The following is a 70160-nucleotide window of genomic DNA, read 5'->3' as shown; positions in this document are numbered from 1 at the left end:
TAGTGGACTAGCTTTATGTGGGGATAAGTCAAGTAGTTGTTTTTATTTGGTCAGATTATTATTACTAGTAGAGAGAGCCAGTTTTAGTATTAACCCACGTTGTTAACCCAAACGTACCCTTTCCAAATGGAAAAAATACAACTTACCATTACCATAGTCAATGCCAAAACCATCATTCTCATTGCCACCTGTAATCCGAACATCTCTGATCAAGTGTCACTAATCAATGGAGCTCCCTTGGCCGCTCATAACCGCGAGCACGACTGATATATCAGTTTTCAAACACTCTGCAGAGGTTGCGCACTTTACCCACAAGCCATGATTCCCTTTCTGCCCGGAGATCATGACTCTCCATTGATCACTACCAAGGTGACCCAGCAGGGTATCACTACGTAGCCTTTACAAAGATTCTCCGAGGTTGTAGCCGCCCGTTAGGTTTCCTAAATGCACCACACTCCTCCCCAAGGGGCGAACCAACCTTAGCAGAGCGAGTTGCATACACTGAGCCCCATTAACGGCACGACGGCTAAGCAAACTACACCACGGTTCCTCTAATTATTCAGCTAAGGGCGTCCCATTCCACCCTCATGGTTGCACTGTTTTCCCGGGTGGTCATCCAACGAACAGGTCCTTACGGAGAGGCACTCGAGAAACCGCTCGAGTCCCCTTAATTGCCACAAGTATATCATCATAATAAAGAGGGGAAAACATCATATCATAGATAAATCTCATCATGTTCATTGATTAATGTGAAGCACTAGCATGAAGCTAAACCAGAATAATCCAAACCAAATAGGTAAGCAAGGACATGGATAACAAAAGCTAGTCAATCCTTAAGTCTAAACTGTGTAAATGCGGAAAGTGAATTATAGAATTGTATAGGACATAGATGGGTCGAGGGACACTTGCCTCCACCAACCAGATGCTGCTCAGGATCTCCTCCTGCGAGTTCTTCGGATTCCTCAATCAGACCGTTATCTATGCGAGCGCAAACATACATCCATCTATCCATTTGAATTAGGAAATAAACAGTACACCATACAAGAAAGCAGATAAACTGAATATGCATAAGATATGACATACGATTTGCATTCGCAATTGCTAAAAAGAGAAAAAAAGGTCTCGCAGTGGTTAAAGCTATAATCGAAGCGTATTACGGGTAGATGTATAATTAACCATTACTTCATCTATTTCCACTTAGTTACACTAACAAGTATTAACCACATGCACTAATAGAGTTATAACTATTTCCAAATGGTCGACATTAAATAAGTTGATGATTAACTACGTGAGATAATTAACGTAATCAATTTCCGAGTTGAGTTTCCATTTCATTAATACAAATAACGTGATCAACGCGCATAAAATACTCGGGGGGGGGGGTAGACGGGCACGTCTAGGGGTAGATGAGCACGTCACCCGCGACAGGACGCTACGTGTCGCGTCGAGGGCACGGCGAGCCGCGCCAAAGCATTGCGCGCACCACACGAGCATGCGAGCGCGCAAGGCTGCGCTAACGCACCGCGAACGAGCCACGCATGCGCCGCGCTACGTAGGGGCACCGCGGCCGCGCGAGCCGAAGCCACGCCGGGCCGGGGCCACGCTGCGTAGGGGTGCCATGCCGCGCCGGGACAGGGGTAGGGGGTCGCGCGCCAGGCCGCGAGCCACGACGCGCCGTGCCACCACGCCATGGTCGCGGGCGCGCCACACCGCGAGGTGGGCTCGGGGTGGGGGAAGGACGCAAGGGGGGCGAGGCCGCACCGAGCGGGGGTCGTGCCACGGCCGCGCGCCGAGGCCGCACCGAGGAGGTGGGAGCGCGCGCCAGGGCAGGTCGCCGGGGCCGCGCGAGCGCGAGGGAGAGGGAGGGAGGCCGCGCCGGGCTAAGGAAGGAGAAGGGGGAGGCGGGGAGAGGGGAAAGAGAGCTCACCGCGCAGGGAGGGGGCGAGGGCGGCAACGGGATGGGGGCCGAGCGCGGGCGGACGGAGGAGGAAGATGAGCTGCACAAGGGAGAGGGAGATCGTGCGCGGGGAGAGAGATAGAGGGGTTTGGGGGGAGGGGCGGCTGACGGGCGGGGCCCACAGGGAGAAAGGCGGTTGTGTCTTACATGTTTATATTTCATGTACATAGGAAGAGGAGGACGAGGAGGAGGACGTGCAACACCATGTGGAGGAGGAGGTGCAGGCCCATGAGGAGGAGGAGGAGGTCACGGGCATAGATGCTGAGGCGGATGACGATACCATCGAGGCTCCTGCCGTTCGACGAAGGGGCACTCGGAAGGGTCACTTCGTCCTACCTCCGTCAGCGCCTGCACAATATGAAGCTCGGGTACTGATCATCCCGGTTGGTGATAGGTACTCACGTTTGGCCACTTTGTTCTTACTTATTTGTTTATTGTACACTATATATATGACATGACTTCCTTGTTTTTTGTCATGCAGCCAATGGCACACGTCTTTCGATGGCCGAGGTCACCATAGACAGGTTAATCAAGTCTTAGGTAACCTCTGTCATCTACATAATCCAGGAATTGTCACCGACTCGAAAGGTGTGGTGGTTCCTTGCACCAGCTGGTCGCACTTCGCACTAGCTCCACATGCTACATATGGAACAGCTCAAGGCGATCAAGAATGACTTTTGGGTAAGAGTAATGTTTTAAACTAACATTTTATGATTTGTTTTAAACGAAATTTATTTTCAATGTTGGACAGAGACACTATCGTATGGAACCTGAGGCTCAAGAGCATGCAGGCCGAGTATTAAAGAAAAATGTGAAGAAGGTGTGCAGGGATGCATTTTCCAATGCTCGTCTACAGGTTGTGAACACATACATGAAGCGACGAGGGCATTCTATCAACAACTTTCAACAATATTCGGATGTCTACTTGACTGTAGACCAGTACATGGAGGTAAAAATCTAATTTAGCAGCTCATTCAGATGTGAATGTAATTTTGAGCTAACGCTTAGATACAGGTAACTCTTCCATGGATGGAACACCGGCCGCAGGCTTACTAGGCTTTGTGTGAGATATGGGCTTCGCCAGAGTGGGTTGAGAAGTCAAACAGGAATCGACATAGGCAGCGCCATCAGCAGGACGAGGACGATGATGAGGTCGTAGTCAACCATACATATGGGGCTAATGGACACATTCGGTTGGCGAAGCGATAGGTGAGTATGTAGTATTCTGTTTTACTCAAAACTGAAACCGGTTTAAACTCATATTTTTGCAGGATGCTCAAACTGGAGTTGTCCCGAGCCCAATCGATGTTTATAGGAGAAGGCATAGAGCGAAAAACAATGAAATCTCCGATGAGCTATGTAGTCAAGCGGTCGTTGAGCGTATGGTTAGTTGTTGTTAGGATTATTGTTTTCTTGCCATATAGCTATAAATAACATGTGTGTTGAACCTTCATATTGTATTGCAGGAGACATACGGGCAGGAGATGGTTAGAAAGTATGGAGAAGACTACGATTGGCGAGGAGCGCCTACCATCGACACTGAAGTTGTGCATTCTATTGAAGGAAAGGCGCATGGACGGTATTAACTTGTGAATTGTTTCAATAATATTGGAACTATGACCGAATAGCTAATTTTCTTGTTTTTCAACATATTCTATGTTTACCGGTGTCATCGATTCGACGGAGTTGCGTTCTCGTGGCGGCTCTTCGTCATAGGCTGGTTGTGGTAGCAGTCGTAGTCGGCGCTCTGTAGCTAGCATGGAGGATTGAGAGCACCTAGAGGGGGGTGAATAGGTGATCCTGTAGAACTTAAAAACTTAAGCCACAAAACTTTGATTAAGCGTTAGCACAGTTAATGCCAAGTGACTAGAGAGAAGATCTTGCACAATACGATAACCACAAGGAATTCAACACAGAGAAGACACAGTGGTTTATCCCATGGTTCGGCCAAGTACAAAACTTGCCTACTCCACGTTGTGGCGTCCTGACGGACGAGAGTTGCACTCAACTCCTCTCAAGCGATCCAATGATCAACTTGAATACCACAGTGTTATGCTTTTCTTTTCTTATCGCGTTCGCGAGGAATCTCCACAACTTGGAGTCTCTCGCCCTTACACTTGAAGTTCACAAAGAAGCACGGAGTAAGGGAGGGAAGCAACACACACAAATCCACAGCAAAATGCGCACACACACGGCCAAGAATCGAGCTCAAAAGACTATCTCAAAGTTCTCACTAGAACGGAGCTCGAATCACTGAGAATGACAAACGAATGCGCAAAGACTGAGTGTGGATGATCAAGAATGCTCTAAGGTTGCTTGGGATTTCCCTCCATGCGCCTAGGGGTCCCTTTTATAGCCCCAAGGCAGCTAGGAGCCGTTGAGAACAAATCTGGAAGGCCATCCTTGCCTTCTGTCGTCGGGCGCACCGGACAGTCCGGTGCACACCGGACAGTGTCCGGTGCCCGATTTCCTTCCTTAAATGGCGAAACCCACCGTTGGTAGACTTGGAGTCGTTGGCGCACCGGACATGTCCGGTGCACACCGGACAGTCCGGTGCCCCCTTCTAGCCATTGGCCCGGCCACGTGTCCCGCGCAGATCGCGCGACCGACCGTTGGCCCGGCCGACCGTTGGCTCACCGGACAGTCCGGTGCACACCGGACAGTCCGGTGAATTTTAGCCGTACGCTGTCGGCGAATTCCCGAGAGCGGCCACTTCGCGTCGTGTCAGCCTGGCGCACCGGACACTGTCCGGTGCACCACCGGACAGTCCGGTGTGCCAGACTGAGCTGAGTCTTGGCTGTACACAGCCAAGCCTTTTTCACCTCTTTTCTTTTCTTCTTCTTTCTGTTTCTAACACTTAGACAAGTATATTAGTACACAAAACCAATGTACTAAGGCTTAGAAACATACCTTTACTCTTGATTTGTACTTTGTCCATCCATGAGCATAAATTCACATTTAAGCACTTGTGTTGGCACTCAATCACCAAAATACTTAGAAATGGCCCAAGGGCACATTTCCCTTTCAATCTCCCCCTTTTTGGTGATTTATGCCAACACAACATAAAGCAACTAGAACAAGTGCAAAATCACTTCAAATAAAACTCAAATTTATTTTGATTCAATTTTGGCATATATGGATCATCCTTTGCCACCATTTGGTTTGTTTTTGCAAATCAAACTCAAATCTCTATCTCTAAGTCAAACACACATGTTGAAGCATAAAGAGAGTCATTCCAAAAGAGATTGATCAAAGATTTCAAAAACCCCCCCTATTTCCCATAATCAACACTTCTCCCCACAAGAGGCCAACTTTTGACAAAAGAGACAATGCAAGAGTTTTGACAAACCAAAAGCTCTATTCTACTATTTTCAAAGTTTCTCAAGTGGTAGCTGATCCATCTATTGCTTTGGCCTTTATTTTCTCCCCCTTTGGCATCAAGCACCAAAACGGGATCAATCTTGGCCCTTTAACCCCATTGCCTCACCAAATTCTTCAATTAAGAGCAAATAGGCAATAAGAGTTTAAAGATGAACTTGGAATAGTTACTCTTTTCATCGGAGTGCAGTGGAAGTCTTGTATGGTCCAAGTCCACCTTTTCCTTTCAATCCTCCTTTGAGGCTAAAACAACCAAACTCAAGCATATGGTTAGTCTCAAAGGGTCAAGTTGTAGCAGGACTCCCCCTAAATATGTGCATCACTTACACAAGGACTTGTGAGGTCCGGGGAATGTTTGTACAACTTGAGCACCACAATAAGCAACAAAATGCAGAATGAACATGATCAAAGGCATAAACACATGTATGCTACAATTCAATCCAAGTTCCGCGAATCTAAGACATTTAGCTCACTACGCAACCTGCAAAAGGTCTTCTCATCTAGAGGCTTGGTAAAGATATCGGCTAGCTAGTTCTCGGTGCTAACATGAAACACTTCGATATCTCCCTTTTGCTGGTGGTCTCTCAAAAAGTGATGCCGGATGTCAATGTGCTTTGTGCGGCTGTGTTCAACAGGATTTTCCGCCATGCGGATAGCACTCTCATTATCACATAGGAGTGGGACTTTGCTCAGATTGTAGCCAAAGTCCCGGAGGGTTTGCCTCATCCAAAGTAGTTGCGCGCAACACTGTCCTGCGGCAACATACTCGGCCTCAGCGGTGGATAGGGCAACGGAAGTTTGTTTCTTAGAGTTCCACGACACCAGGGACCTTCCTAAGAATTGGCACGTCCCCGATGTACTCTTCCTATCGACCTTACATCCAGCATAGTCGGAATCTGAGTATCCAACCAAGTCAAAGGTAGACCCCTTTGGATACCAGAGCCCGAAGCAAGGCGTAGCAACCAAATATCTAAGAATTCGCTTCACCGCCACTAAGTGACACTCCTTAGGATCGGATTGAAATCTAGCACACATGCATACGCTAAGCATAATATCCGGTCTACTAGCACATAAATAAAGTAAAGACCCTATCATTGACCGGTATGCTTTTTGATCAACGGACTTACCTCCTTTGTTGAGGTCGGTGTGTCCGTCGGTCCCCATCGGAGTCTTTGCGGGCTTGGCTTCCTTCATCCCAAACCGCTTCAGCAAGTCTTGCGTGTACTTCGTTTGGGAGATGAAGGTGCCGTCCTTGAGTTGCTTCACTTGGAACCCAAGGAAGTAGTTCAACTCGCCCATCATCGACATCTCGAATTTCTGCGTCATCACCCTGCTAAACTCTTCACAAGACTTTTGGTTAGTAGAACCAAATATTATGTCATCGACATAAATTTGGCACACAAACAAATCACCATCACATGTCTTTGTAAAAAGAGTTGGATCAGCTTTCCCAACCTTGAAAGCATTAGCAATTAAAAAGTCTCTAAGGCATTCATACCATGCTCTTGGGGCTTGCTTAAGTCCATAGAGCGCCTTAGAGAGCTTACACACGTGGTCGGGATACCGTTCATTCTCGAAGCCAGGGGGTTGCTCCACGTACACCTCCTCCTTGATCGGCCCATTGAGGAAAGCGCTCTTCACATCCATTTGGTACAACCTGAAAGAATGATGAGCGGCATATGCTAGCAAGATACGAATGGACTCTAGCCTAGCCACAGGAGCAAAAGTCTCCTCAAAGTCCAAACCTGCGACTTGGGCATAACCTTTTGCCACAAGTCGAGCCTTGTTCCTCGTCACCACTTCGTGCTCGTCTTGTTTGTTGCGAAACACCCACTTGGTTCCCACAACATTTTGCTTAGGACGAGGCACCAGTGTCCAAACTTCATTGCGCTTGAAGTTGTTGAGTTCCTCTTGCATGGCCAACACCCAGTCCGGATCTAGCAAGGCCTCTTCTACCCTGAAGGGCTCAATAGAAGAGACAAAGGAGTAATGCTCACAAAAATTAACTAATCGAGATCGAGTAGTTACTCCCTTGCTGATATCACCCAGAATTTGGTCGACGGGATGATCCCTTTGAATCGTTGCTCGAACTTGGGTTGGAGGTGCCGGTTGCGCTTCTTCCTCCATCACGTGATCATCTTATGCTCCCCCTTGATCACACGCCTCCTTTTGATGAATCTGTTCATCGTCTTGAGTTGGGGGATGCACCGTTGTTGAGGAAGACGGTTGATCATGCTCCAAATGTTCTTGAGGCCGTACATCTCCAATCGCCATGGTGCGTATCGCGGCCGTTGGAACGTCTTCTTCATCTACATCATCAAGATCAACAACTTGCTCTCTTGGAGAGCCATTAGTCTCATCAAATACAACGTCGCTAGAGACTTCAACCAAACCCGATGATTTGTTGAAGACCCTATACGCCTTTGTATTTGAATCATAACCTAATAAAAACCCTTCTACGGCTTTGGGAGTAAATTTGGAATTCCTACCCTTCTTCACTAGAATGTAGCATTTACTCCCAAAAACACGAAAATACGAACCATACCGGTTAGCAGCTCATACGACGTCTTCTTGAGGAGGCGGTGAAGGTAGACCCTGTTGATGGCGTGGCAAGCCGTGTTCACGGCTTGCGACCAAAAGCACTCGGGGGTCTTGAATTCTCCAAGCATAGTCCTCGCCATATCTATGAGCGTCCTGTTCTTCCTCTCTACCACACCATTTTGCTGAGGTGTGTAGGGAGCGGAGAACTCGTGCTTGATCCCCTCCTCCTCAAGGAACTCTTCCACTTGAAGGTTCTTGAATTCGGATCCGTTGTCGCTCCTTATCTTCTTCACCTTGAGCTCAAACTCATTTTGAGCTCTCCTTAGGAAGCGCTTGAGGATCCCTTGGGTTTCAGACTTATCCTGCAAAAAGAACACCCAAGTGAAGCGGGAAAAGTCATCAACAATAACTAAACCATACTTACTTCCTCCTATGCTTAGATAGGCGACGGGTCCGAAGAGGTCCATATGTAGCAGCTCGAGGGGTCTTGATGTGGTCATCACATTCTTGCTGTGATGCGCTCCTCCCACCTGTTTACCTGTCTGACAAGCTGCACAAGGTCTATCTTTTTCGAATTGTACGTTAGTCAAACCTATCACGTGTTCTCCCTTTAGAAGCTTGTGAAGGTTCTTCATCCCCACATGTGCTAAGCGGCGATGCCACAACCAGCCCATGCTAGTCTTAGCAATTAAGCATGCATCTAGACCGGCCTCTTCTTTTGCAAAATCAACTAAGTAAAGCTTGCCGTCTAATACGCCCTTAAAGGCTAGTGAACCATCACTTCTTCTAAAGACAGACACATCTACATTTGTAAAAAGACAATTATATCCCATATTGCATAGTTGACTAACAGATAGCAAATTGTAACCAAGAGACTCAACTAAAAACACATTTGAGATAGAGTGCTTATTAGAAATTGCAATTTTACCTAACCCTTTTACCTTGCCTTGATTCCCATAACCGAATATAATTGAATCTTGGGAATCCTTATTCTTGACGTAGGAGGTGAACATCTTCTTCTCCCCCGTCATATGGTTTGTGCATCCGCTGTCGATAATCCAGCTTGAACCCCCGGATGCATAAACCTGCAAGGCAAATTTAGGCTTGGGTCTTAGGTACCCAACTCATGTTGGGTCCTGCAAGGTTAGCACAAATATCCTTAGGGACCCAAATGCAAGTTTTGTCTCCCTTGCATCTTGCCCCTAATTTTTTAGCAACTATCTTCCTATCCTTTCTACAAATAGCAAAAGAAGCATTTAAAGCATGATATATTGTAGAAGGTTCATTTACTTTCCTAGGAACATTAACAACATTTCTCCTAGACAAATTATGAACAACATTTCTCCTACCAACATTTCTATCATGCACATAAGAAGAACTAGAAGCAAACATGGCATGAGAATCAAGGGCATTATATGCATTACAACTCCTATAAGCGTTTCTAGATTGTCTCCTATCATGGTACATAAAAGCATGGTTCTTTTGCACACTACTAGCCATAGGGGCTTTTCCTTTCTCCTTGGCGGAGATGGGAGCCTTATGGCTTGTCAAGTTCTTGGCTTCCCTCTTGTAGCCAAGTCCATCCTTAATTGAGGGGTGTCTACCAATCGTGTAGGCATCCCTTGCAAATTTTAGCTTGTCAAATTCATTCTTGCTAGTCTTAAGTTGGGCATTAAGACTAGCTATTTCCTCATTTAATTTAGAAATTGAAACTAAATGATCACTACAAGCATCAATGTCAAAATCTTTACACCTATTACAAGTTTCAACAATTTCTACACAAGAGTTAGATTTACTAGCTACTTCTAGTTTAGCATTTAAATCATTATTAAAACTTTTTAACTTAGCAATAGTTTCATGACAAGAAGATAATTCACTAGAGAGCATTTCATTCCTCTTAATTTCTAGAGCAAGAGATTTCTGAGCTTCTACAAATTTATCATGTTCTTCATACAACAGATCCTCTTGCTTTTCTAACAGTATATTCCTATCATTCAAGGCATCAATCAATTCATTAATTTTGTCTACCTTAGTTCTATCTAATCCCTTGAATAAGCATGAGTAATCTATCTCATCATCACCACTAGACTCATCCTCACTTGAAGAAGCATAAGTACTAGTATTAGGAGTGCTTACTTTCTTCTCCCTTGCCATGAGGCAAGTGTGACGCTCGTTGGGGAAGAGGGATGACTTGTTGAAGGCAGTGGCGGCGAGTCCCTCATTGTCGGAGTCGGACGAGGAGCAGTCCGAATCCCACTCCTTGCCAAGATGAGCCTCGCCCTTTGCCTTCTTATAGTTCTTCTTTTTCTCCCTCTTATTCCCTTGATCCTGGTCACTATCATTGTCGGGACAGTTAGCAATAAAATGACCAAGCTTACCGCATTTGAAGCATGAGTGCTTCCCCTTGGCTTTGGTCTTGCTTGGCTGTCCCTTGCGATCTTTAAGCACCGTCTTGAATCTTTTGATGATGAGAGCCATCTCTTCATCATTAAGTCCGGCCGCCTCAACCTGTGCCACCTTGCTAGGTAGCGCCTCCTTGCTTCGTGTTGCCTTGAGAGCAAGGGGTTGCGGCTCGTTGATCGGACCATTCAAGGCGTCGTCCACGTACCTCGCCTCCTTGATCATCATTCGCCCGCTAACGAATTTCCCAAGAACTTCTTCGGGCGACATCTTGGTGTACCTAGGATTTTCAGGAATATTGTTCACCAAATGAGGATCAAGAATGGTAAATGACCTTAGCATTAGGCGGACGACGTCGTGGTCCGTCCATCGCGTGCTCTCGTAGCTCCTTATTTTGTTGATAAGGGTCTTGAGCCGGTTGTATGTTTGTGTCGGCTCCTCGCCCCTTATCATCGCGAACCGTCCAAGCTCGCCTTCCACCAACTCCATTTTGGTGAGTAAGGTGACGTCGTTTCCCTCATGAGAGATCTTGAGGGTGTCCCAGATCTGCTTGGCATTGTCCAAGCCGCTCACCTTGTGATACTCGTCCCTGCACAAAGAGGCTAGCAACACAGTAGTAGCTTGTGCATTTTTATGAATCTGTTCATTAATAAACACAGGGCTATCCGAGCTATCAAATTTCATTCCACTTTCCACAATCTCCCAAATGCTTGGATGGAGAGAAAACAGGTGAGTACGCATTTTGTGGCTCCAAAATCTGTAGTCCTCTCCATCAAAGTGAGGGGGCTTGCCAAGTGGAATGGGGAGCAATTGAGCATTTGAACTATGCGGGATGCGCGAATAATCGAAAGAAAAGTTTGAGTTAACCGTCTTTCGTCTATCGTGGTCGTCGTCTTCCTTTTGGGAGGAGGAAGATTCGTCGCTGTCGTAGTAGACAATTTCCTTGATGCGCCTTGTCTTCTTCTTCCTCCCGTCTTTTCTTTTGTGGCCCGAGCCTGAGTCGGTGGGCTTGTCATCATTGGGCTCGTTTACGAAGGTCTCCTTCTCCTTGTCATTGATCACCATCCCCTTGCCCTTAGGATCCATCTCTTCGGGCGGTTAGTCCCTTTCTTGAAGAGAACGGCTCTGATACCAATTGAGAGCACCTAGAGGGGGGGTGAATAGGTGATCCTGTAGAACTTAAAAACTTAAGCCACAAAACTTTGATTAAGCGTTAGCACAGTTAATGCCAAGTGACTAGAGAGAAGATCTTGCATAATACGATAACCACAAGGAATTCAACACAGAGAAGACACAGTGGTTTATCCCGTGGTTCGGCCAAGTACAAAACTTGCCTACTCCACGTTGTGGCGTCCCGACGGATGAGAGTTGCACTCAACTCCTCTCAAGCGATCCAATGATCAACTTGAATACCACAGTGTTATGCTTTTCTTTTCTTATCGCGTTCGCGAGGAATCTCCACAACTTGGAGCCGTTGAGAACACACACGGCCAAGAATCGAGCTCAAAAGACTATCTCAAAGTTCTCACTAGAACGGAGCTCGAATCACTAAGAATGACAAACGAATGCGCAAAGACTGAGTGTGGATGATCAAGAATGCTCTAAGGTTGCTTGGGATTTCCCTCCATGCGCATAGGGGTCCCTTTTATAGCCCCAAGGCAGCTAGGAGCCGTTGAGAACAAATCTGGAAGGCCATCCTTGCCTTCTGTCGTCGGGCGCACCGGACAGTCCGGTGCACACCGGACAGTGTCTGGTGCCCGATTTCCTTCCTTAAATGGCGAAACCGACCGTTGGCAGACTTGGAGCCGTTGGCGCACCGGACATGTCCGGTGCACACCGGACAGTCCGGTGCACACCGGACAGTCCGGTGCCCCCTTCTAGCCATTGGCCCGGCCACGTGTCCCGCGCAGATCGCGCGGCCGACCGTTGGCCCGGCCGACCGTTGGCTCACCGGACAGTCCGGTGCACACCGGACAGTCCGGTGAATTTTAGTCGTACGCTGTCGGCGAATTCCCGAGAGCGGCCACTTCGCGCCGTGGTGCACCGGACAGTGTCCGGTGCGCCAGACTGAGTTGAGTCTTGGCTGTACACAGCCAAGCCTTTTTCACCTCTTTTCTTTTATTCTTCTTTCTGTTTCTAACACTTAGACAAGTATATTAGTACACAAAACCAATGTACTAAGGCTTAGAAACATACCTTTACTCTTGATTTGTACTTTGTCCATCCATGAGCATAAATTCACATTTAAGCACTTGTGTTGGCACTCAATCACCAAAATACTTAGAAATGGCCCAAGGGCACATTTCCCTTTCAAGGATGCTATGAGGGAGCAGCAAGAAAGGTTTCGTGAAGAGCTGCAGCAACAACAAATGACATTCCTCTAATAGCAATCAGAATACATGGTTGCTTACAACGCACAGGCGCAACAAGCAATGAACGTGAGTGTCTTATTTATTCTCAACACGGTCGATATTGGTCCTATAACTAATATATTGTATTTGCAACAGTCTTGGTTTCTAGAGCACGCACAGCAGCAACCATTTATTTGTTTTCCCTCAATTTCAGCCATCGATGCCTCAGTGGGGATTACATGTTCCGCCACTTCCACCTCAGGTGCTTCAATTTAGTTAAGACTTGTTGTTTGTATTAACCTTTCAAATCTTGACTAAACTTAATTTTGTAGGGATCCAGGGTCATGGGTCACAACACGCCACCACTGGTGATACCAGCACTAGGAGGAGCTTATGCAGGGGAGGGAGCTACTACAGGAGAGGTTAGTTTGACAAACAATTTGTTTGAATAGTGTTCATGTAAACACTGTCGTTATTAATGTCTTCTTTTTTCTTTAGAATCCAAACTCGTTACACGACTTCGTCAATGAGATTTTCGCTTCTGGAGGTAGTGGTCACAACTCCAACGACCCCGATATGTGATGGTTTGAGTTTTGTGCCGAATTGTGAGTTTGTTTTATGTTGTAATGGACTATTTGTGAATTGTGATGTTGTATTTGTGAACTGTGATGTGGTGAACCATTTCTGAACTGTGAAATTGATTTTGGTGAACTTCAATGTGGTTGTGAAGAAGTGTGATACTATGTGTTAAATTTGTGTAATTCTGGAATTAATATTTCTGTCATTTTATTGTGATTATATTGTTGATGAAATTGCTATTTTTTGCATTTCTTCAAATAAAATTCTCTGAAATTGTTAATTTTCGGCGGCCATTATTTTCGGCGGCAGCGTCTGGCCGCCGAAAATTAACAATTATTTTCGGCGGCTGGTTTGTTGGCCGCCGAAAATAAGCTATTTTCGGCGGCCAGGTGTCAGCCGCCAAAAATAATGGATTATTTTCGGCTCATTTTTTCTGCCAGTCAGAGACCGATGAAAATAGGACTAAAGCCGCCGAAAATAAGCTATTTTTTGCGGCAAAGGCCTTATTTTCGACGGCCTCAGAGTCATGCCGCCGAAAATGACTGTACCTGTTGTAGTGGTTCTTTTATAATTAATGATGCACAATGAATAATCAATTTATGAGGATTTTAAAGTGATTATTATAAGACCTTTTTGAGAACCATAATGGTTTGCATTTATTAGAGAATGCTATGAATTTTTATCTTCTTCCCAAACGTATCATTTAGACTATTTCAAGCACAGAAATGAAGGTTAGAAGAAACAAATGAAAATTGATGCTTAGTATTGGTTTCAAAATTTGTTATTCATTTTCTGAAATTTGCCATCGTTGTATGTTTGGTTGATTTTAAATATAATTTCCTATTTATTATTATTTTTAAATATAGTGTTTTAATTAGTTAATTTTTAACACGTGCGTGTGGCACCTGCAACTTCACTACAATACACTATCCTTTTATAGAATTAACTTGTTTTATTTGAGATATTGATTAATATTCGCTATATATTTACCATTATTTATTTTTTTATCGATGACAAAGCATAGGTACAATCGTACAACCTTATATATCTTTTAAGATATGTAAACATCTACTTTTAGTGATGCTAACAAAAATATAAAATAACAATTAGTGTTTTGTATATTATATTGATTCCATAGTAACGTACATGCATATAACTTAACTAATATGTATGGAGAATCGTGTAGAGACAGATTCTTCGTGAAGAGCTCTTGTATTTTTTTCAATTAAGCCCTAGAGACCCCTCAATAGACCCTATATTAAGAGCATGTACAACCCTAAGGCTGTCTCCAGCAACGTCCCCTAAATTTCGTCCCCTAAAGGAATATTCCCTGTACTTTACAGGACACTCTAAAAGATTCTGTCCTCTATATATTCTGTGTCTCCAGCAACGTCCCCTAAATTCGATCCCCTAAAGCTACAGTGATAACAGAATTCCTTTTTCCATTTCTTTTTTTGTTTTCTTTGATTTGTACCCATTTCATCAAATTGTAAGGATGATAAAAATAATGTATTCAATAATTTTACAAATAATAATCTAAAAATGGTTCTTTCATAATTTTGAATTGTAACAAAAAATAACATTACATTTTAATGATTTCTGTAATTGTTGTTCACAAACGTGTCACCGTATTTAAATTGTACGAAAATATGATTAGAAATTGTCATGCTTCCACCGTAAGCCACGACACTTATTCAAGAAGCCATCCACTTGCTTCGGCTGCACGACAAGACTATGGCTTCTCTCCGAAGCGTATCCCTTCTATAAATACTCACTACCTCAAGACTTCACTCACACTTCGCATACACTCCTCCACAACAATGAACCCGTTCGTAGATTCCAATATTTTTGTTCGCATGGCGCAAGACATGGAAGATGAAGACCATGACCTCGAGGTTGCGACGTACCAACATCGTAGGCGTCGTGCACTTAACGAGCGACGGTATGCTGGTTCCATTCCCGGTCGTGTTCGAATCCATCGTGACCATATCAGCGGTGATGCAAGAATCCGAGCCGACTACTTTTGCGCGCAACCGGTGTACACGGATGCACAATTTCGGAGGAGGTATGTTTTTTGTTACGCACATCTATTCACGTCCATAGTACGTACTTCACACTTGTACTGAAATATAGGTTTATCCAATATAGGTTTCGCATGCGTCGCCATGTGTTTGAGCGTCTCGTTCTTGCTGTGCAACAAGTGGATCCGTACTTCGTTCAACGTCCAAACTGTGCCAGTGAGCTAGGCCTATCTGCCCTTCAGAAAGTTGTTGCTGCCGTACGTATCCTTGCATACGGTGTTCCTGCGGATGCCGTTGACGAGTACGTACGAATTGGAGAATCTACAGCACATGAGGCTTTGAAACACTTTTGCACTGCCATACAAACTGCTTTTGGGGGGTACTATCTTAGGAAACCTACTCCTGCTGATATCGCTAGGCTTCTCCATGTTGGAGAATCACGCGGCTTTCCTGGTATGCTTGGTAGTGTCGATTGCATGCATTGGGAGTGGCGTAACTGCCCAACTGCATGGAAGGGGATGTTTACCGGTCGTGGTAAACACCCTACAATGATCCTCGAAGCTGTTGCCTCATATGACTTATGGATTTGGCATGCATACTTCGGCATGCCAGGTAGCTGTAACGACATCAATGTTCTTCAGCGTTCTAACTTGTTCGATTCGCATCTTCATGGTGATAGTCCACCAGTGAGTTTCTCCGTCAATGGACACACCTACAACATGGGATATTACCTAGCAGATGGTATTTATCCGGACTGGCCAGCGTTTGTGAAGACAATCCGTCATCCGTATGATGTGAGGACCCAACATTTTGCCACTGTTCAAGAGTCTGCTAGAAAAGACATTGAACGAACATTTGGAGTACTACAGAAGCGATGGGCCATAGTTCGTGGTCCTGCATATGGTTGGTCTCCACAACACATTGGAGATATCATGAAAACATGCATCATATTGCACAACATGATCGTAGAAGATGAAGGACCTTCGTCTATGAACACAAGCTTTGACAACATCGGAGTTCTGGCGGATACTAGTCATGGTTCATTTTCCGAGCGCAATGAGTATATCAACAACAGGTACGACCAACTACATGATCCAGTCAAATATAATCAATTGCAGGTTGATCTAATCCACCACCACTGGGCGCGGCTTGGATCGGGAGCTGCTTAAGTATGAAGTTTATGTCTCCCATGTGTTAACTATGTTTGTCATTGTCTAGTCTAGTGTGCTATGTCGTGAAGCTATGGTAATCCGAAGGTAGTATGTGTTAAGTAACAAGTTTGTCATGTCGTCTGTTCCGTTATTCCGAAGCTACTATGTGTTAAGTACGATGCAGTTTATGTTTGTACTATGTTTGTAGTAATCCGAAGCTGGCGAATGTGTAATGCTATAATTCAGGAATGATATAAGAAGTCCACTATTATTAAGCAACATGATTCAGTTCTAATATGACAGAACATAAATTGGTCAAGTTCAGAAACATTAAATAGTTCTCGAAAACAAATAAGAGTACTTCCTCAACGAGTTTAATGAACATTCACTTGCTTGACGACGAGCTTCCAGTTACCCTAGCCAGAATCTCCTGTTGTTTTGCCTCGTAGTACTGGCGAAGAAGGGGGTTACATTTTGTCAAATCCATGCTCAATATGAGAACCTCCTGTTCCGTGTCCTCCTTCACCTTTTGTCGTTCCATCTTCATCTTCTCTAAGTTTAGCTTCTTCCTCTCCAATATTAGTTTCTGCCTCACCTGTTTTTTCATGAACTCCAACTTCTTCTCCTCAGTTGAAGCTACTGATTTGTAGACAGATAACCGTTCCAAAGAGAGCTCACCCATTCGTGTTAGGTACTCCGAATCAGTGGATGATGTGTTTTCTGATCTTTGCTTCTTTGCCTTTTCCTTTGCTGAATCACGACCAAGCGGCCTTTTGGAAGTAAAGCTTGAAGGAGCTGATTCTTCAGCAGCGTCACAGTCAATAGTATTTGATTGGGTAGCAATTGGGTTGGGTGGAGGATTTTGAGTGCTCATGTGCTGGTCCATCCATTTAGGTTGATCCTTCAATATGGACCAGCAATGTAAGAAATGGAAGGGCTTCTTTTCAACAGCAGCAAAACGAGTAGCCGCAAGCGAAGTCTGCAAAACAAAATAAGTTGGTTGTGTCGAAGCTTGTTCTCAACATTTACTTACAAAAGGCTGTTAGCTTCTTGTCAACATTTACGTACCTTATCTGCATCAGTCATGCCACTTGGGTTTTGTCGAAGCACAGCCATCATGTATCCAGAAAAGGTAGAACATTGAGTTTTGATACTGTCCCACCTGCTCATGAGAGATTTCGTAGACCTCTCTGGCATTGATCCTCTACGAGAGTTGTATGCCTCTGTAATCCGATTCCAAAATCCTTGACGCTTCTGACCAGTGTTCACAATCGGATCACAACTGACAGCCAACCAAGCTTGACACACCCTCATATCCTCCTCAGACGTGAAATTGGCTAGCTTTGTGCGTTGAGGAGGCTTCTTGACTGGAGGTGGTGCTGGTGAGGCCTGGGCTGGTATATCAGGCGCAGGAGGAAGTGCAGTGTTGTCAAACTGAGTGCCATCATCCTCGGATAGGAAGCTGCCATATTGTGCCATAACTTGGTTCCAATCCGTACCCATGCTGTACATTCAAGGAAGTCACGTAAGAACCATGTCAAATGAAAGCACAACCATGTCAATGTTAACAGGACAGACACAAGAAACTCAGAAATGTTGCACACTAGATATATTGCAGACTTCATAACATTTTACAGACCACGTTAACATAAACATGTCATGAACATCGCGTCCGGATAGTTTTCGACAACATAAACATGACATCCAGTAAACCACTGACTTGTGACACACATCTGTTGTCTTCACATACAAAAGAGTACTTCGACTCACATAAACCTAACACATACACATATTCCTTAGGTGCATGCTAATCTAGTAGGGATAGGTGTCGTCGGTGGAGTAGTCGCGTCCATCGTCGTAGCCGACGATATCGTCAGGATTCAACTCTGAATCATAATCAAGCAGAAGCTCATCCTCTGTTTCTGATGATGAGGCAATAGGAGAAGGGGCCATGTGCTCCATCTCCCAGTCTTTTTCCAGAGCTAGGTGATCAAGGTCCTTGGCGAGGTCCTCGATCTGAACTAAAGCACGATTCATTTCATTGAGGACTGGTCCGCTAACAGGTTGGAAGGCACCGTGGACGACATCGACGATGTCGGCACAACGCTGCTCCACTACTTTGATTAAATGACCCAGTGCTCTTCGGAGCTTTGCGTTCTCCGAATCCATGGTCTACATAAAACATATGGTTCTGTTAATATATGTGGACCTAGTATCGTGCTTTAGTTGACCTAGTATCGGTAGTAGGCAGTTGAAATGAGCACATGAGTAATGAACATGAATTATGAAGATAAAATCATCATTCAGTGTGTCAAACGAATTGCCCAAGGCATTGTGAATACACCTGGATTCGTAAATGAAACAAAGCTTGTACCAGAAAGATATTTCGTTAATCTGAACATCAATTTTGAAGAGATAGCATAATGCTCATGATTCAGTCTGTCTAAAACAGTCCCCTTGTATTTGTACATACACATCGATCAATACAACAGACAATTGTTGTACCACAATAAAATTTTGTGTAATGGGAACCAAATGTATGAACAGAAAACATAATGGTCAAGGAATCCTACATCCATCGAATGTATAACCCTAAATCCGTAACCCTAGATGTGGACGAGTTCTACCATTTGAAGTACTAGAATCATAGAAAGCAAAATCGATCTTCAATGTTTACCTTTTTTTCTTCGGATCTGGACCACCTGACCTAATGGACGACGATGAAGAAGGTGGCGTCGAGATGCGCTTGCGTTTCTCCCCAGCTTCCTTCGTCGGCTCCGTCGATCTTCTCAACTTCTTGGCGATGGCGGTTCGACGGCGACGAACACCCACGGAACCACCCGCTCCTTGGATCTTTGAGTCGTCGGCGCCGACCTCCTTGCCTCCAACCACCGCGAGCGGTCCGCCTCCGGACCCGCTCGAGCACGGCCTCTTCGAGCCCAGCTTGGGCGGCGCCGCCGATGAGCAGCGCCGCGAGCCCCCCTCGCCGACTTCGATGGAAGTCGCCAGCGACGGCACAACAGTGGCTACGGATTTTTCACCACCGCGCGAGCCCGAGCCCGAACACGGATACCGGACGTCTGGATTTCTCCACATCTAGCGTGCGTCTGGCGTCCTCTAAAATTTAGAGTGCGATATAGAGTACGTTGCTGGGCGCGTTGGGGACGTGTCTGAACCCTATATTAAGGGTACCGGACGGTTTACCGTCCCTTGCTGGACACAGTCTAAGACCATAGAACAGTTTCCCAAGTATAAGAGACAACTAAAAACTATATGATACAACCTTAAGCTCTTGGATCATAAATGCAGGTAAGAGACAATATGTATGAAAAAATGTAGAGATAGGCTCTTCACGAAGAGTCAACCTATTGTATTTTTTCAATTAGGGTTTTTTAAGCTGGTGCCCTCAGTTTTGTTGGTGTCCTCATTTTTACCCTTGGTTGTATTTTTTGCTCAGTTTTTAACCCTAGAGACCTCTATTGATGGGTTGTACATGCCCTTAGACTATTCTTAATAGTTGTTTCATAGTGATTTCATGCAGATTTAATAGTGTATCACATAAAAAATTATGTCGTTGCATAACATTTAAGAGGATTAAATTTTATAGAATGAAATTAATTTTATGGAGATAAAACCATGTCAACTTGTTTTCAATATCTTGAAAACTGTGTGAAATCTCTGTTGAGAGTGATTTATTTTATCTTCACATATTTTACTTATTTCTATTAGTTATTGGTTCTTGAGTTGCAATATGTAATTGATATTTTAGTCTATAAAATATTACTCCCTCCGTCCCAAAATAGTTGTTGTTTTAGCTCTTAGTTTTTATGTCTATATTCAAATTGATGATGATGAATCTAGACACATATACAAACACATGCTTTAAGAATTATGGGTGTATTGGTTTGTGGAGTCACCTTATGCTTCATCAGGTCATGCATCATGAGTTCATCCCATAAATTTTGGTGGCATCAACTTATTCCTCGTGGATATAGTAATTATTAGCTTATAATAAATGGTGTGGCGATGGATTAACTCTTTCTATTCTACAAACTAAGGGGGTGTTTGGTTTATAGGGACTAAACTTTAGTCCCTTCACTTTATTCTATTTTAGTTTATAAATTGTTAAATAAGGAAACTAAAATAGAGTTTTAGTTTCTATATTTAGTAATTTAGGGACTAAAATAGAATAAAATGGAGGGACTAAAAATTAGTCCCTAGAAACCAAACACCCTCTAAATTAAAAGAAGTGGGGAGTGACGAAAATGAATCACCTCATTTTTTCAAACCAAATTTATCCTATATGAACCTACTAAATCTCTGAAAAGACTAATATTTTGAAATAGACGGAGTAATTTCTATTGGTCCTTAAGTAGTGAAGTGAAATTTTGGATTGAGAAACAGCTCGTGAAGTCCGTTGTCTTGGAACCCAACACAGCTTAAATTGATGTGACAATGTTGGAAAGATTGCTATCAAGCCTGTAGTCTAGAGACCCGACACGGCTCGAACTGTCGCGTCGCCGCGTCGGTCTAGAGAACGCGAAGCGCCTCGCCGACGCCGACCGCCGCTCCCCACCAACAGTTCAACACCAAGCCGGTCCACCCTTGCAACTGCGCCATGCCTTCCCCCTCCAACTCCCACTCTTCGTCCTCCAACTCCAGCGACCGCGACGATGACGGCGGCGGTGGTGGAAACGGCCGCTCGTGGGCCGCGGCTGAGCGCGTCGCCTCGTATCTCCGGAACCATAAGTCGGTCCACGCCGTTTGCGAGAAGCTCGGCGTCGACACCAAGGCATTCACCCCGATCCCCGCCGGCGACCGACGCGCGTGCTCGCCCCCACCCGCTGGATCCATCTGCGTGTACGCGGACGCGCTGGAAGCCGGGATGCGCGTCCCGCTCGACCCCTTCTTCTGCGAGCTGCTCTCGCACTTCGGTGTCGCCCCGAGCCAGCTCGCGCCCAATTGCTGGCGCATCATGGCGGCCTTCCTCGCGCTCTCCCGCTCCGCCGGCGTGCACCCGCCATCGGTCCCCGTTTTCCTGCACTTCTTCGCGCTGCGCGTGCTGAAGGTTAAGGGCCTCTACTGTTTCGCCCCGAAGGACACCGCTGGGATAGATCCATCAACCTATTCCATGATGCAGAACATGCGGGCAGAGAAGGCAGCCGCCGAAGCGGCGGAAGCAGCCAAGGTCGCCGCGAAGAGTGAACCTGGCTGCAGCGCGTCGCCGGGCTGGACGCCGTTGTCCGGGAAGAAGAGGCCGGCGGAAGACAACACAAGGGAGGCCACTGGTCACGGGTCGGCGTCTGTCCCGCCCGGCTTCTCCACGCGCCAAAAACGAAAGCTGCAGCACGCACCGGACAGACATGACGGCGACACGGTCGAGTGGGAGGCGGCGCGGCAGCTTCTGCAGGGCGTCATCACGCCGGCGCGGGAGCGCGCGTTCTTGATGGCGGATCCCTTCAGCGTCATCGCGACAAGCTACATCGCGACGCTCCAGGTCCGATTCTGATCCTTGGCGCCGCCGCAGCATATATGGCGGCGCATCGCGGCGTGGGTGCACGTACGTACTTATGTCGCTCGCTGCGTCGGCGCGCAATGCAGGCGGCGAACTACGCGACGTTCTCGTTGGGGCACGCACTGAAGCTCCATGAGGAGCTGGAGAAGGCCAAGGCCGAGCTCGCGGAGGCGAAGAAGACGACGGAGGCCGAGCTGAAGAGCGCCAAGGAGGCGGCGGTGCAGGAGTTCCTGGGCTCCGAGGAGCACGAGCGCCGGCTGGTGGAGGAGGCGCTCAAGGGGTACGAGCGGGGCTTGGAGGACATGAAGCGCGTCGCGCTGCGGCTCCGCCCTGACGTCGACGCGGCTCAGCTGTTCGTGCCTCCTGGCGGGTTTCAGTAGCTGTGCCGTTTTCAGCCATAGTGAAACTTGTGTAAAATTCTACAGTAGCTAGCAGGCTCCCTTCCACGATTAGTTCATCTTGATCCACCTTGATATGGTGATGATCTGTTTTGAACCAAATGGCCGTTCTGGTTCGTTCGGTTAGAGGTGGACAAGCCCTGAGGAAGTTCAATTCCATGGTGTGGCTCTGTAACTATACTAGTGCTTGTTGTTGTGACCTAAGACCGCCCCCAGTACCTGCCTCGCCTCCGGTACCCGTACGATAGTACAAAATATTGTTCTATACTTTATAATATTTATAGAGTTAAGTTTAAATGTGAAGATGGATAAACTGCTAGAGATAATTTAAGTTTTCGGGCACCACGACATCTCTGAAGAGTGAGATGATATCACTCATCTTTTTTACAATGTCTCAAGGGGATACTATTTATAGTTGTTTGTGGACTTTAGGTTGGTTCCAGCCCCCTCGATTATATCTACCGTCACATTGCTATCAGTCGATCTATATCTATTATCATTAAATCTTATCTATCGTGATGCACTCGTCAATAGATCCAACGATAATAGATCCAACAATGCTACCGTACACAAGCTTGTGTACGGAGGATGTGTAGGGAGGATGTGCACTTCTGTTGGTGGTAAAAGAGAAACCGTTGTGGTTGATTGAAGTTCTAAGAATGAAATAAGGGGAGTGCTCATCCAACCTCTTCAAAAATTTAGGCGTGTTTAGCATGGCTTTAGAGCAAAACTTTAAGGAGGAGCTGGTCAGAGCATTCCAAACACTCTAACTCCACAGTTATAAACTCTATGGAGTTTTTAGAGCTACGGTATAATTTTGTGGAGTACCTCTTTTACTGCTTCAAAAACTCTAAAAAAGCAAGCTAGTTATGAAGTTTGGAGTTATTTACCCGTCATTGCCACCGATTATAAGAACCAATTTAAACTCTGGAGCAGAGTTGCTCCACCTAGAGTTTCGGAGTAGAGCTGCTCTTGGATGGAGCAGAGTCATTGCCAAACACACCCTTAAAGAGAGAAGCTCCTTCACATGTGGTACCATTGACGACGAAAATAGAGTGACGAGTAGACGTACAGGTTATTGAAGTAGTCTTGTATCGAGCGATCATATACATAGTGTTGGTTGATGTATCTTCAACATTGTCTTGGTTGCCTCCTCGACGTGGAAGACGACTAGCTCCAATAAGGAACTCTAAAGGGTTCTGTACCCTAAATTTAGAGGATGAGATCGTCCTCTACTTCCTCCAACAACGTCCTCTAAACGGTCCTCTAAATTTAGAGAACTCTGTTGGATCCTCTATATATGGAGTTTCTCTAAACGGTTCTCTATTCATTTGAATACTTTAAACAACCGATTTAACAAAACTAAAATATGTACAATACATCTATGAGTATGATAAATACGTATGTACAAAAATTAAAAATTAAAAATATCTCTAATATAGGTATTTGTGTATAGAGGGCATGATTTATAGAACGTTGTTAGAGAAAGGAGATATAAAGGATAAAATCTTTTAGAGGAGACTGTAAAGAACGGATATAGAGGATGAATATACAGAACATTACTGGAGACAGTCTTAGGACAATCTCTGAAGCCTACTACATTATTTGATCCAGCAACTCAATCACCTTGTCTTCGTCTTTCGATAATGCTGATGTCCAAACTGGACAATAACAATGCTTTACTAGAATGAAATAAGGGTGAGAAGGGTAATGATACAAAGATTTTTCGCAATGATAGGTGGCAATTTTCTGTTCTGCAATAAAATATCTGAAACAAACAATGATGCCAACATATAAACACTTTTAACCTGGGAGGCTCACAGCTTGCGAGCTCAGAAGATTTATATGCACACACTGTTATAATATATTGGTAAAAAGAACATTAGTCCTTTCCCACTATCACTGACGCCACCTGCACGTCCACATTTACAAACGAGGTGAAGTGTGGGGAAACATGGAAGAAAATAGAAGGATAAACAGCCTTGAGATCGCAAAGATCTCAATTACTAACTGTCAAGTATATCGAACTCCGAATCTTCAATGACATCCCACGATTCCTTCTTTGACAGCGATGCAGGTGGAGTTGGCTGCGGAGGTCGGCGGCTGTAATCGGCGGACGAAGCAGGTTTTCGTCTGACTGAATCCCGGCGCACCGAGGAGCTAGCGTAGGGAAGGTTCCTCCGGTCAGAGAGGAGTGAATCCATGTATTTGTCCATGACAACAACGTTGGCACTATCAACGTCACTCAGCTCCTCGCTACTGAGGTACCTTTTACCTTCTCTGAAGGATTCCACATCTGAAGGTATTTCAGACCACTGATCCATGCTTTCTTCAGATTTTGACTTTGCAAATACCCATTGGTCAATGCTTCGCTCAGATCTTGTCTTGGGGAAAGCACGACCATCCGAAGATTGGTACCCTTCTTGGTTGCTTTTCACACTTTCTATCTCACAGACGTGAGGTGGAGAATCAGACTCTATCTCATTGTTGTGATGTACAGAATTTGGCACGCTCCGGATATCTTCCTGCACAAATAAATAGTAATATAAGATAAATAAAGACACTATATCGGATCATACGACACAACTTAATTTATTAGTTCAGTTTTTTTCAGAGGTGCTGCTTTATGGAGAAGCTTAAAGATGATCTTATTGAACCCAAGGATCATCGGCAACATACTTAGCACTTTAGTGGCAGTCGACATTAGGGGAAATGGGAAAAGTGCCTACACAAGATAGTCAATAGCATCTAATAACAGTAAAAAAATGGAACTCTAGACATTATTGGCAAAAATGTGCATTGTGCCTGGTTGATGCCTGGCATGGGGACTGCCGGCCAGGCAGCTTGAATGCTTGATCAACCCCAGGCGTTGGAAATTCGACCCCTGTGAATGCAGGCCAGCAAACAAACAACTAAACAAGCGCGTTGGAAATTCAACACCTGTGAATGCAGGCCAGCAAGCAAATAAGCCGTACCAACATAGTAAACCCACAGGATGTAAAGTAGGGACCAATTTAGTAATCTGACAAAATTCAATATTCAATGCTGGTCTTGCATACAGGCACTGATGAGAGATGACTATCATATGCAAACATTATCCCGTCACAAAAACAAGTTTGGGACAATATTTAGTCAAACCTTTAAAAGTGCAAACATCAATAAATTCTAAATTATTTTGTTTCAAAACCGTGTAAGTTTATGATGTAGAATTGTATTGCAAATACTTGCTAATTAAATCTCATTAAGTTCAAGAATTTTGAGAATATATTCTAGAAAATTTCAGTGGTCAAAAGATATATCTCAAATGTGTATAAAATTCTGGTACAAATTCACACTTCACCTAATTATACCAGTTCCTGTAAAGAAAAATTCTATACATTTAATTACATTTCTGTTTTATTCCTAATGCATACGGAAGATTAAGAATTTCAGCTGCAAACTCTGGTGCAATCCATGTTTTTATAAGGCAACAATACATTCTGTATGCAAATATAATGGAGCACAAATATATTAGAATGACTACAACGGGATTCACATTTCCAGTAGGTTCAGCAACATTATTTCAGTGCACACTATATATTTTAGCACAGCTATAACAAAAACATTTATACAATTTATGAAGTAACTCATGTTATCAATATCTGGCTGCTGACCTATTTTGTAACCTTGAAATCCAAGTATTTGCTTGCTGAAATAAGATGACATTTGATTGATGACACAAACTATTATTTAGACACTGATACTGCTTGTGTCAGTTCTATACTTCTATAATGCATAAATAGAATCCATTGCTAAATGAATCACACCAATGTATGATCAAATCTTTGCAACCCAACTAGAAGCTGAAGTGCTAAAGCTAAACGATTAGAAACCCGGCACTCAAGGGATATGCAAACTGTTTGTGCAGTCCAACCTAGTATGCTTCCAGAATTCATAGTGCTACATATGATGACTTGTAATGCCATGAATGTGATTTGTAAGTCAACAGAATTCGCTGAAAAGAGTTCTTCCAGTAATTTATGCCTCTCTAGAAGTTCAGTTTTTCTGTAATAATATCAACTACTCCCCTCATTCTAAAATATAAGATGTTTTGGCTTTTCTAGGTACATAGTTTTTGCTATGTACTTAGATATACACGGTGTCCAGATACATAGTTAAAGCAGCGTATTTAGGAAAAAACCAAACATTTTATAATTTGGAACGGAGGGAGTAGCGATTTAGAAAATGCAGTGTTTTCAACATTATTTGATGTAGGGCATTGTATTAAGACGAAGACCATCTCACACAGGTCGAGAAAACACCCTAACCCCTGTCCCATCCATACACAGTGGCACCATAGCCCATGTGAGAACGGCCGCGACCGGGGCCAGGCCTTAGACCTGTGCTTTGGCATGGGACAAGCGAAGGGATTTTTTTTAACCATAGCCTAAAATTCGCTCCACGGGGAGTTGAACTCATGACCTGAGGAGTGCTAATCAAATCAACTAACCAACTCAGCTAGAGGCCCTTTCGCTAATAATAAGGGCGTACCCAGTGCCGTAGGCTTCCCGCACTGTGCGGGGTCTGGGGAAGGGTATCTTTAAGCGCCAAGCCTTACCCGCATAATATGCAGAGGCTGGGGCTCGAACCCGGGACCTTCCGGTTACAGACGGTAGGCTCTACCGCTGCACCAGGCCCGCCCTTCGCCCTTTCGCTAATAATAACTAGTATAAATATATTCGTGCTAACAGGCTATGCTCCGTTGACATCTCAGTTTCAAAACCACAGACGTTTCATTCAAACTAAAAATAGTATATAAAATCTGGTCTACCATCAAAATTCAAATGTATGCTACAAGAGAGTGATACACAGAAAATGAACATACCTCAGAACTATGCTCATTTATGTTTGACTCAAGCAACCTAAAGTAAATCTTCCAGAATATGTCTTCATCCATGTAAGAAGGACAGAGCCTACCCCGTAGAGATGCTAAATCTGGGACAAGTTTTTCAATGGATTCCATATGATCTCTTTGGATACCAGAAATTACAGAACCTGCAAAAGAATAAAACAACATCATGATACCACTAAAGTAGTCACAAAAAAGGACATTACTAAAAGTAAAGACAAAAATGCATAGCACAGAAGAATAAAAACACAAATAATACTTCCTAAACAGGAGCTAAGCAAAACAACCCACAGTAATATGTATTTTCAAGATTTCAAATGCATGATCATGCCAGACATATTTGACCCAGGAAGTACGGAAGGAAAACTAGAACCAGTATTGCACAGAAAAAGGCAACGCATCTTTGTCATCTGTTTTCAAACGTCAACGAATTTACTAAATATAGTTGCTTATGTAAAAAAAGTACCTCTTACAGCTTTAAAGCAGTAAAGCATTCTTCAAAATCCATAAATGCATCTCATTTATACCAACCAACTCTTGTATGTATTTAATATAATATGAAGTCAAATCTATAATAGCGAACACCACATGGAAAATGGAACAGAAGTACAAAACGAAATCATGACTTCATGAGACCTGTACTCAGCAGCAATACAGCCTTAACAGCATACAGAACGAGCTCATGTCTTCCAAACATAGTAGTACATAAGAGTTCCTCCAGTTTGTTTCAGCCTATTCCAGGCAACCTCACAGCCAATCAAATGAGCTTAAACCCCAAATATCACACTCTGGTAACTGTAAAAACCCGAAATCAAAGCTGAAAACATTGACTCGTCCTCTGATCATCCCATCTATCAATACTCTCAAAAGTCATGAACTTGTTGCACAAGCACTCGCATGCCATTATCCCATGACCCAGCTTCCACAACAGTAATCTTAAACATCCCAGAGTACTATTAGGTAATAGGGTACCTAATTGAGTTCTATCTTCTCTCAATTCCACTAAAATTTACTGGTACTAACAAGTATAACAACTCCCATAACCAGCGACCTTTACACCCACCCCAGGGAACCACTCCACAGGAAGCATCAGCCACCAGCACAGGCGCAATCTGCGTAGGCAGATGCCAATATTTGCAGAAGTAGCAAACAATCGCAGTCGTGTTGGTGCCAGAGCCGAGAAGAGATAATTACCCTCATCTAGGGCGAGCACGGGGAAGTCGATCCACGCCTCGGGCCGCGCGGCGAGGGCACGCGCTGCTCCCACGACATCATCTGCGATCTGGTCGGCAGCAGCAGGAGGAGGCGGACGCGGGGACGGGGACGAGGCGGCCTGCTGTGACTCGAGCGCGTCGGGGGCGGGGTGGTCGGGCGCCGGCGAGGAGCGGGAGAAGCCGCCGCGGAAGGAGCCGCCGATCTCGGCGAGGTCGGAGAGGATGCCCGCGAGGAGCGACGGTGACGGCGGCGCGGCGGGGTGCGGGGACGGGGAGCGGCGCGGGCGGCGGCGGCCCGTGGGGGTGGGTGGCGGGGAGTCGGTGTGGGCCGGGTTGAGGAGCGGGTGCAGGAAGCAGGCGATGTCGAGCAGGTGGCGCCCCAGCTCGGATAGGTCGTCGCGGACGCCGCGCAGCCCGCGCGCCATCCGCCCCCTTCGCCGGCCGACTCGCCTCGCGCTCGCTTTCGCGATTGCTTTTGCGGCCTCGCGGTGCGGGGGGTTGCTTCCCCCTTTGCTTTCGCTGGGGGGCCTTGCCTTGGCGACTTGGCGTGGTGTGGGTGGGGTGAAGTGACGTGGGCTTGGTGGGGGAGGCAATGATTGGGACTTGCGGCAGCAGGAAGAGGGTGGCGGTCTGGCGGACTCGGGAGGGAGAGAGAGGCTTCCGGTTCCCGGCTCCACGTGCTTGGGGCGGGCCGCCGTTGGTTCGCTGATCAGTGATCGCGCGCGAGTGGCGCTGGCTGGGTGCGCCGTTCGGCCCGTTCCTGGATTCCATATGCTGCTGCCGCCGGTAGTTGCGCGATGAGAAAAATGAGACATCTCGGCGACCGCTTCCACCGGCGTCTACGAGGCTAAAGTGAAACGGCGGCAGGCAAGCGCACGCCGAGGGGAAAGACGGGGCCACACACTAGCACCGGCAAGAGCAGGATCGACTTTCCAGCTTCATGATGAGATGTCGATCTACTTGTTTCCATTGGATCACACAAAGTCAGCTGCTAAAAAAAAGAATGCCTGCATTATTCAACCGTATCCAGCGTATGTTCACCAAGAATAATCCAATCTCAATCTCGACGGGCCGTCCTGACGAGTCTCGCCGCCACGAGAATCGACTCTCATGTGCACACGAACAAGTGGCCAAACTCTATGTTGTATAATATACATGCACTCACCTCCTACGTACAGGACACCACCCGACGCTGCTATTTATAAATAACCAACCGTGACCGCCTCTACCTGCCTGCCTGCCTGTCTGTGCTACAAATTTCCTTCTCACAATGGCACCAAGAAAACTTGGACAAAAAGAATGAATGGTGGGGCAACAGTAGCGCTAACGCAACCAAGAAACTGGCCACCGGGCGTGGCCGCGTGGGGTACTAGATCAGATCAGCCCCGTGTAGACGTTGCCGGGCCCGGCGTGGAGCGGCATGCCGGCGGCGCCGTAGGGATGCGCGCCGGCGGCCGCGAAGGGGTTGCCGAAAGGGTTCGCGGGGTTCTGCTGCATCTGCATCGGGTGGTGGACCGCCGGCGCCGGCGCCATCATCTGCTGCTGCAGCATGAAAACCTGCTGCTGCTGCTGGTGGTGAGCCATCGCCGCCATCTGCACGCCGTGCGGCGCCGCGTACCCGTTCGAGGCGTAGAACGGATCGTGCATCGCCGGCGCCATGGTGGTCATCATCGGGGCAGACGCGGTTGCATCCCAGGGGTTGTAGCTCGCCGGCTGGCTCGCTCTCCGGTTCGCCTCGTCGTACAGGCTATCAAGGGTCAGCAAGTCCAGACCACCGGCCTGCACAGAATTTCAGTTTTTTGGCGAGCACAGCGATGAGCAACCAGCCAATCCCTGCCTGAAAAACGTTTGCGAGATAGAGGCGGTTCAGCAGCCTACCAGTTTCTTGCTTGGGGCAACGGCGGTCTCGGTCGAACTCGGTGCTGTCACCAGGGCCAGTTCCCAGCCTGTGACTCCGTTCTCAAAAGTAGGAGCAGCTCCCGGAACATCATCTGCCACAGCAAGCCAGAGTGAGCGCCACGCCTATCATATGAACCAAATTCATGGCGCGACTAACTATCGTTCATGAGGAATTTTACCTATCGGGACAATTGCTAGCGCCAAAGCATTCTGCTCTTCTATCGCGGTCGCAGCAGGGCTCGGTTCGTTCAGACCCTAGAGAGTGAAACGAGTGTTAGCAGAAAAAATGCATGGCTAATAATGGCTGCCTCGTAGTAGTAGCAAAGAATGTTACCAGCAAGTCCGGCTCGGCTTCTGGTGCTTCCTCTTTCACTGGTTCGGGTTCTGGCTCAGGCTCTTGTTCCGGTTCCTGTTCTGGAGCAGGAGGAGGGGAGGCCGGTTTTTCTTCCTCCTCTGGCTCTTTTTTGTATTCTATCGCTAGTATAGTCTGCAACAAATGAAGTACGCTTAGAGGCAAGAAGACTGGGTGAGAACTGTATAACGAGATGAACAAGATGGTTGAAGGGCCTCCTGATAACTTCAATCTGAATAGCTGAGAAAAAAATAATATAAATGGTGTGTGTCAAGATCCAAATGTGATAGTTCAACAGTGTCTGAGGATCATTTATTCAGATGAAAATGATACTCAGGCTTCATACTTCATTCCGTAGTACTATGTGCATTTATTTGAAAATCCCAATATACATATATTCACACATGTTTTACATGTAAGGTTATTAAAAATGGCATATTTCATAGAAGCTATCAGAATCTTCCCTCTTAATAACTTATCTGCTGAGGCATGTTCGCAAAAAAAGAAGCTATTCAGAATGTAAACGTACATAAGAAAAAGTCTTATCAGACAATTATGCAAAAACAACACATAGCTATTTAGCTTGAACTGTTTTTAAAGTGGATTCATCATCATCAGTTCGTGGGCATAGTGATATTCAAATGAAGATAGCTTATCGATGTCCAAACATCATATCGGTAAGTGAGTTTACTTCTTGTAGTTTCCATACCTTTTGTTTTTGACCTGTTGGAGCATCTCTAACATAGTCCTCCATAGTCTGCAGGAATGATGCTGGAGGCTGCAGGTGGTCATTAATAAATTTCATCAGTAAATTGCTAGCTTAGGAGACAAAAACCAAAGACTTAAAGAATCCAAGGAGCATTTATCGAACCTGCTCGATTTTCAGGAATTTCTCACCACGCCCAATGTGTATAGTTTTACACACTTCATGAAATTCTGAAAGTCGTTCAGCCTTTGTGACAAAAAAAAAGGAAAATTAATGGAGAAACCCCATCAATATTCAGTAACAGTCAGCCTACACACTTCCATTTCAACAGTCTCAAGTATTGAATCAATGGCTTATGGCTCAGAATTTAGTTTGGAACATGGATCAGTACCAGCAGAGCTGGTGATGTTGAAGTGGGAACTAAACATTTTTTTTGGCAGTGTTCATATGCTAATAATCCTCATTCCACAACACAAAGAGAGACTATGCCGAAAAAAGGATCAGATAAACTGAGCTGTCTGGCTCATGATATTTTCCATTGTCTTCATAGAAAAAAAGTCTTAATGCAACGCCCAGGGGCTATCTTAACAACACCCCCACCCCCACCCCCGCATGTCGAGTTTTTTTAAACATGGATGAGATCACTACTAACTTAATGAGTAGCCCCTCTCCAGAATGCTAACTGCTTATCCATTTCAAGTCTCCTGGTAAATAGCAAGACTATATCCTCATTGTGCTCTGGCAAGAATTTTGGAATTATGTACTGCTAAAACTGGACAAAAATAGCCAAAAAAAAAACTATTTATTTGATGGATCTGGAAGAGAAAAAGGGGGGACAATATACCTGGTTAGTTGCTCTTTTGTATACATCAAGTGCCCTAACAGCATCATTCCTTTGCATCTCGAAGAACTGCAATAAGGAATAACATTTAAGTTTGATGAGAAAAATCAATCAAATAACATAATAATTGTAGGAAATTTTCACAAACTTATCCCAGGTGGTAAGCTTAAGAAAGTTCACCTTGTCAACTAGATTGATTGTTCCATCGCTAATTGCAGTGTAGATCTTAACACTCTCTAAAGCAACCTACCAGTAATGCACAGAAAGAGTCAATAAACACCATGGACCAAAGCCCAGTTGTGCACTGCTTAAAAACAAGCACTAAAACTTAAGAAAGACAGAAACAAAGAACTAGATATTCGTACTAACCATTGAGAGTGCATGCTGGATTATAACATTGTAAGATGACGCTCCTTGTGGCTGTAAAATTTCAGGAATTAACCAATAGAATTGAAAACTTAAATGGTATCACAGGAAGACGAATTGGTGTAAGTTGTAGTTGTACGCACAGTAGTTGCAAAAGAGTCATTACCTGGCAAGCAAGAAGACGAAAAAGGAGTTGCTGCAATTGTGGCAGATGATCAAGCAAATCAACAGTATCAAGATCCTTAGTCCTCTGCAGATACCAGAATTATTCATGTACTTAGAAATGCAGTTGCTAACCAGGTGCATATATGGCAAGCTAGCGGAATTCGTTATAAAATCATGAGTTCACCGAGGAAAACATGCAGTACAGCAGTAGATCACATAATTTCTGAGAAACATCATGTGCTCGATTCAGTGTAATCAATGAATCTGGTGCATCCAATCAAAATCCAATGGTAACTGCTATTTTATATTTAACCCCTTCTACCTAAAATATGTGCCACCGTTGAATTTTGATTAGATGCACCACATCACTTGATTGCACGATTGCACCAGCATGATTGATTGCACATGATATGTCCCCCATAATTTTCTTGGTTATAAAAAAAGAGTTGCATTTCTGACACTCAAATTCGAATTTAATTGTTGGAAATAATAGTGAAACAGTTTTCTTGTGCGGTCATGGTACCACAAAGTTGACATGGTTATTAATGAGATTGGCTTTTGGGCATATGCACCAATTATGCATCCATTCCTAGATCCGGACAGAGCCGGCACATTCTCTTGTTCATAAGTATAGTGTGTTACACGGCAGTATCTTATGCCATGACATTAACATGTAGTTTTTTTCTCGAAACGCAGGAGAAATGCGCCTTTTTTATATTAAGAATAAAGGTAACAAGGTCTTAAAGAAGACCGAATCAAATACAAGGCGCTCTTTACGGAGGCCAAAAACATGCATACAAAAAAGAATCCATAAAATCTTGAACCACCACTGCTACTCCAAAGACAGCATCCCTCAGGTTTCAGGCATGGAAGCTGTCAGATAGGATAGCCCCTTGGCCCCTGCAATTTCCCACATTCTCCTCTCTTCATCCGCAAGCTTAAGGATTAGAGGCAAGCTGGGCTCTAGTTATCAAAAACTAGAAGGCTGATTTAATGACCACGGCAGGAAGAAGGATTCAAGTACAGCACAGGCATGACCATCTATGTAGCGATGGCTGTTGACATCCCCCAATGGGTCTTGGATGTTATTGATAAGATAAGGAGAGGTTTCCTCTTGAGAGGTCGAAAGGAAGTAGGAGATCACTGTTTGGTGTCATGGGGAAAAGTGCGCCGACCTTTACAGCTAGGTGGGTTGGGTATTTCTAATGTCCAGGAGCTCTGTTGGGCTCTCAAGATGAGATGGCTTTGGTTGCAAAAAACTGACCCTGATCGCCCTTGGACTGGCTTACCTATTCATGTTCCTAGTAAGGCTCGGGCTTTCTTTTCCAGGGCCTTGATCTCTGAGGTTGGGGATGGAGCAAACACCATGTTTTGGACAGATAAGTGGCTTCATGGGAGAAGAATTTCTGATTTGGCACCTCGGCTGTATGACCTAATACCAAAGAGAGTCATTAACAAGAGAACTGTCCAAGACGCCTTATCAAATAGGAGATGGATTTTAGATATTAAAGGGGCTCTCACAGTTGGAGCTCTAATTGACTATCTTCATCTTTGGAAAGCTCTCTCAGATATTAGTCTGCAGCCCAATATAGAGGATAAGCATATTTTCAGCTTTGCTTCAGATGGAAGATACTCTGCAAAGGCTGTTTATAAGAGTCTTTTCTTGGGATCAAGCTCCTTTGGACATTACAGAAGGGTGTGGAGATCTTGGGCCCCATCAAAATGTCAATTCTTCATTTGGCTGGTTGCCCAAAACAGGTGTTGGACAGCTGACAGATTGGCTAAGAGCGATCTGAATCATCCAAGCAAATGCACTTTATGTGACGAGGAAGCTGAAACAATAAATCATTTGCTTGTGTCATGCGTATTTGCAAGATCACTCTGGTACATGATGTTGAGGAAGTTTGGCATGCATTCTTTAGCCCCACAACCAGGTGCCACATCCTTTCTTGAGTGGTGGGAAAAAGCCTCAGAGTTGGTGAATGGGCCTGTCAGGAAGGGTCTTGATTCCCTCATCATCCTAGGGGCCTAGATGATTTGGAAACACCGTAATAGATGTGTTTTTGACATTAACATGTAGTTATATGGACCAGAACAAATGTAAAGATGAAAAATCAGATTTCAAAACGTTTTGCAAATGCAGGAGATAAAAAGTAAGTGTGCAATAGATTACATACCGGAGGATCTGTTTCTACATCATACTTCAACACTCGGAAACATTCGAGTCTCTCCTCTAAATATAAAGCATAAATGCGCACCCATGCAGAATAGTCCCAAGCTGAATGAAAAAAATAGAAATAAAATGATAAGTTTGTAATCACAAATTAATAATGCAATAGATAGCACTGACAACTAGTACCTTCTGCACTAGAGTCATCCTTAAAGTAGGCCATGTTCAACATATGTGACCTAGATCTGCCATAATTAAGAAGCTCTTCACGAAAAGTGGGATCAACTTCCCGAAGGGCACGATGAATGACGATCAATGTCTTTAGCGCAACCTGGTGGGATAAATAATCAATGCAAAATGTTCATGAGTATTTCGTAACTTCCTTTGTTACATAGTACCACCCATGATAAGCATTTAAAATAAGTAGAAGGAAATCATTCATGACATTAGTAGTTCGGTAAATAGTATGACAATGTATAGGATCCATACCGCCCAATTGCGCGTCTTCGAAAGACGTCTAGCAAGGGCATGAATGCAATAAGCTACATCTGCCCGTGGCCTAGCAGCAGAAATGGAATGGAAAATTTCTGCAGATAAATGAAGATGTCAGTTGTGGCAGCAGCAAAAGAGGTTGGGCAATTATTGAAGATTTGGAATAAATCACTGCATAATAAAATACATTTACAGGTTTCTAGCAATGAAATATCTACGACTCGATGAGTGAACAAAATTTCTATATAACATCTGAGTTATCAATAACAATGAAAATTTGGAGAATTAGTCATATGATGCAGTTGAGAGTTTGAACTAGGACTTCAGCATAAGAGACAGGATATCCCACTACCTCTTATGTACTTCTCCTTTGATGGACGCTCAACATGGTTTGTGGCCTTGACAATTGCAATATCCAATTCCTGTTAGAGGGAAGAATGATGAGTCCACGGTGCGTGCAGTGAGGGTCCGGTCCGATCATGGAGACTTCCAAATACTATCCAGAGGGGAACATGAACATGCTGTCACCTTATAATCACTGTTCACTTTTGCCAGGCTCACAGTCGTTGTGTCCTTGAGGGCACCTAGGTACTTCCTGAGGACCGGTTGAGTTCCGCCAACAGCCATTCCTCCTCAACTCCTCCTAGTTGATATCCTAGTTGGCCTGATGAATAGGCAAAAGAACCCAAGCATTGGACAAATGAGACGTCTGCTATCTGTTACGACGGTGAGACAAATAGGGCAAACATCTCCTGAATCTTAATCCGTCCAATTACATTAACAGTCAAAACCTACAGTACAAGAAATAACTGCTGCACGGCAGCAGTTGGATGGTAAACGTATGGAGCCCAAATTGCACGGCAGCAGTCAAATAAAGCGCACATGGATTATTACAAGGAATTTTACTGCGAGAAACCAACCAACGGATTCATGACTGAACAGCAAAGGAGGTCAACCCGAGAGAGATCAAAGCTATTGTATAGAGCAAAAAATGCAAAAATATGACTGGATCAAGATGAATTTCATCTAAGACAAATGAATCCAAAAGAGTTAAAAAGAGGAGAGCACGTAACAGACGAAAAAACAACACCGACAATCTCTGGTCTTGACGAAACAAACAAGAGGAACACCTCTGGACGCACCCAATGGAGCATAGGACAGCAAACTTGGCATAGTGAGTTTCCGGAACGTGCCGAGCGTTTGAACAGATCAAGATGAGAGCAAAATTGGCAAACACGTGCTGAAGGCCACACCACCAAAACTCAAAAAAAGAGACAACTTACAAGCAGAGCACAATCTCAAAAGCGTGGCAAAACCTCGCAGAGTAGCTGCGATTGCAATTTGCAAGAGGCTGACTGAAGTCAAGACGCTCTTTTTGTAAGCCTCCCGACAGAAGCGACTTCTATTCTGGTCGAAACATCCACCGTAGAGGGACGGGAAGAATTGGGGCGAGGAGAAGCAAATAACAGATTACACAAACGGAGCAGAGCAAGGCAAGAATCACGCCCGGATTCTCCGGCCGTGCCACTGAAATCTAAAAATTTTCCGGAAAGGCCAAAAAAACAGAGTTTCGAATTTGGCATCCTGGCCATGGATCACGCAACGAGCTAGTACTATCGCATCACCAAGCATCCCACTCTCGCACACGCAGCACACCCACCAAATCCACGAGAGGCTAGCTGGATCCAATTCCAGTCACGCGTCCACGATTCCAGAAATGGCGGACGAGGCCAGCCGCCAGCACAGTGGAATCCAATTCCAATCCTGCAAAGGAGGAAGGACAAGTCCGCCAAGTACGGATTTTCGAATTGAGCTCGGGCCTTGGTGGGACGGACAATAGATTAGCGTTTTTTCACCTTCATTCACGAGTCCCCAGAAAAAAGAAAGCTTTTTTCACCGCCGCCAGAATCGCCAAAAGCAACGCGACATGCCAAGAATGAAAGTTTACTCTATCTAGAACCGTAGACCCGCGCTTTCCCCCACGCGAAACCAACGGAAACGGAGCTCGAGAGGTGGAGCACGGGGTGGAGCTCAGGAGGGAAGTAAACCGAACCTAAGAGAGCGTAGCCCGCACAGCGCACTCACCTTGGCAGCAGGCAGAGTGAATAGGATAACCCTTGGGAGTCGGGAGGAGCAGGAATCTCCGGGGAGGAGAGGGGCAGAGAGAGGCGATAGGAGGGGAAGAGGAGGAATGGACTCAGTGCGTTCTTGGCGAGGAGACGAGAGGGAGGGAGGGAGCCAGGGAGGGAGGAGAAGAAGAGGAGGAGCGGTAGCTTTCCTGGCTCGGCCAACCCGGAGGCTAACCACCACCCGGTGGTCGGACAGGGACGCGGCACCCAAATAAACAATGCTGCACTGCACTGCACTGCACGAACAGCTTAGCATGTGTTGAATTATACGCAGTTTGGTAGTCAAAATAGTAAAAAAAAATCCAGTCATATATTAAACTATATTAAAGTTAAAAAGTTATCTCGGAGCCTAATGGAGAAAGATACATGAAAATAATCTTCTCTTGAGTTTAGGCGAGAGAGTTATGGATGTTACACGACATTCAGCGTCTAATTCCTGATGGAAGCGATGGAGAAAGCAGTATATCCACTCGACCTGCTCAAGAATTTGCATGGGTTAGACCGTTAGAGTGAACTAGATTTTTAGGTAGCATTCATGCGATTGCTTACTAATATGATCTGTCCATGACCTCTTTGTTAATCATGCTAGAACAAACTCCATTATAATTCACGTTGAGATTTGTTGTCATGTTACAACACTAGGATACAGTAAATACCCAAAAGAGAGAAAATGTTTATCCCTAGAACAAGAGATGAAGAGTAGGGTGGAGGCACGCTAATCCTAGGTGCAGCTTGCACTTGAGCACATAGATGGCTTATAGAGGTATCGCACGCAAGATATATAATATCCTACCTCTTCTTTGAGTGTGGTAGATTGATAAATACAAAGGTGAATAAGATTACAATCTCATATATCAACTAAGCGTTAAGCCTTTATGGCTCTCCTTTCTTGTTTGGTTCTAGTAAGAGTTCTAGACGGATAGTCTATATATAACTCGTCTCTTTGTACCAAAGCTCACTCAACCCTGTTGAGAATGTGTCGAATTGAGTCAGATCCCTGGAAACCAAATCCAATTCCCCTCGCTATGTTGTTACACTCCTTTTTTATAGACCAAGGGATGATAGATTCATATGTCCGCTGGGTGACAGACAGGATGAAAGTTTTCTTAATGTGTTCGAAGGCCTAACAGCGAGATACCATTCTATAGGGTATTTTCGAACAATACACCTATATGAGCTAATCATAGATCACTGTCTATGATAGATAGGAACTATCTACGAAGATCATGGATGAGATACTAGAGTATCACTTATAAGCTCCATCCGAGGAGGTAATCTAATGGGTGTCAAGCACCAACCAGATTCTTGAATAAAATCAGTTTGCACAGATCTTCCAATTCAAGGCTTAGTCCATTGAGCAGTTGTGAATTAACATGATTTTTAGGCATACGTGGATGTTTAACTTGACAGTCTCTATCATAAAGCTAATATGCCAAACAATATTTGTGAATATTTTGAAAGTCGATTAAGCGTTGCCTTCCAAGATCTGTGGAGGATTGCTAGAATTGTTCATTCAGGCAGGTCAAGCTTGCATCAGTAGTAATAAAGCAGTAGCAATCACTAATCGGAGGCGTTCATTCAGGCAGGTCAATGATATATATATTATTGGCGGTGTATTACGAGATTCGATTAAGTCTGTGGTGTCCCTTGCACCGTCCTGCTAACTTTGTTTTTAGTCCCTTTCTGTCCTCGCGTCCGCTCGTCGGTGGATGCGCCTGGACAATACTACCGATCATATGCTCTCTCTCTCTCTCTTATTTTATTTTCCGTCCTAAAAGAAAGAAAGAAATTAAATGCTAGCATTATACTAACATAAATGCTAACATAAACTTGTACGCTAAGCTAAGAGAGAGTACAGATGGTGACTCAGATGTTTTGGAGAACGAACTCACGAGGAAAAAACTGAATGAGTGACAAGAGACAACATGCACCTAACGTTTGTTTGTGAAAGTTCCATCTCAAACGGGGCAAAATACTGTAAAATGGTATTCATCCAGCAGACGTACGAATTGACACGAGAATTTTTTTTTATCTAGTGTTGCATGATTAGGAGGAGGAGGAACTTAACCAACCCGGCGCGGCACGAGGACAACGAAGACGAGAGTGGCACGCAGGGGATTAGCATCTAGCAGCACGGCCAGGTAGTATGTGAGCGGATACTTTATTGCTAGTCCACCGTAGCCGTCAGTTGAGCCATAATAATTGTGGGTGCTGACTAGGACTTTCCCTTTTTTCTCCACCGGCGGTGGATTTGCCTTTTTTCTTTCGTTTGCTTTCCATCTCTCTCTCTCTTTAACGCTCATATGGCGCCGCAGAGACAAGTGAATAGTGATCCACGTTTCGCAGATGTAGTGAGCGACGAACGGGATTGCGTGAATGCAGGGTTACAGAAACGTTCGGCATGGCTGATCAGCTCTCAGGATCTCCTTTAACTTGGACGGGAAGCAAGGAACTTTGAACCCCCAGATTAGTCAGGAAACACACGTCCAAGAGGCAGAACTTAACAGGAGTGTCTAGGATGCGGAAGGGCATCTGTACGTACCTAACTCCAGCTTCCTATTACGGTAGTTTGCATGTGGGTTGGCGAGATGATTGGCTTGGCTGAGGGCTGCGCCAATTACTTATGTACTACTACATATGAAGGAAAGGTTGTTGTACCGTTCTTATACCTAATGTGTGGTGGGAATATGGGCTGGGCTTTGGGATAACACGAGCACGAACTTACTCTGAATGATAGAATAATTAATTGGGACTCAATGATTTGTGTGTCGGTGAGGATGCTAACATGGACTCAATTCGAATGGTGAATCACTGTGACTCAATAATGGATTTAAGACGATGGGTTATACTGGTTCAGACTTTCGCCCTATTCCAGTGCAGTGCTGATCGTAGTATTGTTTGGAGTCGTATCACAACAGGTGTGCTTGCGTGCGAAGAAATATGGGCCCCTGCCTTTTTTATAGTTCAAGGGCATGACTCTACATTGGGACTTTCATTCTACTAGAGGGAGTTCGGCATGTTGCCCTTGGGTGGCGTAGTCAGGAGCCCTCCTGACGTCGTCTGTGAGGCCATACACTGTCGTGCTCCCAGTATGGCGTACCGCTTCATCCGTCCAGTATACGGGTCCCATGTAGCAAGCTTGGTGTTGATGAAGTGGGTAACTTACGATGTGATTCATGTCGTGCTTGGTGCAGCTTCATCTTCTACTATGACCCTTGCATCACTTTTTCAGTGTGTGTAGGCATACACTCGATATGGCGTATCGTCTTGTCCTTTTTCCGATACGTGGGCTACAGTAGAGACTTCGTACGCTGAGGCCCCTACGACTGGGGTTGACTGGCCCCACAAGTCAGCGGGGATACACACGAGACTATACGCGGGGGCGTATCGTCGTGTTCGACGGGGACTTTCGGCACCGTATTCTTGGTTCGGACATGGTTTGGTGGTTACGCGTCTTATCGTATCGACGTGGATCAACAGTATTGGATCGACCCTTCCCCTTGGTGAGTTGCTCGGTGAGGGCTTGGCCATATGCTTCACCCCACGGGATTGCTCGGTAGAGGCTTAGTTGGGTGCTCTGACTCGCGGGACTGCTTAGAGGGTTGGTTGTCCACTCCGCTCGCAGGCTTGCTCGACAGAGAACCTGGTCGTCCAATGCTCCTTGCAAGATTGCTCGACGGATGGTTGGTCGGCCCGAAGGCGGCCCTAGACCGGACCTTAAAGTCCGGTCCGTCGGATCCCAGCACGTCCCGCACGCACGAGTCAGGTTGAGGCCGGCCTGGCCCGATGAAGGCCCAACATGCTTTAGGATCGAGCTAGGTCACTGTTTCTACTTTTTAGGCTGCCACGACATGATCTAAACCTATTTGATCCGAAGACAGCTTGGTCGAATTCCCAGCACTAAATGTAACATATAGCAATTGGCAGCAAGGCGAGAGATCATAAAACGTGGCCTACATGGATTCTGATACTGTGTAATTGGTTGCCCACCTCCCAACACCCAGCTCCTCACAAGCGTTGATTGCGGCTGCGTTGATGATCGGTTCGCTGCACGGCTGTGCCCCAGACTTAGAGATGAAAACGGGATGGGTACCAGAAACGGGTATCGGATACGAGTACCAAAACAGGACGTAATTTCGGATACGGATACAGGTATTTTGTTTGTCGGGACGGGTACGGGTATTACCCAGATATTGAACCTCGGATACGGGTAGGATACGGAATCACTAATACCCGGTCAATACTACAATATTTTAATGATTTAATTAGTATTCGTAACTTATTTGTATTTTTCGGTCGATACTACAATATTTTAATGATTTAATTGTATTTTGATGATTTTCTATGACAAGAAATTAATAATACATAAATAGCCACAAAAAATCGTGAATTTTTATGGAGATACAACATATGTCCATATGTAACCATAAAAAATGTTTGGATCATAAGATCTATAATATGCCCACATTTCTTTCCTTTCACTTTCACTTATTTGTATGAGTTACATGTGAAATCGGTGTAAGTATCCAAGTTTCAACATAATCAGTACTTCACTTTATCATTTTCATACGAGGACTTGAGTTATCTTCATATAAAATGTTTATTAGTTTTTTGTAACTTATTTGCAATTTTTGAGTGAAACTAGAATATTTTATGAATTTTAAATATTGCGGTGTTGGTTCTACAATATCCTTGTGATAAGCAACTTTGAACTCCATGATGTCAATTTTACTGGTTTCCTTTCTTACATCTGATCTATCATATACATGATTATGTATTGCTTAACTTATGGATGGTTGGACAATTAATATCATCGGATGAACTATCCGACAATTATCCGGTACCTACCCGAGTAGTATCCGTTATCCGTTTCTTACCCGTCCGGATTATTACACGGCCCCGTCCTGTATCCGTCCCGAATCTTAACTACCCGTATCCGGTCCCGTATCCGAGAGATATACATTAGGGTAGGATATAGGATGACCCTGTATCCGACTGTATCCGTCCGATTTTCATCACTGCCCAGACTATATGTGCGGGTGCAGTCGAAGTTAGCTGCATTCGCCGGGAAGTAACTCGCGCGCTTCCACTGGTGTAGGCCCGCGCGAGCGCAGAGGACCGACGGCGGGAAAGGGAAAGTGAAAGGGAGGGAGAGAAGGGACAGGGCCCAGGGGAGGCACAAAAGTCAGACGCGGGCAAGGCATCTACCACTGTCCTGTCTGTCCCAGCAGGCAGCAGCGCCGGCATTCTCTGACCGTCCGATGGCCCTGTGCTTTGCACTGCACCCGTGAGGCTGTGTGCCTGTGTAGAGAAAAAAAAGGGAAGTGATCCTGCTTCTGCATGTGTTGTCATGAGCCATGTCGAGTCGAACCACGCGCATATGGCTTGTCCTGTCCTGTCCTCCCTCTCAGTGTACGCTTCGTCAAGTCGGCACGCAGCTTACGGATGGAGAGCGTGAACAAACCGACCGACCGAATGCCCGTCAGAGAATGTCGGCGCCACCAGTCCCTCCCTACCTGAACAGTCTGTGGTTACCAAACGCCTTCCCAGTCTCCTAGCCAGCCCAAAGCAACGCACCGGCACCGGGGGAGTCGGGGACGACATGAATGGGTCCATGGGCTGGCTGGTTCAAGGTCCATTCCATTTCCGCACCCCGGCCCGTGCGCATCGTACGACTACGACCTGTCCACATCGCGACGGCTCCGACGATCTAGCAGACGGCCCTGTGACAACGACGACCATGACGACCAGGGCTGTGGAAAAGCCTCCTGAGTCCTGAGTTCTGGATGAAGATAATAATGTTAAGCGTTAGCGACCAGTCATCGTTAGCCGGCGTAGAAATGTAAGCAGATATACGCCCCCGACCGGACATTGGCTGGCTGCAATGGTATGGTAAACGCTTGTCCAGCCGCCCATGGACTGGCTGACTGACTGAGGTTTCACAAAGGCCCTGGTTGGCTGCTCCGCATAGCTAGTCATTCGAAAGGAAAGGAAACAAAGCCAAGAGGAACATAGAACATAAAATGGAGTCAAGTTTCTAAAAAGCTTCACACCAATATATATTTCTAAAAAAAGCTTCACACGCTTGACATCACGTCCTCTAGATGCCACCTTTCTCAGCACTTTTATGGAACCAGCAGAAATCATAAGGAATAAATCAAAATTTAAATAGCACCTTGTTTATTAACAATAGAAATCTCAGGGCAACAATATCTTCAAGAAGAAGAATTCAGGCTCAAACAAGGAGAAGATAAAATGGAGTCAAGTCAACACCTTCATATTTATCAAATTTTCACGGACGATGGAACTAAAAGTTTGAACCGAAGTTAAATTACTGACATTTTAGTGATCTCCAAAGTATGGGATTTAGAGATCAATAGAGAAGAACATAATGCATGATGCAGACCTAATGCTCAAAGGACCAACAAATGTCAAAGAAGCACAGCAACAGAGCTCCATCAAAATCACAAGGTAAGTAGAATGCAACTGTGTAGCATTTTTGTTAGCAGGAAGTGTATCCAAAAAAGGAGAGCAGTGCATGAACTCTCTAGCTTGTGAATAGGTGCAAAGACTCTATTCAGACCAAGAAAGATTATCAATATCATAGCCAAACTTTTACCAACTCTATGCGTCATGGTTTCGGAAACCGGAGGACAATAAGATTTGTGATCGATAGGGGGCTAGCGCAGACTTGCTTCGAATGTTGAATCTCTGGGAATCAACAAGAAATTTGAGACACGGGGTTATACTAGTTCGGGTTCGCACCCTACTCCAGTGTAGTGTTGATCGTGTTATTGCTTGGAGCGTGTTACAACTGGTGTGCTTGTATGTCAGAGAAGGAATGAGACCTACCCTTTTATAGCTCAAGGGCTAGTCCTTATAGAGGAGAGTTGTTGTCTATGAGAGAGAGAGAGAAAGAGTCCTTTAGCTGTCATGGCAGGCCCCTCCCTTGGTCATGCAAAGTAGTGCTCCCAGTATGGCGCCGCTCCTCTCTTCCGCTCCTGTGGAGGGTTCATGGTTGACATCCCTACGATGATGCGCGACATCAAAATATATCAATGGCCACTACTTACTCATATCAGACATCAAAATTTTGTCGTTGGTTCCATTTTAACTTGCAAGAACTTAATATGTATATATGGTCATACAATCACTTAAAATCAACTATAGTAGCCCTTAATGCGAACTTACTAAAACTTTAATAAAAATTCTGAAAAAATCACAATGTTAATCAAGGACTTAAACGTTCTAGCTGAGCATCTAACATTGTTCTATTCTATATCACCGTTGGGTAGAAATTGAATGGAACGAAAGATCTTATGTCATTGCAAATATTTGTCAGACTTAAGTGAAACATTCATCTAACTAAATCTTCACATCTGATCCAATTTAATTAGAAAACAGCTTAACTTAATACAACAGAAGTTTTAATCAACTTATACATTCAAGAAAACTGTGCTCAACTATTCTTAAACTTCTTCTCTAGTTAAAGAGAATATAGCTTAATTATGCCATGAAAAAAACAATATTATTGGGCATAATTCTCTTATACATAAAAAACAACAATACCTTAGCACATAAAGTATCGGATACACTTTAACCCAATAATTTTATTTGTCATATTATCCAAAAACTTAAAACTTAATTATCATGGAGAGTTTCATCATTAAAGTTGGTCAAAAGATGAAACACACCGGTCTAAAACATAATTTCTTAATAATATCTTTCAAGATAAAACATAGAATCTGATAACATAAAAAAACTTGAGTTAACAAGCATGGGGTGAGCTACTTATTCGTTACTATATATTTTCTAATTAAATATCCACGTTGGATTCAATTTAATCAGAAAATAATAAACTTACACTTAGCAACAGAAACTTGACTAAAATCTAAACTTAATGGCCGAGCTCGTGAAATGGCCGAGCCGAGCCCGACTCATTTCTAGCCCTAGTTAGGATCATGTGAGGCAACTACATGCGCGAGCGAGCAATCAGATCTTAACAACAGCAAACATCTTAAGAGCATATACAATAACTGTCTTGAATTGTGTCTTCAAGTGTATCTAAGTGAGTAAATGTAAAAAAAATCAAAACATGTATCTTAACAAAGACACTGTGTTTTAGCTCTATGTCCGAGACAGAAGACTAACTGATTAGTCAATTTAATTTATTAAATGCTCTGATTAATATAATTGATATAATAAAATATAAATTTTAGATATATTTAATATATTATATTGTATTTTAACCGTGTTTGTACATGCCCTAATCCCCGTTCACCGCACCCCACTCTTCGCGGCGCGTTGCAGGAACTTCCCGTATTCCCCACGCGTCCGAGCGCACAGCGTCACGGCGCTCAGGCCGTGGCTTACTGGCTTCCACCCACAGCCTTCGCACTTCCCTCCTTCCTCGCAAATGGCCGTCGCCGTCCCCAACGCTCCCGGCCGCCTCTTCCTTCTCCAATCCACCCCGTTCCCGAACCCTAGCAGCTCGGCATCCGCCGCTCGAGCCCAATCCTTCCGCGTACCACCCCTCCGCCTCTCGCTATTCCGACGCATGGCTGGGCGCTCGCTGACGGTGATCGCAGGCGCCTCCGGCGGCTCCGAACGAGATCTCAGCGCCTCCGCAGTCTCCGTGGAGGCCCTGGACTCCGTCGCCTCCGATTCTGGTGCGCTGCTCGGGGCTGTGGGATTGGGCTTATGTGGTGGTTTTGCTGAGTGCTGAGATGAGAACTGATAAATTGGGAATTTGTGGGCGCTGGTTTGGTTTTCTGGTGGTTGGTGGTGCAGACTTAGAGACGAAGGAGCCCAGTGTGTCGACGATGCTGACGAGCTTCGAGAACTCGTTCGACAAGTATGGGGCTCTGAGCACACCGCTGTACCAGACCGCCACCTTTAAGCAGGTAATTGGGAGTTTGGGACTACAGACGAATGCTACGCATTTTTTACCAAAATGGGGAACGAAAAGCTTCGAGCTTTTGCCCGTACAAATCTTAGGGGAAAAAACTCTACTGTTGTATGTTGAGGAAGAATTGTATGGACTAGGCCATTGATTGTGTGTTTGAAGTATTTCAAGTATACCTGCCAATAGTTAAGTGATGGTTTCTTTTTTTCTTAATCCCCTAGTTATATTTGAGATTGACTTGGTTGTCCTTTAGGTATTGAGATGGTATAATTATTTGACAAATTATATGAATTGTCCTATGTAGCCTTGATCATACTGATTTTCAATTATGTAAGTGTTTTAAAGTTTGGATATTGATTTTGTGGGATTGTGTGGCAATATACTTATTCAGTTTGAGGAACTAATACTCAGCTTATGGGAACTAATACTCAGTTTATAACTGTACTTAAGATATTTCATGGTTTGCTCTATTTGCTACTCTACAGTAGTGAGTAGTGACTTACTCCCAAAAGTTATTTTCCAGCCTTCAGCTACAGATTATGGAACTTATGATTACACTAGAAGTGGTAACCCTACTCGTGATGTTCTCCAGAGGTTAGTACACCAGTGCTTTTTCCTTGCTATTGTAGTGTAGAGAAATACATTATGGTTCTAATGAAGTTTAGCTCATGTTCAGCCTCATGGCTAAGCTTGAGAAAGCAGATCAAGCATTCTGCTTCACCAGCGGGATGGCGGCGTTAGCTGCAGTAACACACCTCCTTCAGGCTGGTAAGCACTTGACACATTCCTGTGCGCCCCATTTCTAATGCTTGGCATATAATCTTGTGTATGCTTATAAATTAATGGATCCAGCTTATGATTTCAGGACAAGAAATAGTTGCTGGTGAGGACATATATGGTGGTTCTGATCGTCTACTCTCGCAAGTTGTGCCAAGAAATGGAATAGTTGTAAAGTCAGTGTGATATTGATTATCTTTATGAAAGTGATCTCTTTTGTTCTTTGGCTGTTCACTGACATGTGTTATATACATTGTGTCACTACAGACGAGTAGATACAACGAAAATTAGTGATGTGGTGTCTGCAATTGGACCCTCCACTAGACTGGTTTGGCTCGAAAGTCCCACGAACCCTCGTCAGCAAATTACTGACATTAAGGTAGGACTCTTGATCAATGGATTCAGTGATCATTAAGAATGTATTGCTCGATTTTCTATTATCTAGAAGTGTCCTTTTAGAGTTAACCACTATTGCGCCCTCTTTTTTGTTTGCATGACAGACAATCTCAGAGATAGCGCATTCTCATGGTGCTCTTGTTTTGGTTGACAACAGCATCATGTCTCCAGTGCTCTCCCGTCCTATAGAACTGGGAGCTGGTATTGAATATGTGTTAACTAGATACAAGAGCATTCTACACCATTTAATGGCGAAGTTCACACCCGTCCGTTGTCCTATGTGCAGATATCGTGATGCACTCGGCTACCAAATTTATAGCGGGACATAGTGATCTTATGGCTGGAATTCTTGCAGTGAAGGGTGAGAGGTGTGTTCTCTGTTCCCACCTTGCTCCTAACGTTCATACTGCATGCTCTCGAACACTAACAAGTCCCACAAACAATGTTCATAGTACTTGTGAACTGCTGGCGTAATATTTCTTTTGATTGCTTGCAGTTTGGCTAAAGAGGTAGGGTTTCTGCAAAATGCTGAAGGGTCGGGTCTGGCACCTTTTGACTGCTGGCTTTGCTTGAGGGGAATCAAAACCATGGCTCTGCGGGTGGAGAAACAACAGGTGGAGCTTTTCTGTAACTTGTATGCTATATATCTTTTTTACCCGTTCCAGTATCTGGCCGTTTCATCGTTTCTCTGAAGAGGCTTAAAGGTTGGTTGGTTATTGTCAGGCTAATGCCCAGAAGATTGCTGAATTCCTGGCGTCTCACCCGAGGGTCAAGCAAGTAAACTACGCTGGGCTTCCTGACCATCCTGGGCGAGCTTTACACTATTCCCAGGTATACCTTTATTTTCCATGCTGCCTTAGTGCCTTGCATAGTCGTATGGGTAGCTTAAGAGAAATTTAACCTCCAGGAGGACTGTCCTGATCAGTTATGCCTGTTACATTTCTCTCCTGCTCATCAGGCAAAGGGAGCGGGCTCTGTTCTCAGTTTTCTCACCGGCTCACTGGCCCTCTCAAAGCACGTCGTGGAGACCACCAAGTACTTCAGCGTAACAGTCAGCTTCGGTGAGCGTCCAGACGAACTCGATCCCTTCGAAGACGCTTGCTTTTACTGTACCTTCTGCGTACTGAACTCTCGACTGACCTGCTTCCATTGCCTTTCCTGGATTCAGGGAGCGTGAAGTCCCTCATCAGCCTGCCGTGCTTCATGTCCCACGCATCAATCCCTGCCTCGGTCCGCGAGGAGCGTGGCCTAACCGACGACCTCGTCCGGATATCGGTCGGCATCGAGGATGTCGAGGACCTCATCGCCGATCTGGACCGCGCGCTCAGAACTGGCCCGGTGTAGACATCGCCGATCCTTAGGTCATGTCAAGCTATCTTTTGATGATTCATTGGTTGACTGCTTGCGTGATGATAATAATGGGAATGTTGCTTGGATACGCCGCTGCTACGCCTTCTCGTACTAGTCCGCTAGGATTTGTTCACCTTGGGTGAAAGGCTGCCCGCTGTCGAGCTGTCGGCTTGTGGGATGTGGCCACCGGCGGCAGCAGTGCCGCGGTGAGCAAACATGCCTGTGGTTTCTTCCGTGCATGCCCTGAATTCTCTATCGTTAGCACTTGTACATCCCAATTTGTGTGTAGGAAAACGCGAACGCCACGCATTTTAACATATCTATCACTTTTTACTAACAGTGATTATTATCACTAGACGCAAAGTACAGCAGAAGAACGTATCAGTATAGTGGAAATTGCCGTATGTTCTCACATGTTAGCATCAGCAGCATGTTCACTCGTGATTCACAAGTTCGTCATTGATTAACACCGTAACAACAGCAACAACATCTTTAGTCTTTACCGTATCCACATTAGCAAAGAGCACTGCTTGTGCAGCGGCGGAAACGGTGACGGTGTCTTGGGTGTTTTTAATCCTGAGACAATTCTCTATAACATGTCAACCTATGTATAGACCTTTGCTAATAGCTGTAATACCCAATTTTTTGCTGAGTAAAAGGAAGGGTTATAAAATTATATTTGGTGGATGTTCTTGTTTAGCATAGATAAAACCATCAAGTATGCCCAAGTGATGAACTTAACTAATAAGTAATAAAGTAAAAGTAAATTACAAATTATGCATCATGTAAGATTTTATTTCATGTGTTGCATTTGATTGAAAATGGAGAATCAAACTCTATTTGCATTTGAAATTCATAAGTTGAAAATTAGACAAGAAATAAACAAAAGAAAGGAAAAATAAGAAAAGAGAAAGTATAGATTCATACTGGGCCAAATCTTGTCACAACCCACTTACCCCCGTCACAGCGCGCCCCAACTGTTGTTAGCGTCGACATGTAGGATCAGCGCCCCAACTGTTGTTAGCGTCGACATGTAGGACCCGCTGATCGTGCAGCGCCCTCATCCTATGCTCAGGCTATCCGCAAGCGTTACCTCTAAATTTTCCTTCTATATTACTTTTTTGGGTCACATCATCAACATTTCACTCCTTATTTTTTCATCTCCCGCAGTGGTTCCTCCTAAATACTCCCCCTATACCCCACAACAACTATAAAATATCATTTTCTATATCAATATCAATTTTTTATCTACTAACAATTACTCGTGGACCCATAGCACAGTGCTGTAGGGGATGAACAGTGATCCCCTAGATTGAAGAGAAGAGAGAAGGGGGCCACGCGCTAGGGGGCTCTGCAGGGGCAGCGCTGCGCGCGTGTAGCGCCCCCTGCAGGCGCCATGCAAGGGGAGAGGAGCAGCTGGCGGCAACCGCTGCAGTCAGCCTCATGCTCATCTTGGACACTGGCAGCATGGGCCAACTACTTGGGGAAACTGCGCCGCGCGCACGACTACCGTTGGGGCACTGCGCCGTGGGCCCCCGCACTTGGATCCATCACCCACTTGCATATGGGATCCAAATGTCAGGCTCGACACTGTACTTCTTCTCGCGTGCGTTTCGCGCGCCTAAGATACCGGTGCATGGGAGATCCATCCGTAACAACCCCCAAGAGCCTGCTGGCTAGCGAACCAACCTACCGAGCCTAGCCTCCTGGGTATAAAAGTTGTGGCAGCCCTCCCAAGTTACCAGGCCCACATGCACCAATCCTTGTCTTGATGGCCTCAGATAGTTATGCACGTGTATCAGGTAACTTAACAAGGCTTTCGAGTTCAACAACTTGAACTCATTATCCCAGAGATCTCCCACATTCATGTATATTACAGTAATCACATTCGATACAAACACACTTCGGAGATAGAGCGGAAGACTTTACAAAGCATTCTTTATTTCAAAACTCAAGTTTTACATGCTAGAAAGATTTGTAATTATTACAAGTCCTGATATACTCAAAGTGCAAAGCTTACATACAAAAGTAGGAAGGTAGAACCCTTCCAAAGCTCATACATAAACCTAACTAATCCTCCTTCAGAACTGGAAACGCCCTCCAGCCACAGGAACACCTAGAGTACTCCTCATCACCTACAACAACATGGGTTCGAAAACCCTGAGTACGGAGTGTATTTTCGCAAGTCTTACCCGACTAAGGAAAAATGACTCTCAAGGATATGCTGGTTAAATAGGAATCAAGGAAAAGGCTTTAGCAAGAATCAAATTAGATACTTTTGCAGAAATAACTTACTAAAGTGAGTCCTTACTTTCAATATTTTAACGCCAGATTAAATATTAATAGACTCTAGTTACATCTAGTCTAATTTCACCATCTCATCAATACAACATCATTTTTATTTATAATGTTTACATCCTGACTTAGGTTGCAGGTCAGAGATCAAGTCTCCATTGTCCGAGGATGTAACGATGATCCGAATCGATTTACTCAACTGAGGATCTCTAACCACACGACATATGTAGCACTTAACCCTTGCATATGTCAACCATTCCCACAGATCCTCCACAATGTGAACCGGTCCGCCCTATCCGGGAGCACAATACTCCTCCGTCCAGCCTCTAGCCAGGAGGGTACACGCTACTCCCACCATCTCCCACGCCTAGTGCGCGGTTGTCTTTTCACGTATGGAATAGCTGGGTTCAAGCTTACCCTGTCCTATATCCAGGGCATATGGCCAGTTAAGATAGTCCTTGATCATACAGGCCTACATATACATCCAATCCTTAATTAACCTGGGTGGAGCATCACCTGTTCCTAGCCCAAGTCTCGAGTTAAGTACTTCCATCCTTAGGATTGTTTTGTGTTCCTTAGGATGAAAAGAGCATTATAGGGAACTTTGCAGTAAGATCCCACCATGCTCCCAATGAAAATATTCTTGCAGGTAGAAGCCATCCTTCCTCGGGATAACCCCTGAGCTAGGCATTATTGCAAAAGATAGCCTCTATCCACAAGATCTAAGCAGGGCTAAGCATTTTTGTAAATCATATTTTGATACTTCATCAGAAGTATCTATAAAGGTATGGATATTAAGGTAGGCAATGCATCAAATAATTTCCAAGCAATTCCTATAAACTTAATGCACATTTCACTAGACTTAAGTGTATAAAAGTCTTTTTAAAAATACAAGGAAGGGGTAAATGCACCGGGGCTTGCCTTATTGCAATAAAGAGGTTTCAGATCCCTCTATTAAATACCGAGTTAGATGGCTCCCATCACTTGATGAGCAAGCACTGAAGCAGACTCCTCTTCAGAAACCACTTCTTGAATTTCATCATCTTCTTCTTCTAGGAATTCTACATGTAAAGATATGGACATGAATGCTTATGCTTATGCAACTTGAAAAGAAAATACTAAAAAACATCACAAGACTTACACCTCTCTAAAGGTGCACACAAAAGCTAACAAAACCTTAAGAGAGCTAAATACTCTAATATCACAACTCAATTTACCAACCAAACTAGAAAACCTTGCCTCCATAACCAACCAAGTACTTCATTTATGCATTAAGCAAGGATCCACACTGCATGTACTACAAGTTATAGTGTCCAAGAATCAACCACAATTCACTGAACCTGTTTTCGTTTCTCTGAATTCATCTTCTAGTGCTCCATTCCTCTCCCTCTGTTCAGTGCTTTGTAACTCACAAATTCCTTCAACAACAAACCCAACTCATTTACTCAAAGTTATTCTCTAGGCATAGCTCTACCAACTTGGTATAGAAATCACAGGTTGAAAATATTTAGAGCAAGAGTTATGGCAATCCAAAGTTAAGCAAAACACTGAAAATTCAGTTTCTAATTTCTGAAACAGCACAATACTGAGTCGGATAGAGGGTTTTGCAGTAGGCTATTCTCTAAATTCCATACGGTACTAAGCCCACTCTTTGCACAAAACTTGTTCATCTATATTTGGTCTCTTATTTTGCTACATACTCTTAACCCAAATCTCTTTGGATTTATTACCACAAGGCCCCAAAGTTGGGTAACAACACACATATTCAGACTTAAATATTATTCTAAGTCTGAATCCCAACACCTGACAGTCCATCTTTTGGCCACTTTTACTCCCAAATTTATGTGGAACCAGGTCCATCTCACTTTAGCAAACTTGTTCACTTTACTATGGTCTACAACTTTGCTATGGAACCCTTAATCCAAAACCCCATGAATCAGTCACAAATGAACTCCAAACTAGGCATACTGCTGCAATTCAGTTCACACAACTGAATAAAAAAATTCAGTTGTGTCAAGCCTGACAGACCAACTTTAGCCAACCTTTTCTCCAACTTTTACACAGCAACAGACCAAGCTCACATTACCAAAGTTATTCCTTAGATATAGCTCTACTACTTTGGTATAGCACCCCTAGGTTGAAAACATTCAGAACAATTTTTATGAAGCACCAAAGTAGAGCCAAAACCACTGCAATTTCAGGTTTCAGTTTTGAATAAAAATTCAGTCCAACTAACCTGACAGTCCAAGTTCTTGGTGGGTGCATGAAACTGCTCGGGGAAGTCGTACGTTGGCCGGCCGACGATGAAACTAAACACGACGACGATTTGCGGTGGCGCGACTACGTTCTGGCCACGTGAGGTTGAGGCGTCGGCGACGTGGTCACCAGACACGTGAAGCCACTTGGCTAGAGGCTTGGGCGTTTCCAGGGTATAGTCTGGAGAAGCGAAGGCAACAATACTGTTTTGAAGTCACACAAAGTGGCTTACGACAGAGGCAGGGATCTCTCCTTTACTCCCCTTTCTCCCCCCCTTTGGTTACTCTTAAATGGGCAGGGAAAAGATCAAGCGATGTCTAGGTTCATGGGATTACAGCGAGGGGGGCTCTGGAGGTGCCAGTGAACGCATGGGTATGGATGCGTGGCTCAATCCTGAAGATCCACGCCGGACCCTTGAGCACAGCAAGGCAGGGATATGGTAGAGTGCACCACGGCAGAGGGTAGGCAGATAAGGTTTTACTGAAGCAGATATTTTTCAGCCTAAACTTTAGATATTTCGGTGATGGCCAAGGTTCTGAATATCCCTGCTATTCCCTCATCTTTATCTCAATCTTGTACAACAGTGGAGCACGGCAAGGGAAAAGATTAGTGGCAGATATTTTTGATCATCCGGATCTACAGTACTCAACTGACCCACCCCTGTTCAGCCACCTGTTTCTCTCTATATTTGTTAAGAACAGCTTAGTCTCTATTAACAGAACTTGTTCACTAATCAAAGATCTTCAAAGTTACTATAGGGTTCTAGACTCAAACTTCATAAACCCAAAGTTATGGTGCCCAAAAATCCACTATATTACACTGGTGGCTTTTTACTGGTCTGAACTTCGAATTCCAGTCACCCCTCCCCTTTTCTTCTTCTGTGACAGAGGCAGTTTGCGCCTCCCTTTTTCCCAAACCGACGTGGCATCAAGCCAAACCTTCTTATAGCAACTCACTTCCCTTAACACAAGAAACTTACTCATTATCTATAGTTCTTCAATTCTCTAAAAAATCGAAGGTTAAAAATATGCAGAACAGAAATTACAAATGCTCAAAGTGAGCCCCATTCACTGGATTTTGGTTTCAGCTAACTGAAACATCTATTGACTTTATATGTCTGACAGAAAGGGTTTTGGGTACCTTTTACTCCAAATTTTTGCACAGCACTAGGCCTACTCACCATAAGAAACTTGTTTCCTAATATAAGACCTTCAATTTCTCTACAAATTCTATAGTCCAAAACCTTAGGAACTGGTCACAAAAGAGCTCCAAACTAGGCACCATCCACTGAATTTCAGGTTTCAGAAACTGAACAAAATTTCAGTCAAGGCAACCTGACAGCCCATCTTGGAACTAACTTCTCTCTCAAATTTGTGTAGCACCAACCCAGCATTGCTTAAATAAGTTTGTTCTCCTAGATATGGTCTTCCATTTTGCTATAAAGGTCTTTATCCAAAACTACCAGGATTTGGCACGATAGAGCTCCAAACAGAACACCAAACTATAAATTCAGGGTTCAGTGATCTGCACAAAAATTCAGTTTGTGCACACTGACAGTCCATTTTTAGGAGCCTGTTACTCCACTTTTTGTGTAGCACCAAGTCTATATCACTCTAGAAAACTTGTTTACTATACTGTGGTATCCAACTTAGCTATAGCAACTTTAGTCCAAAACCACTTGCATTAATCACAAATGAGCTCCAAAGTAGACACCATTCGCTGATTTTAGGTTTCAGCCACTGAACCAAATTCAGTTACAGAAATGCCTAGCAGCTGATCTTTGGGGGCATTTTTCTCCACTTTTTATGTGCAAACAAGCCAAAATCACTTAAAGAAACTTGTTCACCATCATATAGGCTTCAACTTCTCTATAAACACCACAGCACGAAACCTTATATAACAGCCAAACCAGCTCCCAAACTGCTATCAAAACACAGAAATCTGATTTCAGACACTGTTCACAATATGAAATTCAAAACTCTGACAGCCTCACTTTGGATCACCTTTTCTCCTAGTTGTATATAGTTCTAGGGCTGTCACACTGAATAAAAGTTGCTCTTCTATACTTATTATACAATTTTTATATAGTGATCATTAACCAAAACCTCTTGGATTACAAACTAGAATAGCCCAAAGTTTGCTCCAGTTGCTGAAATTCAGAATCTGAATTTCACTAAGTCTGAAACCTACAATTTCTGACAGCTTTACTTTGGACCAGGTTTTCTCTACGTTCCAAACAGTTTTAGGGCTAGGTGACTTAATCAAACTTATACTCCTCATGTAGCTCTATAACTTTGTTATAATGATCATTTTCAAAATGTTCTAGATCAAAAGTTACAAAGGACTAAAATTGCCTAGTTGCTGCTATTTTCAGGAACTCCAAAAGTGAACCTTTGTGAATTTCTCCACACAACTTGGAAATCTCCAAATAACAAAATTGTGCAACTTTGGAAATTCTACCAACTTGGTATTTTTACCTCTTGCAAAATGTGGCTAGATCTCCATATCCACTTTTGGGCTCCAGTTTAGGGGTTAGAGATACTCAACCACCCTAAGTACTTCACCACTTCTAATCCACATATCAAAAGCAAACTTATCCATCCTCCTAAAGCAAAGTTGCTCCTTAATCTCAAATCCAATTTTGGCTTATAGAAATCAGGTCCAAAGTATCCTTGGTTTAGGAGTTGTTTGCTTACACTCAATTCCAATCAAGGTTTTCAAGCCTTAGGATTTTGAAGTTAATCCTTCGGTCCAAGTATTTCTTCCACTTGATCTATCTTTGAAAACAAAGTTTCTATAGACTCTAGGAATTGCCTTTAGCACTTCAAGACTCCAAGTCAATTTGTTACTTGCTCAAGGGATGACCTACTCCTGTTTAGCTTAGGTCCTTAACTAGGTCCTCTACTCTGCACACAACATCACCTTATTGTAAAATTTTTGATCTAGTGAATGCATTCTAGGTGTAACAAGCAAGTTAATGCAAATGCTTATGATGACATGTCAGAGTTTTAGTTCACGTAATACCAGGGGTGTTACAAAAGTCGTACCCCTCTCTCAAGCTTTCCAATCTCATCCATCAGAGCGCTGCCGTGCCGTGACCCGTGGGGAGAGAGAGCCTCCATGGTGACCACTCGCACACAGAAACGCTCGGAGCACGTGGACGAGACCTGGGCCTTCGTAAGGCTCCCTGGTGTGTGCTCGTCGCCGTACCGGTGGGGATCACACTTCGGAGCGGGTCGAATTGCTCGTCGGAGTGTGAAGTTCGCCGAGGACCACACAACATCGTGGACCGGGCACTGCGCGACACCATCATTGGTGAGAATCCATTATCTATCTTCGCCATGCCCTCCTCTGAGTGTAGCATGTCTTACACTAGGGTTTGGGGCTCAGGATCGTGAGATCGCCGCGCTTTGGTGGGGACTCTACCGCAGGTGTGGCGTCGCGACGAGGAAGATGGCACACAATCATCGTTCCGGGCGCGGACGTTCCGGATTAGAAGCTTGAGAGCACCTAGAGGGGGGGTGAATAGGTGATCCTGTGAATCTTAAACTTATAGCCACAAAAACTTGTTAAGGGTTAGCACAATAGTTGCCAAGTGGCTAGAGATGAGTCCAAACACAATAATCACAAGAAATCAAACACAGAGATGGCACGGTGTTTATCCCGTGGTTCGGCCAAGTACAAAACTTGCCTACTCCACGTTGTGGCGTCCCAACGGACGAGAGTTGCACTCAACTCCTCTCAAGTGATCCAATGATCAACTTGAATACCACGGTGTTTTTCTTTACTTTGATCTTTTCCCGTTTGTGAGGAATCTCCACAGCTTGGAGTCTCTCGCCCTTACACTTTTGATGTTCACAAAGAATCACGGAGTAAGGAAGAGAAGCAACACACACAAATCCACAGCAAAATGCGCACACACACGGCCAAGAATCGAGCTCAAAAGACTATCTCAAAGTTCTCACTAGAACAGAGCTCGAATCACTGAGAATGACAAACAGATGCGCAAAGACTGAGTGTGGATGATCAAGAATGCTCTAAGGTTGCTTGGTGTACTCCTCCATGCGCCTAGGGGTCCCTTTTATAGCCCCAAGGCAGCTAGGAGCCGTTGAGAGCAAATCTGGAAGGCCTTTCTTGCCTTCTATCGTCGGGTGCACCGGACAGTCCGGTGCACACCGGACACTGTCCGGTGCCCGATTTCCTTCCTTAAATAGCGAAGCCGACCGTTGGCAGACTTGGAGTCGTTGGCGCACCGGACATGTCCGGTGCACACCGGACAGTCCGGTGCCCCCTTCTAGCCGTTGGCTTGGCCACGTGTCCCGCGCAGATCGCGCGGCCGACCGTTGGCTCGGCCGACCGTTGGCTCACCGGACAGTCCGGTGAATTATAGCCGTACGCCGTCGGCGAATTCCCGAGAGCGGCCACTTCGCTCGAGGCAGCCTGGCGCACCGGACACTGTCCGGTGCTCCAAACCGAACAGCCTTTTGGCTGAACACAGCCAACTTTTCTCTGACTTTATTTCTCCTGTTTCAAGCACTTAGATACAATACATTAGTCTTCAAAACAATGTACTAAGGCTTAGAAACATACCTTTACTCTTGATTTGCACTTTGTCCACCATTTTACACGAAACCACTTGTGTTGGCACCCAATCACCAAAATACTTAGAAATGGCCCAAGGGCACATTTCCCTTTCAATCTCCCCCTTTTTGGTGATTTATGCCAACACAACATAAAGCAAGTAGAACAAGTACAAAATCACTTCAAATAAAACTCAAATTGTTTTGATTCAAATTTGACATATATGGATCACTCTTTGCCACCACTTGGTTTGTTTTTGCAAATCAAACTCAAATCTCCATCTCTAAGTCAAACACACATGTTGAAGCATAAAGAGAGTCTTTCCAAAAGAGATTGATCAAAGATTTCAAAAAACTCCCCCTATTTCCCATAATCAACTTTTCTCCCCACAAGAGGCCAACTTTTGACAAAAGAGACAATGCAAGAGTTTTGACAAACCAAAAGCTCTATTCTACTGTTTTCAAAATTTCTCAAGTGGTAGCTGATCCATCTATTGCTTTGGCCTTTATTTTCTCCCCCTTTGGCATCAAGCACCAAAATGGGATCAATCTTGGCCCTATAACCCCATTGCCTCACCAAAATCTTCAATGAAGAGCAAATGGCAATAAGAGTTCATGAGATGAACTTGGAATAAGTTACCCTCTCATCGGAGTGCAGTGGAAGTCTTTCATGGTCCAAGTCCACCTTTTCCCTTTCAATTCTCCTTCGAGACTAAGGTAAGCAAACTCAAGCAAATGGTTAGTCTCAAAGGGTCAAGTTGTAACACATCTCCCCCTAAAACTGTGCATCACTCTGCAGCGGACTTGTGAGGTCCAGGGAGTGTTTGTACAACTTGAGCACCACAATAAGCAACAAAATGCAGAATGAACATGATCAAAGGCATAAAAACACATGTATGCTACAATTCAATCCAAGTTCCGCGAATCTAAGACATTTAGCTCACTACGCAGCCTGCAAAAGGTCTTCTCATCTAGAGGCTTGGTAAAGATATCGGCTAGCTGGTTCTCGGTGCTAACATGAAACACTTCGATATCTCCCTTTTGCTGGTGGTTTCTCAAAAAGTGATGCCGGATGTCTATGTGCTTTGTGCGGCTGTGTTCAACAGGATTTTCCGCCATGCGGATAGCACTCTCATTATCACATAGGAGTGGGACTTTGCTCAGATTGTAGCCAAAGTCCCGGAGGGTTTGCCTCATCCAAAGTAGTTGCGCGCAACACTGTCCTGCGGCAACATACTCGGCCTCAACGGTGGATAGGGCAACGGAGGTTTGTTTCTTAGAGTTCCACGACACCAGGGACCTTCCTAAGAATTGGCACGTCCCTGATGTACTCTTCCTATCGACCTTACATCCAGCATAGTCGGAATCTGAGTATCCAATTAAGTCAAAGTTAGACCCCTTAGGATACCAGATCCCGAAGCAAGGCGTAGCGACTAAATATCTCAGTATTCGCTTCACCGCCACTAAGTGACACTCCTTAGGATCGGATTGAAATCTAGCACACATGCATACGCTAAGCATAATATCCGGTCTACTAGCACATAAATAAAGTAAAGACCCTATCATTAACCTGTATGCTTTTTGATCAACAGATTTACCTCCTTTGTTGAGGTCGGTGTGTCCGTCGGTCCCCATCGGAGTCTTTGCGGGCTTGGCGTCCTTCATCCCAAACCGCTTCAGCAAGTCTTGCGTGTACTTTGTTTGGGAGATGAAGGTGCCGTCCTTGAGTTGCTTCACTTGGAACCCAAGGAAGTAGTTCAACTCGCCCATCATCGACATCTCGAATTTCTGCGTCATTACCCTGCTAAACTCTTCACAAGACTTTTGGTTAGTAGAACCAAATATTATGTCATCGACATAAATTTGACACACAAAAAGATCACCATCGCAAGTCTTAGTAAAAAGAGTTGGATCGGCTTTCCCAACCTTGAAAGCATTAACAATTAGAAAGTCTCTAAGGCATTCATACCATGCTCTTGGGGCTTGCTTAAGTCCATAGAGCGCCTTAGAGAGCTTACACACGTGGTCAGGGTACCGTTCATCCTCGAAGCCAGGGGGTTGCTCCACGTACACCTCCTCCTTGATCGGCCCGTTGAGGAACGCGCTCTTCACGTCCATTTGGTACAACCTGAAAGAATGGTGAGCGGCATATGCTAGCAAGATACGAATTGATTCTAGCCTAGCCACAGGAGCAAAAGTCTCCTCAAAGTCCAAACCTGCGACTTGGGCATAACCTTTTGCCACAAGTCGAGCCTTGTTCCTCGTCACCACCCCGTGCTCGTCCTGTTTGTTGCGGAACACCGACTTGGTTCCCACAACATTTTGCTTGGGACGAGGCACCAGTGTCCAAACTTCATTGCGCTTGAAGTTGTTAAGTTCCTCCTGCATGGCCAATACCCAGTCCGGATCTAGCAAGGCCTCCTCTACCCTGAAAGGCTCAATAGAAGAGACAAAGGAGTAATGCTCACAAAAATTAACTAATCGAGATCGAGTAGTTACTCCCTTGCTAATGTCACCCAGAATTTGGTCGACGGGATGATCCCTTTGAATCATCGCTCGAACTTGGGTTGGAGGTGTCGGTTGTGCTTCTTCCTCCATCACATGATCATCTTGTGCTCCCCCTTGATCACACGCCTCCTTTTGATGAACCTGTTCATCGTCTTGAGTTGGGGGATGCACCGTTGTTGAGGAAGAAGGTTGATCTCGCTCATTTTGTTCCTGTGGCCGCACTTCTCCAATCGCCATGGTTCGTATAGCGGCCGTCGGAACATCTTCTTCATCTACATCATCACAATCAACAACTTGCTCTCTTGGAGAGCCATTAGTCTCATCAAATACAACGTCGCTAGAGACTTCAGCCAAACCCGATGATTTGTTGAAGACTCTATACGCCTTTGTATTTGAATCATAACCTAACAAAAACCCTTCTACAATTTTGGGAGCAAACTTAGAATTTCTACCCTTCTTCACTAGAATGTAGCATTTGCTCCCAAATACACGAAAGTAAGATACATTGGGTTTGTTACCGGTTAGAAGCTCATACAAAGTCTTCTTGAGGAGGCGGTGAAGGTAGACCCTGTTGATGGCGTGGCAAGCCGTGTTCACAGCTTCCGACCAAAAACGCTCGGGGGTCTTGAATTCTCCAAGCATCGTCCTCGCCATGTCGATTAGCGTCCTGTTCTTCCTCTCTACCACACCATTTTGCTGTGGTGTGTAGGGAGCGGAGAACTCGTGCTTGATCCCTTCCTCCTCAAGGAACTCCTCCACTTGAAGGTTCTTGAACTCGGACCCGTTGTCGCTCCTTATCTTCTTCACCTTGAGCTCAAACTCATTTTGAGCTCTCTTTAGGAAGCGCTTGAGGGTCCCTTGGGTTTCAGATTTATCCTGCAAAAAGAATACCCAAGTGAAGCGGGAAAAGTCATCAACAATAACTAGACCATACTTACTTCCTCCTATGCTTAGATAAGCGACGGGTCCGAAGAGGTCCATATGTAGCAGCTCCAGGGGTCTTGATGTTGTCATCACATTTTTGGTGTGATGAGAGCCTCCTACCTGTTTCCCTGCTTGACAAGCTGCACAAGGTCTATCTTTTTCGAAATGCACATTAGTCAAACCTATCACGTGTTCTCCCTTTAGAAGCTTGTGAAGGTTCTTCATCCCCACATGTGCTAAGCGGCGATGCCACAGCCAGCCCATGCCAGTCTTAGCAATTAAGCATGCATCTAGACCGGCCTCCTCTTTTGCAAAATCAACTAAATAAAGTTTGCCGTCTAATACACCCTTAAATGCTAGTGAACCATCACTTCTTCTAAAGACAGACACATCTACATTTGTGAATAGACAGTTATATCCCATATTGCATAATTGACTAACAGATAGCAAATTATAACCAAGAGACTCAACTAAAAACACATTAGAGATAGAGTGCTCATTGGAAATTGCAATTTTACCTAACCCTTTTACCTTGCCTTGATTCCCATCACCGAATATAATTGAATCTTGGGAATCCTTATTCTTGACGTAGGAGGTGAACATCTTCTTCTCCCCCGTCATATGGTTTGTGCATCCGCTGTCGATAATCCAGCTTGAACCCCCGGATGCATAAACCTGCAAGGCAAATTTAGGCTTGGGTCTTAGGTACCCAACTCATGTTGGGTCCTACAAGGTTAGCACAAATATCCTTAGGGACCCATATGCAAGTTTTGTCTCCCTTGCATCTTGCCCCTAATTTTCTAGCAACTATTTTCCTATCCTTTCTACAAATAGCAAAGGAAGCATTTAAGGCACGATAAATTGTAGAGGGACCATTCATAACTTTTCTAGGAACATTGACAGCATTTTTCCTAGACATATTATGAACAACATTTCTCCTACCAATATTTCTATCATGCATATAGGAAGAACTAGAAGCAAACATAACATGAGAATCAAAATCATCATATGCATTATAACTCCTATAAGCATTTCTTGTTTGTCTCCTATCATGGTACATAAAAGCATGGTTCTTTTTAGCACTATTAACCATAGGAGCCTTCCCTTTCTCCTTGGCGGAGATAGGAGCCTTATGGCTTGTCAAGTTCTTGGCTTCCCTCTTGTAGCCAAGTCCATCCTTAATTGAGGGGTGTCTACCAATCGTGTAGGCATCCCTTGCAAATTTTAGCTTATCGAAATCATTCTTGCTAGTCTTAAGTTGAGCATTAAGACTAGCCAATTCATCATTAAGCTTGGAAATTGAAACTAGGTGTTCACTACAAGCATTAATGTCAAAATCTTTACACCTAGTACAAAATTGCAACATGTTCTACACAAGAATTGGATTTATTAGCAATCTCTAACTTAGCATTCATATCATCATTAATGGTCCTTAATTTAGAAATTGTCTCATGGCAAGAAGATAATTCACAAGAAAGCATTTCATTTCTTTTAACTTCTAGAGCATGAGATCTTTGAGCTTCTACAAATTTATCATGCTCTTCATACAATAAATCTTCTTGTTTCTCTAAGAGTTTATCCTTCTCATTCAATGCATCAATCAATTCATTGATTTTATCAATTTTATTTCTATCCAATCCCTTGAACAAGCTAGAGTAGTCTATTTCCTCATCACTAGATTCATCATCACTAGAGGAATCATAAGTAGTACCGTCTCGAGTACATACCTTCTTCTCCTTTGCCATGAGGCATGTGTGACGCTCGTTTGGGAAGAGGGATGACTTGTTGAAGGCGGTTGCGGCGAGTCCTTCATTGTCAGAGTCGGAGGAGGAGCAATCCGAGTCCCACTCCTTTCCTAGATGTGCCTCGCCCTTGGCCTTCTTGTAATTTTTCTTCTTTTCCCTCTTGCTCCCGTGTTCCTGGTCACTTTCATTTTCGGGATAGTTAGCAATAAAATGACCAATCTTACCACATTTGAAGCATGAGCGCTTCCCCTTTGTCTTGGTCTTGCTTGGCTGCCCCTTGTGACCCTTTAGCACCGACTTGAAGCGTTTGATGATGAGAGCCATCTCTTCATCATTAAGTCCGGCCGCCTCAATTTGTGCCACCTTGCTAGGTAGCGCCTCCTTGCTTCTTGTTGCTTTGAGAGCAAGAGGTTGCGGCTCGTTGATCGGTCCATTCAAGGCGTCGTCCACGTACCTTGCTTCCTTAATCATCATTCGCCCGCTGACGAATTTTCCTAGGACTTCTTCGGGCGACATTTTGGTGTACCTGGGATTCTCACGAATATTATTCACCAAATGAGGATCAAGAATGGTAAAGGACCTTAGTAATAGTCGGACGACGTCATGGTCCGTCCATCGCGTGCTTCCATAGCTCCTTATTTTGTTGATAAGGGTCTTGAGCCGGTTGTATGTTTGGGTTGGCTCCTCGCCCCTTATCATCGCAAACCTTCCAAGTTCGCCCTCCACCAACTCCATTTTAGTGAGCATGGTGATGTCGTTCCCCTCGTGAGAAATCTTGAGGGTGTCCCATATCTGCTTGGCATTGTCCAAGCCGCTCACCTTGTTGTACTCGTCCCTGCACAAAGAGGCTAGCAACACAGTAGTGGCTTGTGCATTTTTATGAATCTGTTCATTAATAAACATAGGGCTATCCGAGCTATCAAATTTCATTCCATTCTCTACAATCTCCCATATGCTTGGATGGAGAGAGAATAAATGACTACGCATTTTGTGACTCCAAAATCCATAGTCCTCCCCATCAAAGTGTGGAGGTTTGCCAAGAGGAATGGAAAGCAAATGCGAATTCGAACTATGTGGAATATGAGAATAATCAAATGAAAAGTTCGAATTGACCGTCTTCCTGTAGTCGTTGTCATCGTCCTTTTGGGAAGAAGAGGAGTCGTCGCTGTCGTAGTAGACGATCTCCTTGATGCGCCTTGTCTTTTTCTTCTTCCCATCTTTGCGCTTGTGGCTTGAGCCCAAGTCGGTAGACTTGTCATTCTTCGGCTCGTTGAAGATAGACTCCTTCTCGTTGTTGTCGACCACCATCCCCTTTCCCTTAGGATCCATCTCTTCGGGCGATTAGTCCCTTCTTGAAGAGAACGGCTCTGATACCAATTGAGAGCACCTAGAGGGGGGTGAATAGGTGATCCTGTGAATCTTAAACTTATAGCCACAAAAACTTGTTAAGGGTTAGCACAATAGTTGCCAAGTGGCTAGAGATGAGTCCAAACACAATAATCACAAGAAATCAAACACAGAGATGGCACGGTGTTTATCCCGTGGTTCGGCCAAGTACAAAACTTGCCTACTCCACGTTGTGGCGTCCCAACGGACGAGAGTTGCACTCAACTCCTCTCAAGTGATCCAATGATCAACTTGAATACCACGGTGTTTTTCTTTACTTTGATCTTTTCCCGTTTGCGAGGAATCTCCACAGCTTGGAGTCTCTCGCCCTTACACTTTTGATGTTCACAAAGAATCACGGAGTAAGGAAGAGAAGCAACACACACAAATCTACAGCAAAATGCGCACACACATGGCCAAGAATCGAGCTCAAAAGACTATCTCAAAGTTCTCACTAGAACAGAGCTCGAATCACTGAGAATGACAAACAGATGCGCAAAGACTGAGTGTGGATGATCAAGAATGCTCTAAGGTTGCTTGGTGTACTCCTCCATGCGCCTAGGGGTCCCTTTTATAGCCCCAAGGCAGCTAGGAGCCGTTGAGAGCAAATCTGGAAGGCCTTTCTTGCCTTCTGTCGTCGGGTGCACCGGACAGTCCGGTGCACACCGGACACTGTCCGGTGCCCGATTTCCTTCCTTAAATAGCGAAGCCGACCGTTGGCAGACTTGGAGTCGTTGGCGCACCGGACATGTCCGGTGCACACCGGACAGTCCGGTGCCCCCTTCTAGCCGTTGGCTTGGCCACGTGTCCCGCGCAGATCGCGCGGCCGACCGTTGGCTCGGCCGACCGTTGGCTCACCGGACAGTCCGGTGCACACCGGACAGTTCGGTGAATTATAGCCGTACGCCGTCGGCGAATTCCCGAGAGCGGCCACTTCGCTCGAGGCAGCCTGGCGCACCGGACACTGTCCGGTGCACCACCGGACAGTCCGGTGCTCCAGACCGAACAACCTTTTGGCTGAACACAGCCAACTTTTCTCTGACTTTATTTCTCCTGTTTCAAGCACTTAGATACAATACATTAGTCTTCAAAACAATGTACTAAGGCTTAGAAACATACCTTTACTCTTGATTTGCACTTTGTCCACCATTTTACACGAAACCACTTGTGTTGGCACCCAATCACCAAAATACTTAGAAATGGCCCAAGGGCACATTTCCCTTTCAAAGCTGTATACACTTCAGCTGTGATGATTGTGAGACATTTGATCAGGATCAGATGGTTGCGATCGAATCGCGTAGATATAGGATTTAGGTCGTTGATCTCGGGACCAAGGGTCTCAGGTGCGTACCGGTTCGTGTTTGTCCGGGCCGTGGATCACGGATCTGATGGTTCTAGTGCAAAACACGTTATACAACCACAGTCTTTTCGGTAAAGAACCCCCATGAACCAGGATATCAACCCGTCGTCCATGCTCATTTAAAGGTTATTACATATGGGTCCCGGATTTTACGGTTCTAACCCCGAGCTTCTACAAAATGTTAGTCGCGACGCATTAAATACCAGGAATAATAAATAAATGCAGAAAATGATTTCTAGTGTAAAAAGAATTTCAGAAAACTTAGAAAATCAAAATAACTCCTTCATTTTAATTCCAATCTTATTGGTTCTCGAACCTACGGTTTCGTCTCGGAGTATAGAATATTACTATGCAGTTTGTTCTCATCTTTGGTGTGATGTTAATTTTGTTCCTATATTGTTTATTTGTATCGATGCGAGTAGACGAGCAAGTGACCGAGTGTAGGATCTAGGACACCGGCTAGAGGGGGGGTGAATAGACGGTTTTGACTAAAAACAATGATACTAAGTAAATTTAATCAATACAACAAGAGGAATAAATTTACTAGTGTTAATAAGTAAACAATGTATGAAAGACAACTACGGAGATTGAATACTTGAAGAACAATAAGCAAAGCACTAATCAATTGCAAGGCAATAAGTAATGCTAGAAGGAATAGACACCGAAATTTATCCCGTGGTATCGGTGATTTGCCGATCACCCCTAATCCACGTTGAGGTGGACTTCAAGCTCTCACTTGCTCCTCTATCAAGACACAACTTGATCTTTGAGCCAAGTGGACAAGAAATCACTCAATACCTCGATTCCACTAATGTCACCTTTGCCGCTCCGGCGAGGTAGGCGCGAACCCCTCACAATCAACACCGCGGCTTCTCCACAATCTTCTTGGAGAGCTCGACGGAGACAATCACCCGAGCCGTCTAGGAGGCGGCAACCTCCAAGAGTAACAAGCCAACGACGCTTGCTCGGTGTACCACCTAGTGCCTCAAGAATCACCAATTGATGCAAATGCACTAGGAACCCTCAATCTCTCACTAGAATGCAATCTCAAGCAAAGAGTGTGAGAGAGTGAGTTGGAGGATCACAAATGAGCTCAATGTGTGCAAGGAATAGCCAAGAGAGGTCTCACACACGAGCTACCCTTCTATTTATAGTCCCCCATCTAAAACCAACCGTTATGTGCAAAAGGGGGCAGTTCTGCGCACACGCGGACCGTCCGCGCCCTAGGGCCGGACGGTCCGCCGTACACCATAACGGCTAAAATGACCGTTGAAACATGTCAGAGCAGACTCAAAAGGTGGGTCCGGACAGTCCGCCCTTCAAGGCCGGACCGTCCGCGACCTGGCAATTTCAAACACCCGAGCCTCGGATCAAACGGAGTTAACACACGCGGACCGTCCGGCTATAAATCCCGGACCGTCCGCGACCTGAGACAGTACTGTCCGGACTGGTCCCCCGGACCGTCCGTAGTACAAATCAATAAAAACACACAGTCCCTGTCCAAAAACGAGTTAGACACATGCGGACCGTCCGCGCCTCACAAGCGGACCGTCCGCCTATAATTCAGGGACTGACCCGAAGCCACCTTCCTCTGGTCAGGACTGCGGACGGTCCGGCCCTAAGCCCCGGACGGTCCGCAGTGCAAAAGAACACAGAGTCAACACAAATGGTCAAACCTCGGACTCTCTGGAGGATCACGGACGGTCCGCCCCAAGGGCCGGACAGTCCGCGCGACCAAGACTTCTCAAATTTCAAACATGCTTTTGAATGAACTTTTAACTCACGAAATGAGAAGCGCTGTTAGCCCTTATGCAAATGCAACTACTTGATGCTCTATGAGGCACTAAGTTTTACACAGATCTAAGTCATTGACCCCTCTTAATAGTACGGCTATCTAGCCTACTAATCCGGTCAGGTATCTTCTCTAAACACCTCAAGACCGGCAAAAGTAAAACCTATATTATACCTTTGCCTTCATCTGATCCACAACCAATGCGTATGACTCTTCAACATTTCCTGTTCTATGTGGTCCAACCCTGCATTCTTATTTCTTCAAGAATCGTTAGTCCACAAGTAGTTGTCATTAATTACCAAAACATTACCAAAGGGGCCTAGATGATTCACAATCTCCCCCTTTTTTCTGTAATTGATGACAACACCACATAGTATATTAAAGAGAAGTTTAGTTTCTCCAAATCTCTCTCATACCTAAGGTATAAGATAGATCTTGGAGATGAGTTTCATAGGACTTATCTTGATTTGAAGTTCTGTCCAAGAGATAGATAAATCCCAATAAAAACTCAGTATGCAAGAAAGGCTCCCCCTGAGTGTGTGCAGGATTATTTGAAGTTGAAGATATAACACACATAATATATTGGAGCTTGATGGAGACTTTCCTACAATCATGGTTATCGAGGCATACAAGAGATGATCCGTAGAGTGAGCGCAGCAATTATAATCACATCTCGATTAACCACACACAGAGTAATTTGAACTAAAACATAGTTCATCCCACAGAATATTACAGATAATAGTCCACAGACATACGACATAGAGTTAATGGATCAAACCAAGTTCCGAATGCATAAGACATAAACTAAAGCGGCATGAAAAGGTAAAATACATATGCATGGTCTTGATGTCCACATAGAAGCACCAACTCCCCCTGAAAGAAACGCCAGACAACTTCTCTTCCACTTCTCTCCCCCTTTGGCATCAATTGCCAGAAAGGAGAGGCCTCACTGATCACTCGGCGGAGGATGCATGTTGTAGTAATGAGTGCTGAAGGTGTCAAACAGGGAGGAGAACTGGCCAAAGTCCTGCTGGAGCTGCTGCTGCCTCTGACTTATATCATGCATGTTGTCAGTTGTAGAAAGATTGTCAAACTGACTGGAGAGAGCACCCATGTTATCTTGAAAACTTTGTTGCATATTATTCAGCCTTGACATGATGGGGTCAGTGACATTAGTGTGAATTTGATCACGAAACTCAGAAAATTCAGAGTTAAGTGCATCCCAGTTACTGTCAAAGCGAGACTGCATGTCATCAAGGCGGTGATCCACATGTGACATCAGGCCATCAAAGCGAGCATCAATATGAGTCTCCAGCCCTTGCTGCATATTGTGAAAATAAGGATCAAAATATCCTGGAGCAGGCTCCCAATAGTGCTGAGGCTGAGGAGGAGGTGGAGGAGGAGGCATCTGCTGTTCCTCAACATTAGGAGCTGCTCCACCCGCATAGCCAGGGTCTTCCTCATCATCTGGGAATGGAGTGAGTGGCCTGGTGAGAAACCCTATCTCATTCTTAAAAGGCCTGAATGGAGTGTGAACAATCTCGCATGGGCCCTCAAATCTTGTCTTGGATTTGATGAGAGCCATAATGTATGGAGCATATGCCAAGTTTTGATTCTTGTCCATCTTTAAATCATTAAGCTGCCTCATCATGAAAAGAACAATGTTCATGACTTCACCATTCATGATGTGCTGGATTATGTTCCAGAACTTATCTCGAATTTTACTCTTATCACCACTTTTGGGAAGAATGGTGACTCTGGCAATCTTGTTGATGACAGCAGGATGATGTCTGAGTCCTGCTGTTTCTCCAAACCTCCTGGGTATACCGAGTCTGGCTGGCTCATAAAACTGCACAAAATCCTCAAAATTATCTTCAGTATAAAGATCCACCCCAGCAGAAATGGTGCCATAGTTCAGACTGTTGGCAGCGGCAAAGTCAGCAAAAGAAGCAGAATACCGCTTGAAGCCAGTCATCCAGGTGATAGATTCTTCTGCAATATCAATCTCTGAGGTAGCCAAGAATTGCTTAACTGCCATTTCATTGAAATCGGTGCGCTGCCCCATAAACTGATATAACCCACATGTTTCAAATTTGGGGATGAGACCCTCCATGACTGATTGACTGAGCAAGAAGGACCAATCAATCACCTGATGCTTATGAAAATTTGTATCCACCAGGGTGCCCCAAAAGACATCAAACTGCAGCTGAGTGTGGAAAAACTGGATATTTGTATCTGATGGCAGAGCATACTGGTTCACAGTCCGTCTAGAGCAGTACTCAGCCATAGAAAATCTCCGCTTGGGATAAGTCCATCCTTGGATATCAATGGGATAATCTGGATGAACATGAAGAAAATCTTCAGCATCCATGG

The 70160-nt window shown here is 44.7% G+C and overlaps 5 protein-coding genes and 1 long non-coding RNA gene across 8 annotated transcripts; 3 read left to right on the top strand and 3 right to left on the bottom strand.

Moving 5' to 3' along the window:
- Window positions 1-14921: 14921 nt before the first annotated feature.
- On the top strand, window positions 14922-16924 carry LOC103638006 (protein ALP1-like). The gene is made up of 2 exons (XM_008661003.3): window positions 14922-15271; window positions 15355-16924. Exons 1-2 carry the CDS (start codon window positions 15027-15029, stop codon window positions 16394-16396), a joined length of 1287 nt encoding a protein of 428 aa, XP_008659225.2. The 5' UTR covers window positions 14922-15026; the 3' UTR covers window positions 16397-16924.
- A 4032-nt stretch (window positions 16925-20956) lies between these two features.
- LOC100273837 (uncharacterized) lies at window positions 20957-22442 on the top strand. The gene is made up of 2 exons (NM_001148236.1): window positions 20957-21875; window positions 21980-22442. Exons 1-2 carry the CDS (start codon window positions 20997-20999, stop codon window positions 22271-22273), a joined length of 1173 nt encoding a protein of 390 aa, NP_001141708.1. The 5' UTR covers window positions 20957-20996; the 3' UTR covers window positions 22274-22442.
- A 1678-nt stretch (window positions 22443-24120) lies between these two features.
- Window positions 24121-28895, bottom strand: LOC100272474 (uncharacterized). Its single transcript, NM_001146946.1, has 3 exons — window positions 28374-28895; window positions 27156-27325; window positions 24121-24816 (listed from the first exon to the last, which is right to left on the bottom strand). Exons 1-3 carry the CDS (start codon window positions 28816-28818, stop codon window positions 24298-24300), a joined length of 1134 nt encoding a protein of 377 aa, NP_001140418.1. The 5' UTR covers window positions 28819-28895; the 3' UTR covers window positions 24121-24297.
- Window positions 28896-29382: 487 nt separating this feature from the next.
- On the bottom strand, window positions 29383-37728 carry LOC103638005 (putative clathrin assembly protein At5g35200). Of its 3 annotated transcripts, none has more exons than XM_008661000.4 (16): window positions 37470-37728; window positions 35913-36048; window positions 35737-35806; window positions 35382-35479; window positions 35082-35223; window positions 34900-35000; window positions 32724-32807; window positions 32561-32611; window positions 32372-32437; window positions 32195-32260; window positions 31516-31596; window positions 31354-31422; window positions 30627-30779; window positions 30472-30547; window positions 30272-30384; window positions 29383-30172 (listed from the first exon to the last, which is right to left on the bottom strand). In XM_008661000.4, the coding sequence occupies exons 2-16, from the start codon at window positions 36009-36011 to the stop codon at window positions 29768-29770; spliced, it is 1674 nt and encodes a 557-aa protein (XP_008659222.1). In that variant the 5' UTR covers window positions 36012-36048; window positions 37470-37728; the 3' UTR covers window positions 29383-29767. The 3 variants fall into 3 exon arrangements, with proteins under 3 accessions (XP_008659222.1, XP_008659224.1, XP_035818355.1); XM_008661002.4 differs by having other exon boundaries at window positions 37438-37690; XM_035962462.1 differs by lacking the exon at window positions 37470-37728 and adding an exon at window positions 37045-37235.
- Window positions 37729-45788: 8060 nt separating this feature from the next.
- LOC100281708 (Cystathionine beta-lyase chloroplastic) lies at window positions 45789-49375 on the top strand. Its single transcript, NM_001154628.3, has 12 exons — window positions 45789-46182; window positions 46304-46416; window positions 46942-47012; window positions 47095-47186; window positions 47284-47371; window positions 47463-47574; window positions 47696-47792; window positions 47878-47959; window positions 48088-48205; window positions 48315-48422; window positions 48550-48652; window positions 48760-49375. Exons 1-12 carry the CDS (start codon window positions 45930-45932, stop codon window positions 48933-48935), a joined length of 1413 nt encoding a protein of 470 aa, NP_001148100.1. The 5' UTR covers window positions 45789-45929; the 3' UTR covers window positions 48936-49375.
- A 2782-nt stretch (window positions 49376-52157) lies between these two features.
- On the bottom strand, window positions 52158-54051 carry LOC103638004 (uncharacterized). Its single transcript, XR_002264938.3, has 3 exons — window positions 53473-54051; window positions 52577-52654; window positions 52158-52297 (listed from the first exon to the last, which is right to left on the bottom strand). It is a non-coding gene; the product is annotated as an uncharacterized lncRNA (long non-coding RNA).
- Between the last annotated feature and the right edge of the window lie 16109 nt (window positions 54052-70160).

The sequence above is a fragment of the Zea mays genome, chromosome 9 (assembly GCF_902167145.1).
Source record: "Zea mays cultivar B73 chromosome 9, Zm-B73-REFERENCE-NAM-5.0, whole genome shotgun sequence".
Classification (NCBI taxonomy): domain Eukaryota; kingdom Viridiplantae; phylum Streptophyta; class Magnoliopsida; order Poales; family Poaceae; genus Zea; species Zea mays.
Note: the sequence above shows the minus strand (reverse complement) of the source record. Positions and strands in the feature narration are given on the sequence as shown.

What these genes read in the sequence shown, in the direction of transcription:
- LOC103638006 (XM_008661003.3), top strand. Translation starts at nt 15,027, where the DNA reads ATGAACCCGTTCGTAGATTCCAATATTTTTGTTCGCATGGCGCAAGAC. An exon ending in GATGCACAATTTCGGAGGAG is followed by an intron (nt 15,272 to 15,354) that starts GTATGTTTTTTG and finishes TATCCAATATAG; the next exon opens with GTTTCGCATGCGTCGCCATG.
- LOC100273837 (NM_001148236.1), top strand. Translation starts at nt 20,997, where the DNA reads ATGCCTTCCCCCTCCAACTCCCACTCTTCGTCCTCCAACTCCAGCGAC. An exon ending in GCTACATCGCGACGCTCCAG is followed by an intron (nt 21,876 to 21,979) that starts GTCCGATTCTGA and finishes CGCGCAATGCAG; the next exon opens with GCGGCGAACTACGCGACGTT.
- LOC100272474 (NM_001146946.1), bottom strand. Translation starts at nt 28,818, where the DNA reads ATGGCGCGCGGGCTGCGCGGCGTCCGCGACGACCTATCCGAGCTGGGG. An exon ending in CGTGCTCGCCCTAGATGAGG is followed by an intron (nt 27,326 to 28,373) that starts GTAATTATCTCT and finishes ATTCTTTTGCAG; the next exon opens with GTTCTGTAATTTCTGGTATC. An exon ending in TAAATGAGCATAGTTCTGAG is followed by an intron (nt 24,817 to 27,155) that starts GTATGTTCATTT and finishes TTATTTGTGCAG; the next exon opens with GAAGATATCCGGAGCGTGCC.
- LOC103638005 (XM_008661000.4), bottom strand. Translation starts at nt 36,011, where the DNA reads ATGGCTGTTGGCGGAACTCAACCGGTCCTCAGGAAGTACCTAGGTGCC. An exon ending in TCCAGCATGCACTCTCAATG is followed by an intron (nt 32,438 to 32,560) that starts GTTAGTACGAAT and finishes CATTACTGGTAG; the next exon opens with GTTGCTTTAGAGAGTGTTAA. An exon ending in TTGCCCCAAGCAAGAAACTG is followed by an intron (nt 30,173 to 30,271) that starts GTAGGCTGCTGA and finishes AATTCTGTGCAG; the next exon opens with GCCGGTGGTCTGGACTTGCT.
- LOC100281708 (NM_001154628.3), top strand. Translation starts at nt 45,930, where the DNA reads ATGGCCGTCGCCGTCCCCAACGCTCCCGGCCGCCTCTTCCTTCTCCAA. An exon ending in AGACCGCCACCTTTAAGCAG is followed by an intron (nt 46,417 to 46,941) that starts GTAATTGGGAGT and finishes GTTATTTTCCAG; the next exon opens with CCTTCAGCTACAGATTATGG. An exon ending in AGCAAATTACTGACATTAAG is followed by an intron (nt 47,575 to 47,695) that starts GTAGGACTCTTG and finishes TTTGCATGACAG; the next exon opens with ACAATCTCAGAGATAGCGCA.